General features: G+C 36.6%; 2 protein-coding genes and 1 long non-coding RNA gene across 6 annotated transcripts; 1 reads left to right on the forward strand and 2 right to left on the reverse strand.

Moving 5' to 3' along the window:
* Positions 1–20,583: 20,583 nt before the first annotated feature.
* Positions 20,584–45,036, reverse strand: LOC308698844. 2 transcript variants are annotated; one of them, XR_014031121.1, is made up of 6 exons: positions 44,580–45,036; positions 43,795–43,851; positions 33,018–33,104; positions 23,806–23,974; positions 21,548–21,594; positions 20,649–21,442 (listed from the first exon to the last, which is right to left on the reverse strand). It is a non-coding gene; the product is annotated as an uncharacterized lncRNA (long non-coding RNA). The 2 variants fall into 2 exon arrangements; XR_014031120.1 differs by lacking the exon at positions 21,548–21,594 and having other exon boundaries at positions 20,584–21,442.
* hsf2 (heat shock transcription factor 2) lies at positions 43,103–53,728 on the forward strand. Of its 3 annotated transcripts, none has more exons than XM_081379236.1 (13): positions 43,103–43,204; positions 45,327–45,424; positions 45,963–46,071; positions 46,175–46,302; positions 46,432–46,556; positions 47,027–47,102; positions 48,392–48,453; positions 49,110–49,188; positions 49,516–49,640; positions 49,732–49,983; positions 52,069–52,171; positions 52,336–52,399; positions 52,488–53,728. In XM_081379236.1, exons 1-13 carry the CDS (start codon positions 43,108–43,110, stop codon positions 52,778–52,780), a joined length of 1,611 nt encoding a protein of 536 aa, XP_081235362.1. In that variant the 5' UTR covers positions 43,103–43,107; the 3' UTR covers positions 52,781–53,728. The 3 variants fall into 3 exon arrangements, with proteins under 3 accessions (XP_081235362.1, XP_081235364.1, XP_081235363.1); XM_081379238.1 differs by lacking the exon at positions 43,103–43,204 and adding an exon at positions 44,798–44,870; XM_081379237.1 differs by lacking the exon at positions 43,103–43,204 and adding an exon at positions 44,818–45,152.
* Positions 53,556–60,553, reverse strand: serinc1 (serine incorporator 1). The gene is made up of 10 exons (XM_081379239.1): positions 60,372–60,553; positions 58,059–58,220; positions 57,754–57,947; positions 57,517–57,596; positions 57,112–57,249; positions 56,297–56,466; positions 55,953–56,043; positions 55,730–55,871; positions 55,416–55,640; positions 53,556–54,518 (listed from the first exon to the last, which is right to left on the reverse strand). The coding sequence occupies exons 1-10, from the start codon at positions 60,408–60,410 to the stop codon at positions 54,380–54,382; spliced, it is 1,380 nt and encodes a 459-aa protein (XP_081235365.1). The 5' UTR covers positions 60,411–60,553; the 3' UTR covers positions 53,556–54,379.
* Between the last annotated feature and the right edge of the window lie 1,874 nt (positions 60,554–62,427).

Below are 62,427 nucleotides of genomic sequence, written 5' to 3' on the forward strand. Positions count from 1 at the left end.
CCTTGCAACGCTAATCATCAAACTGGCAAGGATTTCCAGGAATTGAGCTAAAGGCTCTTTTTTTTTGTAAGACTACATCTTAGGCTAAATCTAACGTCTGTTGGCAGTTACTCCGATTGTGTACCCTGATAGTAACTTTTTGGGGGCGTTGCTAAGCATTTGAAACATATACAGTTACATCACACAACAACAAAAAACTTTTTTACAACCTTGAAGTTGCATAAAAAACGTAACCAATTACGAATGCATGTCAAATACGAAAGGATCAATACGAAACCTGTCAAAACTGCACTCGTCATCAATTTCATAGGGAACTTTAAAGCATCCAAGTTAAATACAAGCGACAGCGGGACAATTTTATGTTAGGGAATGTAGGAATATAAAAATTCTTAAAATTTCTCTAAAAGAAACACTGTGGTTGACCACATTAAACTGGATTATTAAAAAGCCATTTAAATGCTTGTTATGGAATCTTTTCCCATTTGCTTCATTATGCCAAATACTTTCACTAAACCAATCCTGGACTTGACCAATAGCAATTTACAGGGTAACTCTAGTCATGAAGTACATTTACAAAACAACAATGAATTTCAGCCTATCTGTGTCGAGGTCAACTGCAGCACATCAGATGTATAGTGGCCTTAAAAAGTACTTTGATAATGAAGTCACACCTCAAAAAGAGAAGTTAGTTCTGAGAATAGTTCTGGCATTGTTTGTTTGCAGTTACCACTTAGATATATAGTTACTTTATTGATCCCGGTGGGGAAATGAGCTCAATATTCGTCCTAAATTGGTCCGATATTTTATGCATTGACATTTATACAGTTTTATGTCATACTTCAGTGTTCAAATACCTTTTTTCGGCCACCATAAGCATTCCGTTGACAACTAAATCAAGCAAAACAGTAAAAACTCATTTATTTTAGACAACAAAGTGACAAAATGTTACTAATCAGTCATATTACACTAACAGAAATAACAGTCATGGCTGATTTAGCCTATTTGGTCCATGTAGCTCAGCTTAGATGAATTTCCAGTCAAGTCGAATTGCATGACAGTTTTCCGCCACATTAGTCTCCAAATGAGTTCCGTTTCATGTTGGGGAACACAATGTGATGCAAATCAAACAAACACAGTGCATTCCTGACCCCCAATAACCAGACTGGGTCGTCAGAGAGGCAAAGCGTGTTGTAGCTCGATCACAGAGCAGCCAGACAAACCTCTTCAACCCTGATACAGCAGGCAAAAACATGCAAGTTATGTTTGTTTTCACTCAACATGAGAGAAAGAGAGAGAGTTCAGTGCCGCAGTTCACTGCCACGCCATAAGCCAGCTGCCCAGATGTTAACACTTCCTGTTCCACACTCTATGGCTTTGTTGGGACCCACCACTAATAGACCTCTATTAGCCAAATTGTTTGGGGGAACTTGCTGCCCACATTACTAAAGTTGCATTTGCATGCGATATCAATGCAGCATGTGCGAACCTGATTACACTGAGGGGGCACAATCAATAACACTGAACCATTCAGGGTTTTAATGCACCGTTCACTCTCGTCTATCATTCGATCATCATTTTAAAGGTAGGGTGAGTTTTTCCTTTTTGTTATACTGGTTAAAACTCTTTTCACCCCCTGATAGCGATCAATGATAGATGTGGTCTAAATATGAAAAAGTGTACATATATCTTATATGGAAGTTTCAGGACCAAACATTTTTCGTCCAATCATTGCTGTCGGTCCTATGCCCTATCTGCCTGTCAACATATATATTTCCATCCTGCGTTCACGCCATGTCCTAACCGTAATTCTGAGATGGCAACCCATGACGTTTTACCCGGAGCCGATTTTTGTGTTTCTATGTCAACATTATCAATGCTGAAATGAATCTGCAGCAGTCAGGTGGTACAAGTAAGAGCTCTGTAAGTTGTTTATGGTCATTATTATTGTAATGTTTTGTGCTTTGGGACATGAGGTAACATGAGGTAATCAGACTCTGCTGTTGCGCGTTCATGTCTTTTCGAGGAGGTGTGGCTTTGGAGACGCTATGAAGGGAGGGTGGGATCTCATGCTCTCAAAGTTAGCTTGCTATTGCCTCTCCAAAATTGCCTACCCTACCTTTAATGAACTGTGATCAGTAAAAAAAATAGCCTATATTGAACCATGTTCAACATAAACATCTCCATTAAAAGAATTTTGTTTTTCACCCACTTTGTGCAGGCTGTAATAGAGTGTCAATTGTAGCAGCCAAATAGAGCATTTGCGAACATAGCAAAAAAATTGCCTGAAATAAATACATAGAAAACAGAGAAAATTACATAGACAAATGTACAGAAGTTTTCACTTTTTCACCAAATATCAACAAAGTGCATATGTAATGTAACAGTTAATTGTGGCAACCAAATTTACATAGAAAATTTGCCTGATTATGTTTTTGTTTGCACTTCTTTTTTTTTTCTTTTTTAAATGCAGTGTGTAATCTGTAGTGTAATTGTTACATTTCAACAACCTCCCTACCACACACCTCTTGCTGCTATTGTCTCCCCTAAGGACTGTTAATTTCAAAAATTGTTTAACATTTTTAGGTGCAATTCAGTTCTGTCTGATAATTCAGTCCTAATCCTATCCCTACCCCTAAACCTAACCCTACCCTAATTTATCCCTAAAATCAGAGGGAAATGATAGGTGAATAACACTGATGTAGAAGCACCTAACCCTGGTTGTAAGCCTAAACTTGACATAAACTGTAAACTTGTCCCTCAAATCTGATTGGTTGTTTTGAATGTTGTTCCAGGATCAACAAAGATGTTGACCCAGGAACATGTTGTACTTGATGAAATCATGTTCACTGTAGATGTATATGTAGGTTATATGTTAATATATTTCTTTATGTTTTACATGTTTATATATCTATGATTATATGTAGCACCAAGGTCCAGTGAGGCACTTTTTCATTCCCTTGTATGTCTCTACATGTAGTGGAATGACAATAAAGCTCACCTAGAACTTGAACTAAATTGTGGCAGCCAAGTACAGAAAGAAAGCAAAAATGAATTTACATAATTAATTAACATAAATAAACACTGTACAACAGAAGCGTCTGCACACTCTATTTTTTTTATACCAGATTTAAATACAGTGCATTTTTAGTGCAATTGTTAATTGTGGCAGCCAAATAACACTTTTATGTAAAAAAAGAAAAATCAAATTTACATCGAAAATGATCTGATTTACATACTGTAGAATTTTTTTTTTTTTTTTTACCAAATATAAACACAGCATCTGTATTGTAATCATTAAAGGGATAGTTCTGTTCTGTTGAACACAAAAGGAGATATTTTGAAGAATGTCAGTAACCAAACAAGGCTTCACTGACTTCCACAGTATTTTTTTCACCCATACTATGGAAGTCAATGGGGATGACAATAAAGCTCACTTGAACTTAATTGTGGCAGCCACAATTTTTGTGAACAAAGAAAAACTAATTTATATCACTAATTAGCATAAACACTGTATAACGGAAGCGTGTTTGCACCTGATTTTTTTCACCTGTTTGGTTACCCATATTCTCTTGTATAGATGTTCTTCTTTTGGTTTGGAACAATTTCAGGGCGAGTAAATGATGACAGAATAAAAAAATTTGGGTGAACTATCTCTTTAATTGTGGTGGCCAAATTGCGCTTTTGTGAACAAAGTGGAATCTAATTTCTATAGGAAATTTACATACTGTAGAACATAAGTTTTTTTTTTCTTTTATAGATTTTATTTAAGAATCATGTTTCTCTCCCCGCATCTGTTTGGATGTAACCGATTTCCCTCACACATGATCTGAATCGTGCTGCCGTGCGATGCGAACCCTGACCACCCCAAAAGCAGTTAAAAAACACATGTTTTGAACAGGACAGCGCAGCGGTCCAACAATCTGTCATTCCCACTCCAACTCACGTCACGCAGTTCCGACCTGTGCTCTTAACAAACAACACATCACTCGATCAATCTATCAGTGGAATAATTATCGCCTGAGAAGGACGGCCGGGCATTTGAGCTGAGTGTTTACATCCAGCCGTGCTAGATTCCGCTCCCCTCCTTCCTCGACCTCCAGGATCGAATAATTCGTCTCGCAGACATGCGTTTCAAAGGGACAGATGTTTAATCATACACACTAGCACAGGGCCAGAAGCAGAGTTTTCATTAAAAAGTCTGTAGCCGGGAGGAAAACGCCAGCGAGCGATCCGTAAACATTAACGCTGGGAGCACAGAGTTGTTTGAAAAAGACTGATGCACGACATCGCTATTCAAATAGCCTGTCGTCACGAGGCCAAAACCCATTATTTGCCCCATTGGTAATCCTGTGAGCGTTCAGGCATGCGGAATATGCAACACCTCTAGTCTGGAGCTCCGCAAAAAAAGGCCGTCTAGCTTGTCACCACATTCGGGATTGGGCCGCAGTCTCTGTTTGTGTGTGTTCCATGGTGATGCTTCCTCAGGGACGAAATCTATGGGCGTAACATAATGATTAAGAAAATGACAAATGGACCTGATCTATCGCTCTCAGGCGATGTCTCAGGAACATCTGTGCTTGAAACCAGGCAGAAAGAGCTCCGAGTTCATACAGTACCATCCAAATGGGAGGTGACCCACCCGAGGTCAGAGTTGGAGGGCTCGGCTCACTCGTCTCCCCAAGCCCTACAGTCTTCTGCACGTGTAAACATTTACATATCTGTCTGTGCAAAACACGGGCTAGGAAATAAACAAGACGATTGGCCTTTACAGAACATTGCACCTCGGCTCTGGTGTTGATTTGTCCCTGTTGGCTCTCTGGTGAACTGCATCTTGTACTGGCTGCGCCCAGTCGACCATAGCGAAGCGTTCTATTTTCAGTGCTCTCTGCGCAAGTCCATGTCCCGGCGGAAAGCATCTCATCCTCATTGTTTTGAACTTTTTCAAGGTTTATGGCTCGGAACCTACGCACATCATTGAAAGCACACAGAAAAGAAACGGAACAAAGCAAAGGTGCGTGTGAGAAATTGTAAACGGTGCTAACACAAACTAATTCGGCCCACATCATCAATGAAAGTCAATAATATGTTGTTGAAAGTGATTACAGATGGACATCAGTTCAGACTAAAAACTCTTACGGATATCTGTTATTATTCGAATGCTTGAAAAAAGGTAGATGGGATAAATACATGTCAGCTTCAATCCATTCTCTAGGCTCTGAGTTCTGTCTGCTTCACCCAACATCTGTACAACACATGACAATGCGAGGTATTTCAATACCTCCAAGACCACTTCTTTTAAAAGGCGAGAGAAAACACTCCGAAAATTTATTCTGAGCTGAGATTTGCCCAGTGTCCCAGAATATTTAGCAGCCTAGAGGGTTGCAAAGTGCATTCCCTCCCCTTTTCTTTAACTTTTACCAGGACTTTACTCACACTAAAAGCCAAACTTTGTAGGTGAGACCACAAAAAAGGTGGATTTTCATTCAGGCTTGATTTACATATACACTGGATCTAAACTTAGCCCAGCTATGCTTAGCGTGAGGGTGAGAGATGCTTGGCCCTTGATGTGATGTGCAGTTATGTGCCATGGAGAAGTGAACAGCAGAGGAATGCATTCATTCGTGCATCAAGGGCTGAGAGGTGTATAGAAACAAACAGATTACAGAAAGAGGCATTATTTACTTACCCTCATGATGTTCCAAACCTGTAAGATTTTCATTCTTTCATGGAACCCAAAATGAGAAGTATTGAAGAATACTTGTAGCTTATTTCCATGCAGTCACTGTGCAAAGAATGGGGACTGAGGCTGTCAAGCGAAATACACCTAGGCCAGGTTTCACAGACTAAGCCAGTATCAGGCCTTGGTTCAATTAGGGCATTTAAGTAGCTTTTATAAACGTGCCTTAAAAAAAACATTACTGATGTGCATCTTGAGACCAAACAACGGCACTGACATATTTTAAGATATATCAGTGTAAGTTGCTTTCAGTTAAAACAGCTCAAACATGCATTTTAGTCCTATCTTAAAGGAGAACTCCAGTCAATTTTAACATTGAGCTCATTTTTTTGTAAATTTGGAGTGCTGTCAATACAGAGAACAACAACAAAAATCGGTGTTGCCTACACGTGTTATCCTCTTTTTAAAATTTGCACCCTGTTGACTTCAAGGGGGCAAGTACTAAACCTTTTAGCCTCTTAACATCCTTGATGTGTCATTACAAGTGCACAGCCAATGTGAGTGATTCCTTCAGAGTGATCACGGGTGAATCTGACTGCAGTAGATGTGAAAGATATTAATAAAAGTGATGTTATTTCAGCCAGCGCACATACCTGTATTTCGACTACTATGGACTTCAACCGAAAACAGGAAGAAAATACAGGTATGTGCGCTGGCTGAAATAACATCACTTTTATTCATATTTTTCACATCTACTGCAGTCAGATTCACCCGTGATCACTCTGAAGGAATCACTCACATTGGCTGGGCACTTGTAATGACACATCAAGGATGTTAAGAGGCTAAAAGCAGGTTTAAAACTTGCCCCACTGAAGTCAACAGGGTGCAAATTTTAAAAAGAGGATAACACGGTGTAGGCAACACCGATTTTTGTCGTTGTTCTCTGTATTGACAGCACTCCAAATTTACAAAAAAATTAGCTCAATGTTAAAATTGACCGGAGTTCTCCTTTAAGGTTATTCATTTATTCTATATCATTTTCAGTAATATTATCAATTTCACTGCACTGACACTATGGGATGAGAGCAAAACTTGAACTGAATTGAGCTGGAATCTGGATGATGACACTATTGTCTTCTGTAGAGCTCCTCTAGCTGGATCGATTTTGTTTCATAATTGATGAATTTTGCAACATTGACACTGTTACTGAACTGAGTTCCCGTAATTCAACATGACACTGCTGCCTTCTGTAGTGCTGCTTATATCTTATATCACTAATCTCTTAATTCTAACTTTACACAGTTATTGAACTGAACTGAATCAACACTAAACTGACTTGAGCTGAATGATGCTATTGTCTTTTTACAGCTGTTTTACAGCAGAAAATGAATTTGTCTCATATTTGATGAAGTTTGCAAAGATTCTGTTATTTTTCTATTACTGTGAAGCAGCTTTCAAATGATCTGTATTGTATAAAGCACTACATAAATAAAGGTGACTTGAGTTGACTGCACGGAAAATAGCAAACATACCTCAGAATTTCTCTTATTATGTTTCATGGAAAAAAGAAAGAAATGTGGGTTTGGAACGACATGAAGGTTAGTAAATAAAGTCAGAATTTTCATTTTTGGGTGAACGATTCTTTTAACGAACTAATCCAGAGGAACTGATAAATAGTTTAAACAAAACACAAAATGTAAACTTGTTTTACCCAAAATTATTTCAAGTTTGGAATATAATCTGCCAATGCAATGGAATATGTTTGAATTTGCACCACTGAGAATATATACAATCAGAGCACTGGTGCATGTCTCAATTTTTGTGTTGAACAGTAGATTTTATTTTACTCCACTTAATTTGGGGGGACAAAAGGAATCTGTTTCCAATACAATACCTCCCCCTCCCCCTAAAAAAACTATGTTTTCTAAAAATGCTGAAAGCTTGGCATATGCACATTCGCAGAAGGCAGAGAGTTCTGAGGAAAGACAAGGCATTAAAGACCGGTTCATTATCTACTTATCCACTTACTAAACTTCATGTAATTGGCAAAGGAATGTGCTCTAAAATTAACGACTGGTGTCTTGGGTTGAATCCCCCTACTAAGAATAAACCATCGTGCAAGGCGGCGTGGTGAGTGAAACCATGATGCGAGATACAGCAAGGCCTGTGTTTCTGCACTCAGGCTGCATTTTAAAAAGGAAGAACACGCCACGCAGTCCAAATTATCTGATTAAAGGAGAGGTGGAACAAGGACAGATGGTCCACAGGCTCAGCTGTCTGGGAGGAATTACCATCAGAGTCCAGAACCACAGAGAACTTGAAAACAAGACTGTCCTCGGATACTTGTGTGGGGGACAAACATTAGCCTTGATATCAGAACATTGAGGAATTCACAAACTGTCCCTGAACTTGTCCGAAAAGAAGCACTACGGTCATTTGTATGCGCGGAGCCAACGTCTGAACCAGCTCTCCTGCTGTTGCTAAGGCTCTTTCGGCTGGATGGGACAGGGACATTTATTGAAATGGATGTGAGAAGGAAACAAAACATGCCTGGACTGACAATAATTACTTTCTTCTCCCTTTCTACAGTGCTGCTGAAGTCCATTTACAAAAAAACTTCTAGCAAACAAGCATTCTCTCTCTCCCTCTCGCTTCACTGTGCAAGTCTCAAAGTTAGGCTAACCCTGCCTCTCTGATACTTTGTCTATGAACTGCCACATTGGATCTAATCTGAATCATATTGGCTTACACAATATTTAAAAACCACAACTGTAATGTTTAGAAGCATATGCATGACTTCCAAAGGTCTGTCAGGGTCCATGCAGTACTTAAAAGTGAATTGCCTATTTTTTTTTTAAATGTTAAAATAATTATCCAGTTGCAGCTTAATATGGAGAGACAACTACAAATGAGCCATTCATAGGATGCCTGACTGCTCACAAAGTGTAAACACTTTCAACATCTCTGTTTGTTTGAGGAATCCAACATCCAGCAATCCAACCAATGGCATGAGTTTAGGGCAAGACTACCTGTTTGACCTGACGATAAAAGATGGGGCATGAAAGGGGCAGTATGATTGTTTGGGAAGCATGTTTGGAAGACTGCTATGGCATATTATTGCTCATATTGTATCTTTTTATATATGCTATGCTAAACCACAAAGCTTATTGAGATCTGTGGAATCATTCTGGCAGGCAATACAACCATCAAAAAATCCCATAACCATATACACTATATTGCCAAAGGTTTTGAGACGTCTGCCTTTACATGCACATGAACTTTAATGACATCCCATTCTTAATCTGTAGGGTTTAATATGGAGTTGGCCCACCCTTTGCAGCTATAACAGCTTCAACTCTTCTGGGAAGGATTTCCACAAGGTTTAGGAGTGTGTTTATGGGAAATTTTTACCATTCTTCTAGAAGCCCATTTGTGAGGTCAGGCACTGATGTTGGACGAGAAGGCCTGGCTCGCAGTCTTCTCTCTAATTCATCCCAAAGGTGTTCTATCGGGTTGAGGTCAGGACTCTGTGCAGGCCAGTCAAGTTCCTCCACACCAAACTCGCTCATCCATGTCTTTATGGGCCTTGCTTTGTGCACTGGTGTGCAGTCATGTTGAAACAGGAAGACGCCATCGCCAACTGTTCCCACAAAGTTGGGAGCATGAAATTGTCCAAAATGTCTTGGTATGCTGAAGCATTAAGAGTTCCTTTCACTGGAACTAAGGGGCCAAGCCCAACCCCTGAAAAACAACCCCACACCATAATCCCCCCTCCACCAAACTTTACACTAGGCAAAATGCAGTCAGGGAAGTAGCGTTCTCCTAGCAACCGCCAAACCCAGACTCGTCCATCAGACTGCCATACAGAGAAGCGTGATTCGTCAGTCCAGAGTAAGGATATCCACTGCTCTAGAGTCCCAGTTGTGGCATGCTTTACACCACTGCATCTGACACTTTGCATTGCACTTGGCAACCTATCAAGGTGCACGCTTGAATTCACTGAGCTCCTGAGAACGACCCATTCTATCATTAATGTTTGTAGAAGCAGTCTGCATGCCTAGGTGCTTTATTTTATACAACTGTGGCCATGGAAGTGATCGGATCACCTGAATTCAATGATTTGGAGGAGTGTCCCAATACTGGACAATTTGGCAATATAGTGGATCAAAACGTCTTAAAGATTTGAGGATTAGCTTTTTTGACTTGGGGTAGTAAGCAACAGCCTTATTCACACAGAACGGGTTTTTCCATTCCACGGCGCTACTTTTCCATTGCTTTTCAATGTAAACGTGCTAGACTGACGTCTTTAACCGCTGCACTCATTGCGTTAACTGCATCTCGCATTTTTAACAGCAAAAACGTATTCTGTGTGAACCTATAGAAACCACTTCAAAGTTCAAACACCTTCGCAACTGCATAAAAATTACATCGCAACCAATCAGATAAACACCTTATCAAATACTGGGAAAGCTGTCAGGCTTTCCAGTAATTCACACCAGTGGTTGAGTCAATGTTGCTTTGTCAGGCTGGTTGAGATGCTTGAACAAAGCAAAGTTTTGATACTGCCACAGAGTGGATTAAACTACGCTCGATGGTGTTTTAAGCCCCCAATGGCTCCTTAGAGGCAGCTAACCCTAACCTCAACCTTAAACCTACCCATCCCCTCGCTGCCTGGAAGGCGCCGTTGGGGGCTTAAAACACCAAACACCTTAAACTACAAAAGCCTTACTTAGTTCATTCAAAATTCTGTTATCATTACTTGTTGTTCAAAACCTGTATGAATGTTATAGTAGTGTACTGTACCTTCTCCGCCCCAAAAACATTACTAATACATAGCTTTCCACAACTGTATTACTTTTTTCCTGCTGAGCACAAAATAAGAATGTTGGTAACTAAACTGTTTCGGTTCTCATTGACTTCTATTAATTTTTTTTGTTTATATAGTGGATGTCAATGCTAACCAAAACTGTTTGGTTACTACGGAAGCCCTGAACCGCAACGTAAAAAAAAAAAAAAAAAAAAAAATTCAGTTTCCGCAAAAATATTATGCCATAAAACGGTTTTCAACATTGATAATAAATGTTTCTTAAGCACTAAATCAGTATTCTAGAATGATTTTTGAAGGATCATGTGACACTGAAGACTGGAGTAATGATGCTGAAAATTCAGCTTTGGCATTCCAGCAATTAATTATATTTTTAAATTAGAAAAACTTTTTTAAATAAATTATAATTGTACTGGTGAGTATAAGAGACTTCTTTTTCAACAACAAAAAAAAAACACTCAAAAAACATACTGACCCCTAACACTGCATTAAAAAAATGACACATGCTTTAAGCCCCAGAAGCTCTTGACGAAAAGAAATTAAGCAAGAATGCTGCCATGCCACCTAACTGGCAGTTAAGATCCAATACTAATTTATCCCAGTTCACACTTTCCAGAGACCTTCATGCCCTCCATTTATCTTCTGAACCATGTGAGACTGCTTAACATTTTTCAACCCGCAGACACATACCTCTGGAAATCCACCTCGTGGTTAGTCACAAGAGGTAATGCGCATTTTTTTTTATATTACGATGATTAAATATATCCTTTTTCTAAAAATAGCAATCTTGTTCCTTGTGATCCCAGTTATTGGTCCCAAACCAGATATATGTTAATAGTACATATGTGTGAGAAGAATTCATACCTGAATCACTCAGTCCTGTTATGGTCCAAAGCAGTGGTTCTCAACTGTATTGACCATGGGACCCACATTTTCCGATGGTCATTAGGCCGCAAGTCCATGACCCACTTTTTTATTTTATTTTTAACTTGACCTAATTCCTAAAAAATGATAAAAACCAAGCAAATTTATTTAGCAAAAATGGTTGACACACACACACACACACAAATTGCAATAATATGACTAATACTGATAAATAAACAGTAGGCTATAAGGTAAGGGTATTAAATAGCACTTATTATTTATTTTTGTAAATAAAACTATTAATGAAACATATTATGGACACTGATCCAGAAAAATAGAATGAGCATCATACCTGCATGCAAATCCTTGCTAACACACAAAGTTACATAATTTATTGGTACTTTTTGGTAATATCATTACTTTTACAATGTAACTACTAAGTTGCATGCTCGTAATTTATTTGCTTTATAGTGAAGTAATATAGGCTACAACGGGCACCTCCACATTTGTGCATGTAATTGAAGAGAGTGCACTACGAGCACAGTAAAATGTCTGATAGGACAGGAAAGAGATGAGAGACTTCTATTTTAGTAACTTGATACAAAATAACTGTTAGAATAATTGCACTGACATGGAATGGTGCAGGTATGATGTAAGAACCCAGAAGTCTAATTCACCGCTGGTTCCTATGAGATTTGTAATGGGATTTTACAATTTGTGTGTAAAAATAAAGCCTGTGGTAAACATAACTTGACTATACTTTGACGTTTTGTTCTACAGTACAACGTAAACTACACACCCATAGCTAAAACGCTCATTTTGAAGCAGTTATGTTCATTTTTGGAAACAAGCGTTTTTAATACATAACTAGACAAGACAGCTCGGGGTGTGAGTGTGTGCAGTGAACAAAACATCAAGTTATGTTTCGAGTTAAGTATCGTCAAGTTATGTTTACCACAGGCTTTATATCCCATACTACTGAATCAGGACCACACACTTTTCTCAGGCACTTAAAGCTGTCTGACAGAAGAGTCAACAGCTTTCACGCATGTCTTTTTTAAAATAGGCCCATCATGGTCTGCAACAATACCTAAAAATACATTTGAAAAAAGAACAAAAAAACAAAACAGCTTTTTCTTTTTAAAATCAGCATAACTGTGTGCATGTGTGGCAGAAAATGTTTTATCCTCTGTCATGGGAAAACTCAGGGCTTATTTTCTCCTTGTGTTTCAGGTTTTTGCTGTTATTTGAATGAAATTCATATGGCTGAAAAGGAGCATTTTTTATTGCATCTCTCAAAACTATTTCTAGTTAAGGGTCAGGTTCACAAATGGAACACAGCAACCCCACCGAGTCCTTATAAAATCTAAAAAGTTGTTTACATAATATATGTGTGTGAATACATATAAATTATATTTCTATATATATTTTATATATATATATATATATATATATATATATATATATATATATATATATATATATATATATATATATATATATATATATATATACATACTGTATGGGGTGTGAAGACTGGGAGAACAGGGTTGCATTGACAATCCAACACAATGGGCAGCACATTGAACACATTTTATAAGTGGTCAGAAACTTGTAAATAACTCATGAACGAATAAAGTTACGTTGAAACCAAGCACACCATTGTTTTTCTTGTGACATTACCAATAAGTTTGAAGTGTCACATGGCCCTCTTCCTATTGAAAAAACAAAAGTTGTATCCAAGATGGCCGACTTCTAAATGGCCACCATGGTCACCACCCATCTTGAGGAGTTTGCCCCCTCACATATACTAATGTGCCACAAACAGGACTTTAATATCACCAACCATTCCCATGTTATTACGGTGTATCCATATAAATGGCCCACCCTGTATATATCTGTGTGTGTGTGTGTGTGTGTGTGTGTGTGTGTGTGTGTGTGTGTATACATCTATATGTTTACACCATATATATATATATATAGCACTGATATATACTGTATATATAATTAAGCAAAATTAAGGTATAAGAAATTGTTTTAATAGAAAACAATCTTGCTATTCTTCTTATCCCATCAACAAAGTGCTTTTTTTTTCAAGCATAAGCAAACAAACACAACTTAAGCAAAATTTAAAAAATGAAATACATTAAAAATAAATAAATAAATGTTGGTGAGGTACGTAAAAAAAAAAAAAAAAAAATTAAAGCTGCAGTCCGTAGCTTTTTTGGGTTAAAAATTATCCAATTTTTTTTTTTTTTTTTTTGAGCAAGTACATAACCAGCCAATGTTCAAAACTATCTGCTTGCCTTAGCTCGATTCAAAACCGTAAGCTTGTAATAATGTTTTTAAGTCCAGTGGTACTGGTGGATTTCCGCGGTAAATTCGAGCATGTCTTTGCGTCATTACGTCACATCTGTACACATAAAGAAGGTGTCTCGGCTAGTAGGCCGAGTTATTCGCGCTGTGCCTCGGCATGGCACAGCGCGAATAACTGCAATTGCAGATTTCGAACAGAGATGGCGACAAAGAGGAAAAACTGCAGACTGTAGCTTTAATATAATTAGAAATTAGAAAAGAAATTTTGATTCACAAGTAAACTGACCATGTTTGAAATATATTTAGAAATTTTCACCGGAAACAAAATAGCAACAGACTAAAAATACTGGATGTTACCTGTTCAAACTAACTCTTTGATATATGAGCTTCCCTCTCCCAACAATGGGCCGAGAGCGAGAGACCACCCGCTAAATAGCCTGCAGCGTTTTTCTCACTGTGTGTTGAGGTCGGATATGAGTGGCACATGGAGTAGAGTTTTACAGAGGTCACCGGGGTTGACACGTAGCTTTTACATGGTGACTGTGCCACATTGAATCACTCAGTATTTTTTTTCTTTATGCCTGCCTCTTTGCAAAGAGCCAAACCCTCAGCTCTCTGCCGCACAACTTCACCGGTGACCACATCGATTTTATAGTATTTCTTGGCTGACTCCAGAACACCAGTCATTTGGTGATGCAGTGCACTAAAGCTTCTCTCGTGCTTTATCGTCGTAAAGCATCTCCACTACGCTGCACAAACAGCAGCAGGCGGCCAAACCACAGAGGGCCTCTCAAATTAAACGCTTATTTAAATCAAAGTGAAAAGTGAGTTCTGAGCTTTGTTGTTCTAAAAATGAAAGAAGGGAACTTCAGAAATATGTGATGCTAATGCATAAGATGATTAAGCACTGTGCAAGCTTCAACTCATGTAACATAGTCCACCAATACACAAGTGACTCTTAATTGAGTAAGCCTGCAAGGCGGACTACAATACCTAGATAAAGCAATCTGATGGCATTCACATTCATCTAAAGGCAGTTGCTTTAGGACAGGTTTTTGAACAAATCACCTGAGCTATGAGGGCTGTGTGACTAATCACTCTGGAGCTGCAAGAAAATAATGTTATGACAACACCACGAAAGCACACACAAGTATAGCAATTAGCCTTTACATTAATATTAACAAAATACTGTATATGAATATATTATATCCATAGGAGCTAACAGGCTATTCTAATGAGCCAAAACCTGACCCCTTATATTGGAAAGCAAAATTGTATCTGGATTGAAGACTTGTTATATGAAAAGGTACAGTACTGTTCTTTACCATACAGTAATCAATATGTTATTCAGCAAGGATGCAATAAAGTCATACAAAGTGAAAGTAAAGTAATTTATCCTTTCAAATAAATACTGGTCTTTTATACTTTCTATTCATCAAAGAATGTTGAAAAAATGTAACACAGTTTCCAGAAATATATTAAGCAGCACAACTGTTCAAATGTGATAATATAATAAGAAATGTGTAAGAGCAGAAAATCTGCATATTAGAATGATTTCTGAAGGATCATGCGACTGAAGACTGTAATGATGCTGAAAATTCAGCTTTGCCATCACAAGAATAAATTACATTTCATTAAAATAGAAAATAGTCATACAGCCTTGGCGAGCATAAGAAACTTTCAAAAATATTAAAGTAACCTAACGTAATCCAAACTTTCAGTAATTTTGATAGAAGTGTATTACATTGGCAAATAATATGTGCTTGTATAAAGCTAACTAATGCGATTTTGCTTAAATGTATTGATCAAAATATGATATTATTACTGGAAAAGACACTAGTTAAGAAAAATAAAAATTCTGACAGCAGCAGATCATTAAAAAAACATTTAAAAAAAAATTGTTAGCCTGAAAATATTGAACACATGGGCTTTAATTGTCTCACTATTGCTGTTAATATGTTGTTGTATAATGCCTACAAGGTACCAAGGCATTTCTTTGAAACAACCGGAACAGTATGTTGGCTCTGTAATAAAACTTTGATTCCAGTAACTGCAAATACATCCAGACTCTGAGCTGTAAAATGCAGTGGGCATAATAAAATTGATTCAATGATTAATTATTGAGCTATTCACAATTTTACAAGAGAACACCAGGTTCTTTTATTGGGCCCTTGCTTATTTTATGTAAGGCCAAAAAAAACACATTTGCACTCTGAACAATACATAATTTCATATGAAGTTTGTGCATATGATGGGAATTCGTAAAACTGTGCTATTCTTAGATTTCCATTAAACGTAGTTTTGACAACTACCAACAACAACATTCCCGGAAAAAAAATACCACACCATATTTCACAACAAATCAGATTCTATATTCAAATGCCCCAAATGTATGGAAATCAATATCTGACAAAATAGTAAATAAATACATAAATAAATAAATGAAGAAATGTAAAAAAAATAAACATTTCTTTTTATATTTATGTATTTATTTATTTCTTCTTTTTTTTTTTACTTTTTTTCTATGTATTTATTTATATTCTGTCAACTTTGGAATTCCATACAAATCCACTGTTGCCAGGGGTTTAAACTAGGTCTAAAAAAGAAATACATTGGTTGGCAGTTAATTTTTGCTCCAGTCCAGTTTTTGTTAACTCTACATTTAACACATGCATGCTCAGAAAATCTTTAAAGTACATTACAATAAGCACAATACTTCCCTCTAGTCAGAGTAACAATAGACCAACTTCTAAAATGCTAAGTTCACCCCAAAATGTGAAAAAGGATTAAAAAGGAAAATGATAAGATAGGAACACTTTCATTATATTTAAGCGCTGTCCCATAAAGAGCAAAATTCCATGTCAGCTATAAAACAGTGTTGGGATTTATCACCCATGAGCCCTTTCATTCCAACTCTCACCTGACGTACATGGTGTCATGAGGTTCAGTCAAGGATGGAATCATGTTGGAAACTTGTGTTCCCAGGATGAATTTTCCATTTCATACTGAATTTGTGTTGTTATTATTATTATTCAATTATATGCTGTATAAAATGTGAACCACCTGCCACGGAGCCTTCGGGGGGAGAAGGGAAACGTCTGTTTTCAGAGAGCTGATTGATGCCCGTTCCCTCCTCCAGCTCCCAACTAAACCCAGACTGCCTTCTTCAGTACTGCCCTGTTAATCATTTGGAATCCATATTAATAAATGCCTTATGTTTGCTAGGGCCTGTACAAAGGCATTAAGTGCTCTTTTTGTGTGGCCTGATACAATTCCAATGATAGCCTCAATAAAAAAAGATAAACTTTCCTTTTCCCAAGAGTCGACAGCATCACTCTGCGGGAGGCACTTTGCTGCCGTTTCTTGCTGCATTTAAGTGGAATTTCCTAATCTTAAACTCCCATTACTGAATAACATAGACCACCTAAGCATTCAGACGTATATTAGACAACAACTCTACCAGGCCTTAACCACATCTGTTGTTCTCTGTTCCAGTTTTTTCTGTGGGTCTATGCTGAATATTGCTCTGGAAGCAATTTGCTGAACTCACACGACTAATGCTATTACGCATCATCATTGTCCATCATCTCAGTAGGCTAAAAAAACTATTTTAAAAGCAGATGAAAGAAACAGTTATACACACTTACACATTCTGTTACAGATTATGAATCGAACCCGCAATAGCTGATCATTGAGGTTTAGCTCACTGAATGAAACAATTAAGATGTGTTTGATTATAAAGTTTCTTTCCACACACAAAAAACACCTTATCTATACCATTAAAGGGGACCTATTATGCAAAATTCACTTTTGTATGGTGTTTGGACATAAATGTGTGTTGGCAGTGTGTGTACACAACCACCCTACAGTGATAAAAATCCACTCACTCCTTTTTTTTTAATCCCCATAAATCATAAGCAGTCTCTCCAAACGACCTGTTTTCAGAATGTGGCTTTAGTGACATCACTAAAGCCACAGGCCCCGCCCACAAGTGTTGACTGACACTGCCGTTATAACTTAGACCCGCCCTGATCGAGTTCACTGCGAGTTGTTCACATCAGCCATTGCTGCAGCAATGCACTCAAGAGAAGCGTCAAAGCATCTCCCAAGCGTTGAAGGTGTTGTAGCTGGATGTATTCATTCACATAGCTTTCTCTATTTACTCTTGAAATCTGCCAGCCACTGAAGACGAGGTGGATTCATTTTGTTTTCAAAGAAAATGCTCCCTCAACTCTACAGAAATTTATGTAAGTTACTTATGCACTTCTTATACTGTTTACTCAGCTCTAACAGTGATTTTCTGAAGAAAAACTGATGCTTCATCTTTTGTGTGACATACAGTAAACTTTATTAAACTCATCAGTATAATTTGTGTCATCATTCAGACAATTCAGATCGTCATACGGAGTCCTACAGCAGGCTTGCATTAATAGTGTATACAAGCAATGCCAAATAGGTTATAATCGTAATTAAACTAAACTATACCTGTTCCAACTCCATACAGCATATATTCTCTGACTCTGTAGGCATTTTTATGGTCGAAATGAACACCATTACTGTGACTGTCTGTTTTATTATTATCACTGTTCTGGCTCTGATCGCGGCTGCTTAGGCTCCGCCCCCTGTGCCGTGAACCAGCAGCTCATTAGCATTAAAGGAGAAGCACTAAAACAGTGCGTTTTTCACAGACCCAAAAAATGATGATTTAAACTGTACTGTGCTGTAAATAAAGTTCTGTTGGGTATTTTGAGCTAAAATTTCACATACACACTCTGGGGACATCAGAGACTTATTTTACATCTTGTGAAAAGGGGCATAATAGGTCCCAAACCTTTACCATTTATTCTGGACTGGGAATCGTACTGGTACATCTCATATCTGATTTCTATGAAAGCAAAACCTTTAAAAGCAGCAATTGCAAGAAAAAGTCGCTTTTGTGAATTATGAAGTTGCAATTAGGAGAAATAAAGTCAGAATTGCAAGAAATAGTTGCAACTGTGAGAAACAAAGTTGCAATTGGGAGATTTAAAATCGCAATAAGATAAAAAGATGGAAATGAACTTCTGGGCCTCAACTGAACAAAACGTAATACTGTTCAAAAGTTTGGAGTTAGTCAGTAAGACTTTTTTTGAAAGAAAGGATGCATTAAATTAATCAAAAGTGACAGTAAATACAAAATATTTCAAATAAGTGCTGTTCTTTTGAGCTTTCTATTTATCCAAGAATCCTGGAAAAAAGTTTCCACAAAATTATTAAGCAATCAGAAATGTCTCTTCATGTGACACTGAAAACTGGAGTAATGATGCTGAAAATTCAGCTTTGCCATCAAAATACCTGACATTTTAATTTGAATAATAATTCACAATATTACCATTTTTACTGCAATTGTATCATATAAATTCAGCCTTGGAGAACATAAGAGACTTCCTACAAAAACATTTTTTTTAAGCTTACCAACCCCCAACTTTTGAATGTTAGTGTACATATACCTATTCATATCATGTAATCATCTTTATCCCTATGGCAAGACATTCCACCCGCCACTGCCAAAGTAAGCTAAGGTGTTATTGCCAACTATTGGGAAATTCAGAGACCCTTGGCCTGACTTCACAGGAATTGTTGTTGTCAGATTTTGACCAAAGTAACTGGATATCTTGCTTCACAAATGCTCAAGACAAGAACAAATAACTTCAAAAATCTCCTTAAAGACATCTTCTGTTGTCAGACCAAGGGTGTGAAGCTGTTCCTGTACCCTTCACTCCTTCGAGTTCACCATGTTCTGTTGTTAAAGATCTTTTCACATGACAAAACATAATAAACACAATGTAGCCCAGCTATCTGATCTTATCGTATCTGAACAGAGCAAAAAAACAGAATACCAAAGAGGTCACTGTCTTTAAACTGATGTAAAAGAGCCAAACAATAACTTAACATCTACATGATTCAGTCTTAATAGAGGAGCAGTAATCAGTTTAGCGACGTTTACTTTAAAGTTTGATATTGTTTTGGTTTAGACTTATGTTTATCATGCGCATTCTATCCTAATCAAGATTATTTTATGAAGTAACCAACTGTCTTCTTCAAGTAACATCATTACTTGATTTGTGTTCTGTGTGCTGCAGAGGTTTACACTTGATTACAGAATGAATACACACGTGTCTGATATTATCATCATTTAGTTATTTTAGACATTTGTATATGCCTCGAAGCACAATGAAGTCCTTAATTAGACATGCATCACCCACATTACTTTAACTATTGGTTGGATTTAATGCCCTGGGAGATGTTTAACACTACTCCTGTGGTTTTGCTTCAGTTCTCAATAATCTCAATTCATCAGGTAAGATATTTCTCACATGACTCATGATGATTCAGCAGTTTCAGCAGATGAAGCTTGAGAAAAGGCCAGTTACTTCTAGCTCTATTTACACCAGAAATTAACATTTGTCTCATGGGCCGTCTACCCAACAGTTTTCAACTAAAGTTTTTCAACTTTTGGCCATTTATTTACAAGACAGCGGCTATTTGGGGGCCTGAAAACGCGAACTTTTGAAAACGACTTTCAAAGTGCACTTTTTTGAAAATTAAAAAACTACAAACTACAAAAAATGCTAATTTGTCAAAACGGTGATGTCATGTGCATGCGTATTAGGTATAAGTGACATTGCCAACTACTGGCCTGACAGCAGAATACAGCGTTTTTTGTTGTATTCGCAGATCCATGTGAATAGGGATCATTTTGACAATGGTGTCATTAGTATGTGAAAAATGATAATGGAAAGGAAAAAAAGGTGAAATATTCACAAATGATCAAACGAGATCAGACGTTTTGCTTAATAGCCTACTTTTTTTTTTTTTTGAAACTGACATTTTTCATGAAAATGTTTTTTTTTTTTTTTTTACTGTCACTTTTGATCAGTTGAATGCATCCTTGCTGAATAAAAGTATTTTTTTTTTTTTTTTTTTAAATCTTACTGACCCCAAACTTTTGAACAGTATAGTTTATTTATTTTATTACAGTTTGGACTGATTCTTATGAGACAAATGCTATACTGTTCATATGATTTTGGACATCCGCCGCATTTTTGATTGCTTGCTTGTCTATTTTATCATTCTTATGCCACCAAAGAGAATTATGGGAAGTGTAGTTGTTTTATGCAAGCCTGTTAGCATAAGCCAGCTAAATGAATAATATTTAATGTATTTATCAATTAAACTGTGCCATCAGAATTCACAAATACAACTAAATGTGATCAATGCCCCTCAGGTTTTGTAATGAATCTCAAATCAACACACCCCCAAATCAGAAAGTCAGGACATGGTGTAGGCTAGCTAACCTTGCTAGCATCATATGCTTGAGCATGCTAACAATAAACACCATATGGCACTGTGCAAAACACCTGTGCTTGCCTGAGATAGGAAGGAGAATCCTGAGAATGCTCCTTTTGTTTAAATGACACTTTGATCCATTTGTGCCAACTCGGACAACCTTGATCGAAGAGAGGGGTCAAAACATGCCTGCTCCTCACAGAGTTTGGATCCAGCTCCCATTTTCTGCTTCTTTATCCATGGTCCACAGAGGCTTTAGTCCTCACAACACATAATGACGGTTTTCTAGCAACAGGCCAAAACAGTGTTATAAAGCTGGGCAGACCAGAGGTATGCTCTTGCATGTTGAGAGAGTCTCCAGTGGAGGGCCGGAGAACAGTTAGCACATTTCTGTGTGGGTGAAGGCCTGAGCTTAGCAACAGCTTTGTCCTCTGCAAAAAAAAATCTACCAGTAAGAAACTTTTTCATGAATTAAACATGTGGAACACAAGGTTCTAGAAATGTCCAAACATTATTTACTGATGCTGTTATATAACCTGAGACAAAAAGGCACTCTAATGAAGTTGAAATCATGCCAGGGGCTCTGGAAAACAATGACAGAAAGTAAAGACCCCGTCAGATCTGTTTACAAATGTAATATCACATTGGATGGATAAACAGCACATCTAGACACTAATATAATACATACTGGTCAAAAGTTTGGAATAAAATATATATTTGTATTAATCAACATATATTAATAATAATAATAATAATAATTAATTCATTACATTTATATAGAGCTTTTCTCGCACTCAAAGCGCTTTTACATGGAAGGGGGAATCTCCTTAACCACCACCAATGTGCAGCATCCACCTGGATGATGCGACGGCGGCCATATTGCGCCAGAACGCCCACCACACACCAGCTTATTGGTGGAGAGGAGACAGAGTGATAAAGCCAATTATATATATATATATATATATATATATATATATATATATATATATATATATATATATATATATATATATATATATATATGGGGATGATTAGGAGGCCATGATGGACAGAGGCCAATGGGCAATTATTTTATTTATTTTTTCAAAAAATTAGGATGCTGGGGTTACACCCCTACTCGTTTCGAAAGACATCCTAGGATTTTTTGTGACCACAGAGAGTCAGGACCTTGGTTTAACGTCTCATCCGAAGGACGGTGCTCTTTGAAAGTACAGTGTCCCCATCCCTATACTGGGGCGTTAAGTCCCACACAGACCACAGGGTGAGCGCCCCCTACTGGCCTCACTAACACCTCTTCCAGCAGCAACCTAGTTGTCCCAGGAGGTCTCCCACCCAGGTACTAACCAGGCTCAGCCCTGCTTAGCTTCAGTGGGCAACAAACATATGATTTCTGAAGGATCATATGACTCTAAAGACGGTAGTAATGGCTGCTGAAAATTCAGCTTTGTTATTACAGGAATACATTACATTTTAAAATATATTAAATGTTGTAATATGTCACATTATTATTATTTTTACTGATTTTTTGATCAAATAATTGCAGCATTGGTTGGACCATTTTGCCTTCAGAACTGCCTTAATTCTTCGTGACAGATTCAACAAGGTGCTGGTGCTCCATATTGACATGATGGCATCACGCAGTTGCTGCAGATTTTACGGCTGCACATGCATGATGTGAAAATCCCGCTCCAGCACATCCCAAAGGTGCTCTACTGGATTGAGGTCTGGTGACTGTGGAGGCCATTTGAGTATAGTGAACTGTTCAAGTTGAGGCACAGTTTGAGGTGATTTGAGCTTTGTGACATGGCGTGTTATCTTGCTGGAAGTAGCCATCTGAAGATGTGAACACTGTGGCCATAAAGGGATGGACATGGTCTGCAACAATACTCAGAGAGGCTGTGGCGTTTAAAAGATGCTCAATTGGTACTAAGGGGCCCAAAGTGTGCTAAGAAAATATCCCTCAAACCATTACACAACCAGCAGCCTGAACTGTTGATACAAGGCAGCATGGATCCATGCTTTCATGTTGTTTACACCAAATTCTGACCCTCCCATCTGAATGTCGCAGCAGAAATCAAGACTCGTCTGACCAGGCAAAGTTTATTCTAGTCTTCTATTGTCCAATTTTGGTGAGACCATGTGAATTATAGCCTCAGTTTCCTGTTCTCATCTGACAGGAGTGTCACCGGTGTGTCTTCTGCTGCCATAGCTCCTCTGCTTCAAGATTTGACGTGTTGTGTGTGCGTTCAGAGATGCTCTTCTGCAGACCTTGGTTGTAACGAGTGGTTATTTGAGTTACTGTTGCCTTTCTAACAGCTTGAACCAGTCAGACCATTCTCCTCTGACCTCAGGCATCAACAAGGCATTTTCACCCACAGAACAGCCACTCACTGGATATTTTCTCTTTTTATGACCAATCTCTGTAAACCATAGAGATTGTTGTTCATGAAAATCCTGGTATATCAGCAGTTATTCAGGTCAGCCAGTCTGTCACCAACAACCATTCAAAGTCACTTAAATCACTTTTCTTCCCCAATCTGATGCTCAGTTTGAACTTGACCATGTCTACATGCATTGAGTTGCTGCCATGTGATTGTCTGATTAGATATTTGCATTAACGAGGGGTTGTACATGTGTATCTAATAAAGTGGCAGCTGGGAGTATATATAGATATGAGAGAAAAACATCAATTGCAATTGCAGTTGTCATCAGTGCAACATTACTCAGTAGTGGAAGTCAATAATACATACTAAAAAAATGCTCTTCTCGTTGTTGTTGAAGCATGCAAACCTACCCTCTTTTTTCATCATATGGTCCTTCCTTTTTGAATGTGGCAGCTTTGATGTTTATCACACAGGGTTATTTTGCTTTTATTGAATTTGTGAGGAATCCCAGCATGGTCCTCGACAGGAAATTAAAAAACAGGTACCCATCGGCTCAAAATTTTTGTAGAACCTGGAAACCTGGAATACATAGAAAGAACATTAGAATAGATCATACATTGATGAGTTTTCCTGTCATGGTTAAAGAGAATAATACTGTTGTTTTGTCATGCAACATAATTGACTTGAGTGTTCAGGAAATCATTTATGACTAAAAGAGGATTCAGTGGGCCCCCTAGCAAAAATGCCTTTTTTATTACAAATATAATACAATAGACTTGTCATATTGCAAGTTACTCGGTATAATAACATCTTGTATGTAAAAACCTCTTGTATAAAAGCAATGTTCCCACAATTGTGCCCTTGTACTGAATAAAATATGGATTCATTCCAGACAACATAAAACTTGCAATTCTTTCACATACTACTTAAAAATAACTGGAACAGAGCTTGAGGTCAGACATTAGAAAGCCAGGGCAGATCGATCTTCAGTGAGAAGACTTATCTGACGTCATTTCCAACCGGCAGAGAGAAAAAAAAGTGTTAGGAAAAGTATTTGTTAAATGATAAAATATAAAAGGTTACACTTTATTTTAAGGTGACGTAGTAACATTGTATTTCCTCAAATAAGTACTGAGTAAAATTAATTAACTACATTTGTGACCCTGGATCACAAAACCAGTCTTATGTTGCACGGGAATATTTGTGGCAATAGCCAACAAAACATTGTATGGGTCAAAATTATAGATTTTTCTTTTATGCCAAAAATCATTAGGATATTAAGTAAAGATCATGTTCCATGAAGATATTTTGTAAATTTCCCACCTTAAATATATAAAACATTTATTTTTGTGAATGGATGCAGCATTATCGCCAATAGAAATGGACAACTTTAAAGGAGATTTTCTCAATGTTTCGATTTTTCTGTACCCTCAGATTCCAGATTTCCAAATAGTTTTATCTCGGCCAAATATTGTCCTATCCTAACAAACCATACATCAATGGAAAGATTATGTATTCAGCTTTAGATGATGTATAAATCTCAATTTTAAAAAAATTACACATAAGACTGGTTTTGTAGTCCAGGGTCACATTTGTACTATTGAGTTATGGTTAGGGTTTGGTTTAGGGTTAGTTACTTAATTATGCCTAATTACCTGTTATTACTATAGTAAGTACATGTAATAGCATGTAACTACATCACATTAAAATAACGTGTTAAAATGATCAAATAAAAAAGATGTCAAAAATATCTACAGAAGAAAGAAAAATATGTAATCTGAAAAGCAACACAAAGAAACAAAAGAGAAGAGTTTAAAATAATTACAATGGTGAATCATTAAGTGTTACCTTATTTTTCACTTTTCAGTGGCTGGTTCTACTCATTTTGTGTTCCTGGTTTCTAAATAATTTCAATTTCTTCCGTATTTGGTATTGTTTTGCTGTCTTTTTCTTTTTCACAAAGATCTTATGAAGGGCAGATGGGTAGAACATGTGTTTGTGCCCTCTTATGTGATATAAAAGCGATGTGCCGAAGTCCACAATAAAGCACTGGGGCAGTTTGCCCCAACACATGGTAACCTGTCACAATAAAACTGATAAAAGAAGGACCTCTGCTGGAAGCTCCTCATTTTTGTCCGCATCTGGGAGTTGCTTCAGGACATTCTTGACTTGGACATCACAAACTAACTAAAGGACACCAAATAACGTGTGACAAATGGAAAACACGTGACAATGTCCACTGTGATGTTTGTGAGATCTCACATTTTGCTTTGAACCAGATCTCACTTAACTGTTCTCATATGAGATCAAAAAGTTAGCCTTACACGACAAGTTAGGAAATCTGTGACTTCCCAGTAACAGCTAATTTTAATTTAAGAGCAGATGATATTTCCCATATTGATGTTTATCATACGAATATTAACACAAACTGTTTTCAACCCAAAATGCTGTTTTAAGTCACATTTGTCCCTCTGGCTATCACAGGGTGATGTTTTAAGAGACCTCCAAACACTACAGAGGAGCCAGATGTCTGTGTCTCTGAGTGAAAATCTTCTAACAGCACTGTTTTATTTTTCATTCATTTGAGACATGTTTTGTCATGGTTCTGCGCACAAGAAATATCGCTTTTGTCAGCAGTTCGGTTAATTCAAGCGATGTGAGAGAGTGGTAAAAACATGGACCTTTAGAGACGAATATGGTCAAAGCTGTATTTAAGCAACCTTGATTATAATCTCAAAGGATCTAAATTGCATAAGGAGACAATTCACTCTCTAAAATTACACCTTTGTCAAAAGGCACAACAGTGAGGAAGGCCAGCGTCTTATGCCATTGTCCAAAACATCACTTTACAGAGTAGACATGTCATTGAATGCAATGAAAACGTGGAATTTAGTGTGGTCCCACACAACCATGTGTGGGGTTTCTCCGCCGTTCAAAATTGCAAGTTAAATATGTTTTGTCCTCTAAGGATGCAGCCAGTGCATAATTAACATTCCCTGGCTGTTTACAGTTGATTATTTAACTCAGTGGTTTTCCCTGGGAGCTGGTGATTATGCTGCTGCTCGACTACTAATAAAGAAATCCCTTTGAAAGTCAAGGCTCATATCAGGGAGATTTGGCGAAGAGGAACCCGTTATTAAGACGGAGACCAAAAGATCAGCACCATCCTCACATTCAGCTTATGAAGCAAAGCTAAACTAATAATTGTTGAAGACAACATAAAAAATACATTACAGACAGACAGATGGAACGACAGACAGACAGACAGACAGACAGACAGACAGACAGACAGACAGATAGACAGATAGACAGATAGATAGATAGACAGACAGACAGATGGAACGAAGGAGACAGATAGATAGACGGAATGAAAGACAGACAGACAGACAGACAGACAGACAGACAGACAGACAGATGGAACGACAGACAGATAGATAGATAGATAGATAGATAGACAGATGGACGGAACGAAAGAGATAGATAGATAGATAGATAGATAGATAGATAGATAGATAGATAGATAGATAGATAGATAGATAGATAGATAGATAGATAGATAGATAGATAGATAGATAGATAGATAGATAGATAGATAGATAGATAGATAGATAGACAGATGGACGGAACGAAAGAGATAGATAGATAGATAGATAGATAGATAGATAGATAGATAGATAGATAGATAGATAGATAGATAGATAGATAGATAGATAGATAGATAGATAGATAGATAGATAGATAGATCCAACAGTGGACCTTTTTTCACCAAGCTGCTTGGCAATTTCCCCGTAGCCCTTTCCAGCCTTGTGGAGGTGTACAATTTTGTCTCTAGTGTCTTTGGACAGCTCTTTGGTCTTGGCCATGTTAGTAGTTGGATTCTTACTGATTGTATGGGGTGGACAGGTGTCTTTATGCAGCTAACGACCTCAAACAGGTGCATATAATTTAGGATAATAAATGGAGTGGAGGTGGACATTTTAAAGGCAGACTAACAGGTCTTTGAGGGTCAGAATTCTAGCTGATAGACAGGTGTTCAAATACTTATTTGCAGCTGTATCATACAAATAAATAGTTAAAAAATCATATATTGTGATTTCTGGATATTTTTTTTTAGATTATGTCTCTCACAGTGGACATGCACCTACGATGGCAATTTCAGACCCCTCCATGATTTCCAAGTGGGAGAACTTGCAAAATAGCAGGGTGTTCAAATGCTTATTTTCCTCACTGTAGATAAATGGAACGAGATAGATAGATAGATAGATAGATAGATAGATAGATAGATAGATAGATAGATAGATAGATAGATAGATAGATAGATAGATAGATAGATAGATAGATAGATAGATAGATAGATAGATAGATAGATAGATAGATAGATAGATAGATAGATAGATAGATAGATAGATAGATAGATAGATAGACAGACAGACAGACAGACAGACAGACAGACAGACAGACAGACAGACAGACAGACAGACAGACAGAACGAAAGAGACAGATAGATAGACGGAACGAATGACAGATAGATAGACAGACAGACAGACAGACAGACAGAACGAAAGAGACAGATAGATAGACGGAACGAATGACAGATAGACAGACAGACAGACAGACAGACAGACAGACAGATATACACACGATTGATAGAACGTTAGAAAGAACGACAGACAGATAAGTGCTCACAAATAGAGGTTGGCTAGTACTGTGTGGACCACTGATTTTGAGGACAATTTCTCACATTGGAGAACAAATGGAATGCTCTACCAATAGATAGACAGACAGACAGACAGACAGACAGACAGACAGACAGACAGACAAAGCCTCCAAACACTATCTGTCCTCACATAAACACGGTTTACAGTTTGGTTCAAGTGTCTAAATGTCAAAACATTATCACATCCAGCTACAGAAATCTGGAGCTTGTAGTTTCATGTTTGCTCTCCCCAGTTTTGCCACATGAATATACAGGCTTGCTTGCCAGTGTTTACAATTCGATAAGTGCACACAAGTTAAAGGCTTGTGTGCATATCGGCTGGTTGGTATAAAACAAGCAAACCACACACAAAACTAAACAGGCACATAGTGCTACTTTTTGCCAGGAACATGCAATTACTTGTAGTTTTAAGATCCAAGCACTTCCTTTTTTTACACGTTTTCTTTTCCTCTTTGAGAATCCCATTTGGAGGAATAACCACATGTTGCACTGGAACTGTCTCAAATGTGGTGACGGGAACACAGTGGATGAGCTATTAAAATTCCTCTGGGATCATATGGTTGATATACACGAAAGCCATAAGGATCAGTGTCAATTTTCTTTAAGAGATACATGTTGTGTGGACTTCTGAACCCTGAGTGTTGAACACTTTAGGCAACTTATATTACAGCAACCAGTGTAACAAAAAGCAATCCATGGCCATTTCAACATTTTTTTATTGTATTCAAATACATTATGTTCTTTTAATTAGTCAACATTCCTATTATTACTATACATGTTGCTCATAACTACACTATCCTTCAAAAGTTTGGGGTCAGTAAGTTTTTTTTTTTTTTTGAAAGAAATTAATACTTTTATTCAGCATGGATGCAAAAAATTGATCAAAAGTGACAGTAAAGAATCTTACATGTTACAAAAAGTATCTATATTTAAATCAAATGCTGTTATTTTCAACTTTCTATTTATCAAAGTATCCTGAAAAAAATCACAGGTTTCCACAAAATTATTAAGCAGCATAAACTGACATGTTTTGATAATAATTGATAATAATAAGAATTTTTTCTTGAGCAGCAAATCAGCATATTAGAATGAAATTCAGCCATCACAGGAATAAATTATATATTTAAATATATATTTAAAAAATAATAATATTAATATTTGTAATATTTCACAATATTGCATTTTTACTGTATTTTAGCTGACTGAGACTTCTTTCAAAAACATTTTTAAAATCTTACCGACCCAAAACTTTTGAACAGTATAATTTTGATAAATTATAACCCAAAACACTCTAGCAACCCCATAGCAACGGTTCCAGAATCAAATCTTCTGAAATTAGTAAGGGTGCTCTAGTAAAGTGCAGATTTGATGTGAAAGCAACAGCTCTTGAGCACCACCAACAAGAATAGTGATGAAAGATTTACAAGATTACAAGTCATTACTTTTACAAATAATAATTACAAAATTATTTAATATGAAAATTAGATTTATTTTTTAAATCTCTTATTTACAGTCTATACTTTGTTATAATGATTATTTGTTATAAGGATTCTTTAGCGTACATACATACATTTTATTTATTGGATTCTGACTAATTTAAAGTTTCTAACTTAAAATGTTATCCCTTAAAACTCATCTTTGATCACCACAATTACACATTTAAACGTTTTTCCCTGTGAAAAAAATTATTAATGCCTTAAAATGGCTTGAATGTATCTACACCCTTGCTTCAATTAGTATACGCGGGCGGTGGAACCATTAATATGCAAATGAACCCCGCCTCCACGCACTCATAAAGGCTTGTGTGCAAGTCGAAGAGTTAGAACGGTAATGTGTTTAATGAATCGCTCCCTACAACGTCGGACACATAACGGTAATTAATATGATTAGCTTTTTGCTAGACTATGTTATCAAACAGCTAATAGTGTGTTGCTAATGTTACACAAACCATGTTTCCGTTCGCATCTCAGAGTCAGACAGCTGCCTTCTAACAATAGAACAACTTATAGTTATAGAAAGGCGTATTGTTAACCATAACATCGTAATATGCATCATATACATAATTCACCCGCTATATTGCTACATGCACCCGATTTTTCATATATCAAAATGAAAATATATCGGGATATAAGGAGAAAATACTGAGCAATGGTGTTGACTTGAGAATTTGCACGTGGTTTGTCTTAAAGCATATTAGAAACACCACATAGACATATAAACAACATTAAAAACTTGATTTTCACCACAGGGGGACTTTAAACACCTCTGAGGCCACTGTGTTCAAGAGATCAACATGATGCTGCAACATGTTGTAAATAGAAACCTTTAACAATGTCTAGAGCACAAACACAAATATGCACTGGAGCGTTTGCCAAATCTATTTCACCAAAATACTATTATTAGTTTCAATCGAGGATGCTCTTGCTTTTATTTTACACCCTTTAGCACCCGGCCTGCAGAAACTTCAGAGCAATGTGCCTCAAGCGAAAAGCAATTTCGCCAAATGAAATTGAAACGAATAATAAAGACCATTAAGGGTGGTCTTCTCATTACTAATCAAAAGCCATAAACAAAAGAAAGGCAATAAGTGTTGGTTTTATTTGTAGCCGTGATGGGAAAAAGTGTCCCAATGTTGTAAAGTAACATAGTCATATACAACTGCTGAATTGAGCTCAAAGTAAACTACATCATATCTACACACCAACGGCTCAAAAGATTTTGATTAGCCTTGACCCCTTTTAAGAATGTTTATAGAACAAATCACAATTATTTAAAGTGCATCCATGACATTTCCAAGCGTCAAAAGGTTCACAAAGGTGGTTGTTATTAACACAAGCTTGAATTCAGATGGCACGGAATTAAAGCCATTTATGTGAAATCACACTTGACATGGTTTATTTTTGCCATCTGGCAAACACTGCACTTTTGATACAACCAACAAAGTAAAAATGCAGTGCAGGAGACTGATGGAAGCCAGTGTTCACACTGAGCTCATCATGAATTATTTAATTTCCCCACAAATGGTAGATAAAAGCCTTTGAGAGGGAATTTAAAAAGCCTTTGTGCATGTGACAATGTATAGCGCTTACTTCCTGTTTCTTAGATGCATTAATTTAATCCAGGAAAACCTCTCCAGCCATGTAATTAACTTCCAGTGTTCTTTAGTCTATTGCCTGATGTACAGTATGAATGAATACTATCTTAAAGCTAGTAAAAAACTAAATTTGAATTACCTATCTTTTTTTTTTTACATAAACAAATATTTGTCAGTCATACATAAGATTTCTGTTATAGTATTAATAAACTAAATGTATTTTAAATACACAACAACCAGATTTATATATTTATCATCAATAAATCTAATTTGTCTCAATATCATACAATAAATAGAATATTGCTTGTTCCACAACTGCTTGTCCATATTTTTGCTACACTATGTTCGTACATTTAAACTGATAAATATAATTGTTTTTATAATGAACACATTTATGCTGATACTAAGCTACTTGAATGAATGCATTTTAAAAATATGATCATTTAAATAAAAACAAATACAGCAGATGCAAATAGTTAATAATAAACTATGCCATGTTTTTTTTTTGTTTTTTTGAGTGAAAAAACCTTAACCGTTTCATTTATGCATGACTAAGAAATATGCATTACATTAAGCTCATGTTAAAACTGTGTAATCCAAATGGATGGAAAATTTATATGCAGTTCTTAAATTTAGGCCTAAATATATTTCAGTATACTAAAATATCTGACCGGATGCCGAGATTGACAATCAGAGTCAAGTATTCCACAGAGCCGAATCAAATTCATACTACTGTTTACCCCCAAACACCATGTAAAAACTATTGATGGCACTCCTGTCTAAGTGTTATTGTCCAGAATAAGCTGCAAATGACCAAACATCTGCTGAGTGGGACTAGATCTTAGATTAGTACAGTAAGTCATTGATTCAACATCTTTATAACCGATCGAACATATCATACTGTTTCTAATTTAGCACTGATAAAGATAATAATGTGAGACAGTAAAGAAGGAGAATGAATGAGACTAGTACAGTTTCAGTGCGCAACTGTGGCAGTAAACACTCACTACCACATGCTTTGAAATACTTGACACTCTGTGATTTGTACAAGTGGTTGGTTCCAAAGCACATATCTTTGAATTTCAGCCCAATTTCCTTTTCGGTTAAAAGAGCATTGTTTGACAACAACTTGCTTTTCTGACAAATACCAGATAATTGTCAAGATTTTTTTTTTTTTTTTTTTACATTTTTCCAAAAACAAGTCATCAAGTCAGGGTGATTCATGACTATTGACTCATAACCTCCACTTCAGCGTGATGTGAGCTGGAGGTTAAGCGTGTTGAATGCTTAAATATCTCCACAAGAGAGGAACTTGGGAAAGAACGTTGAGAGATTAGAGCAAACACTGCGTTCACTGCTTAAACCCAAGTGCACTGGGGATCGAGGTCACGCTTCCAAGAGACACTCAGGATAAGCTGATAACACGGGGAGTAGCTACAGTATATGGATAAGAACACCTGTGAGTTTACAGAGGACATGCTGATGTGACGCTACAAACATTATAAGATGTATTGAGACAGATGTGGTAACTACTAGCATTACTAAGTTACTTTTATTACACAGCTCTCCGTAATACTTGATTCTGATTGGTTAAATGCAAATTCCATTGCATTCCTCGGTCAGACATTTTTGTATAATGATGTTAAACTATATAATTGTTATAGTTTGTACTACATGCTAGCCTCTTTGTACATAGATAAATAAAAAAAAATCATGCCCATTCCTCTTTTTTGATTGTAAAGAAATAAGCAACTTATAGTAGTTTCTGTTTTCATTTACTTCACCCTCGTGCTGTTCCAAATATGACTTACTTTAAATAGAAAAGGAGACGTTTAGCAGAATGTTGACACCACTCTTTTCCATGCCATGAAGGTGATGGGTCATCATGGGGTTTCAAGCTGCAAAAAAAGACAAAAAGTTGTCCACACACTATATTTCCTATACAAGTTTTTTGAAGGCATATAACAGTTGGAAAGAGGAAAATAACTTAAATTATAAGTAATAGTTTACTAATAATCTCATGTGAAAAGAGACACATTAATATTCTAAACCTTTTTTATTCCATTAAGGGTGAGAAATGTTTAATTTAGGCAATAAGAGGATGGTGTCTTTAGGCCTCTAAACTTTAGTCCACTATTTCAAACAAACAAAGGGTTACAGCAGTTATTTATCGCATTAGAAGGAAAACTAATGAGCTCAAGGCTAGATTATGAAAAGGCCTCAGTCAGTGTATCTGTAATCACACAAAGAAGCCATACACAACGTCTTCAGCTGTATCCGTCTGTCACACTTTTTCAGAGATGATACCAGGTGGCTACAAAGCAGATAATGAATGGACAAAGAACATTATTATTGACATACCCAAAGCCAATATTTTTGCATGCTCACCTGCTCAGAACCAACACAACTGAACAATTGCGAGAAAATAAAGATAAACTGAAATCATCTGAAACATCATCAGCATCTTTAAAAAAATTAATCCATTTGTTAATGGCTTTTGTCTAATTTGTGTCCGACTGTACAACATTGAAACACTTCTGATGACGTTCATTCAAACGTTCTATTGTACTCTGCAGGCTGCAAGAAATCTGTACAGAACAAAAGCGTGACTCAGATGCATCTCTATCTGATTTGTAATCACACCAAGCTTTTGAGTAGGATACAGTATACATTTGTGTAAGAAATGTAACTCTATAATAGAATACTATGATAAAACGTCACTAAACATGCCTGTAATATAAGGAAATCAGTTAAAGATGATTCTAAAAACTATCCTATTCTTCTCAACGGTACCTGATATGCGACTTGAAATCTTATGGGCACTCAGTTCTGTGGTTGTTTCGAAGCAGTCACCTGATCTATAAATGCCATGAGAAGACCAGCTGAAAATGATATCATGAAAACACTGACTGTGTAATTGCACCATAAAAAACATGCACATCCCCAATCCCTTCACTAGTAGTGACAACCTGAGCCTATAAAAAAAGTATCTACTATAATATAATGAAACAACTTGTGATATTGCTTGCAACAAAAAAAAATTGTCAGAATGCACAGTAACTTTTGAATAGCCGGTCATGTAGAAATATGCATTTTGCTGCCAAATGATACAGCATCTACAACAATACACAGCTACAGTATCTACCAGCATGGGCCATACGAACTAGCCTAACAATTGTCTAGGCAAGATATACACTACCATTCAAAAGTGTGAGGTTAGTAAGGTTTTTTTTTTTTTTTTTTTTTTTTATAAAGAAATGTGTACTATATTCAACAATGACCGATGAAATTGATATAAAAAAAAAAGTAAAGACAATGTTAAAAGATTTCTATTTAAAGCAAATACTGATCTTTTGAACTTTCCGTTCCTCAAAGTATCCTGAAAAAAAATGATCACGGTTTTCACAAAAATATTAAGTATCACAACTTGGGGAGCATCCTTGTGGAGCATAAAATACTTTTAAAAGTAAATAGGATTTTTTTTTTTTTTTTTTTTACAACAGAACATTATATTCAGCAGCATCCGATTAATAATGATATGGGTGGCACCAAATGACAAAAACATAAAATGCCCACCAAAGAAAAGTATGTTCAATTGAATAGATACTGTGTCTGAATGGGTTAACAAGCCCAAAGGTCTGGTGGTAAAAACTGGCAGGTTTTATACCTTCATGTTCAGCAGTGGCTGTATTTCTTCTAAACCTAGAGGACACCCAAGTCGATGCCTCTAAAATGGTCACACTCCGTATCATATGCCAAAACAAGTCGTGGACCACGGGGGATAGAGTTGGATGTCAAATAGCCTGTATTAAAAACAGCTTTGCTTAGAAAGTAAATCCAGACAGTGGGTGGAGGACCAGACTTGCCCAGATCAAGTGGCTGGAGCTTAACAACTCATTCCTGAACAAAAAGCATAAAACCTTCAAAAGCTTGAAAAACGTGTGTAGTTCTTTATGCTGGAAATGATAAGGGATGGGTAAGATGTTCGCGACGTGACTGTACACATGTGCACAACAATTTACCAGAGAGTGGAGAGATGAAATTATATCTAGTATCCAAAAATGCAATGTGCAGATCAAACAGGCAGCTGTTTAGTTTATTTCCATTTTAGGCCACAGATTGTTGAATTCCATTCTCAGTGGAAATGTTGTTAGTTCATTTTAGAAACAATATCATGCAATGTAACTGTAAGATTAACAACAGCCAAGCAATTCGTTTTTGGCGTCGAAGTCAATTAAAAATAACGCAACATGGATGTGAGCATTAGAGCAATATTATTGCACTACTTACAGACACTTGCAATATAGTCGATAATATATAATACAATAATATTTTAACTGAGTCAAACTATAAGACTATCCTTACTTCTATTTTGCAGTAAGATGGCTGGTACGGCCCATTTAGCCCCGTCTGGAAAAAACAAGGAAAAACCATCTTTCTCCAATGATCATTTAATTGTAATTGCACATTTTAAAAAATATTTCGTATTATTTCATATTGTATTTTTAATTGTTTACTTTTATCATGCCTCACACTAAAAAAAAATAAAAAAAATTCTTGTTTTTCACACCAAATCCAAACCAGGGGTGTCCAATTCTTCTCCTGGAGGGCCATTGTCTAGAGGCCAAGTTTAGCTCCAATCCCTATTAAACCTGAACCAGCTAATCAAGGGCAGCGTTTAAGTCCAATTTTTTATTTCCTTCCCTCGCTAAAAAAATACACAAACGCAAATGATAATACACTAAACTATAACTCTGTAAAAAAAAAAGGTTTGCATAAGGTAGCTACAATTATTAAATGCGGTTAAATATCAAAATAACTCCAATATCATACACTGGAGTTGTCTGGGCTGAGGATACATTAGGCGCGACCTGATGTGACGTCACAATCATGTTGCATTGTGGTCTATGGATCTGCCTGAAGTGTACCTATTGAGTAGACTCGCTCCCTCTGTCAAAAGTGAGGGGTTGAGGCTCTGTCCATATAAACTTTCCATACCCACTTGATGAAGCTTCAGAATGGTGGTAGGGATTCCCCCGAGGGAAGGTGCTTTGGGGAGAGTGTATGTCTAGGTGTGTTGAGGCGAGCTGGAGCTAAACTCTGCAGGACAGTGGCCCTCTAGGACCAAGTTTGGACAACCCCAACTAAAACATTCTTAAAACAAGACATTTACTTGAGAAGCAATATGACTTAAGATATATGTTTATTTGTAAGAAAATTTTACAAAACTTATGTGAGTTTTTGCTATAAACAAGAAAAAAACTGCCAATGGGATACAAAAAAAGAAGTTTGGCCGATATTTTTTGTTGCTTTAAACAAACCCCCCTTTTTTTTAGAAACAAGACTTAATATTTTAAGTAATTTTGCTTCTCAATTAAATGTACTTGATTTAAGAAGATTTAGATATTTGTACTGGAAAACAAGACAAGAATACTACGTATATAAATATAACTTTTTGCAGTGCAGGGATCAATGAACTATCCTATTACATACAATACGTATTATTAAAGGGATAGTTCACTTTGAAATTAAATTTTGGTATGTTTTAGCTTACCTCAAGGGCATCCAAGATGTAGGTGTCTTTTTTTCCGCAGTAGTTTCAATTGTGATATTTTTAGGTCAAACCGTTCTTGTCTGATAGTCATATCATGCAGGTCTATGGTCACCCCCTCAAAGAGCATGCACAGAGTCCAAATTAAACAATTCCCCATTGTCCAAATTAAACAATTCCCCATTGCCCGCCCCGCACCACTGTATCTATTTTTACAACCCGCCCCGCCCCGCACCCGCGACCATTAAATAGACATATTAGGCATTGTAATGTAAATGAAAACAGCCTTTATTTCAGCCTGAAAGTGCTTGGAAACATCGCCAACTGGCAATAACAGGCGATTCTGAATATGAACCATAAATCAGGTCATATTAATAAGATAATGATTTAAACATTTTCAATATTTACAAAGCAGCGTTTGTATTCATCTAATTCATCATTCACCTTTTTTTCTTTTAATTATGTAAAATCCCGACCTCAATTTCTCCCGCACCTCATCTTCTCATCTTTCGAGCTGCTTTGGCGCGAGCTGCTTTGCGCGAGCTGTGTCACGTGACGCCAAAGGTTTGGGGAAATCACGCAAGTTGCATTGCTACGGCCTTATCAAAGAACCTACTAAAATATGATTAAATTGATATTCCCAAATATTTAATATAGGCTGGACATTGCATGCAACATATATGGATTTTTATTTTATTTTGTTTTTAATGACCCGCCCCAACCCGCCCCGCAAATAAAGTGACAATTTCTTTACCCGCCCCAACCCGACCCGCGGGGCCCGCTGGTTATGAGACGACCCGCGCATCAATAGTGCACACGTCACACACCAGGATGCGCTCGCGCCGTCAGATCACTTGGACGTGGCTGTGTTACAAGAGGTAAAAACGATATAAATACTGTTCGTTTTCTCACACAAACTGCTCGTTTCGTGTCTTAGGCCATCAATGTGTACTTACGATGGGGAATTGTTTTAATTTGGACTCTGTGCATGCTCTTTGAGGGGGTGACCATAGACCTGCATTATACGACTGACAGACAAGAACGGTTTGACCTAAAAATATCAAAATTGAAACTACTGCGGAAAAAGACACCTACATCTTGGATGCCCTTGAGGTAAGCTAAAACATACCAAAATTTAATTTCAAAGTGAACTATCCCTTTAAATGAATTTTCTGACAGATATGAGAACTTTGAAACCTCAGAAATCCCACACTCTCAGGCAGATCATTTTAAATTGTAATTCCCATGTAAAGTCATTCTCAGCACACACAGCTCGTCGAACCTCCTGGTTTGCGGTTTGCCAGGGATATTTTAGTGGTTACAACTTGTACACAGTTGGCTGTTCCTCTGTATTTACTGCCTCTGTGTTTATGGGGAAGTGCTGAATATGCATATGAGACTCAACAGGAGTCTTAAACCTGGCATCATCAAATACCTCCCTCTGAATCCACTTTTTGTACCAGGTCTTTCAATGAAGAGGGATTCACGTTTCTTCACTATAACCCAAATGAGAAACACCTGGCAAGGTAAAGCCTCATAACTTGCTCTCTTGAGGGTATTTCGCACCCTCAAGTGTATTGAGCATCTGTCCAACATTTAAGCCTATAGAGAGCTAACTTGCTGCCTATGTAGACTGCTGCCTTCTAAGGCAGCATCCTAAACACTGTGGAACCTCTAAAATCTTTTGGAAAGTCATAGAAATTTTTTTATATTTGTTGTAATTTCTTTTTATCACTATAAAAGTTTACCCAACTGTGGCGATTTACGTGTCCGAACCCCAGAAATGAGAAAAGGATCCATTTGATAGGTAGCTTGTCGCAGTGCATTATGGGATTGCCTTCTCCACAAGGACGCATGTAATGCGTCTTTTTTTTTGAACTGTTTCATGTCAGGAGTAAACGCATGATATATCAAAATGCTTTGCCTTTAGGCAGCTAACTAGGTTACGGAACAAAAGATTTGTTTATCTGAACGACTAGCACTTAAATTGTAATACCTGTACTGTAGCAATATCTTCATGCTCACAATGGAATTCCACCTGGGTCATGTGAAACTGCAGAATACAGCCAATCACATCCCCATGGCCTAATGACACAGAGCTAATTGTTTTTTTAGCAATAAAGCACAAAAAAATGTTAATACTGAAGCATATAAATGTACATGCCAGGTGGTTCAGAGAGCTTGGCTGGATTATTTATCTCTTTACTTTTATGACACTTGGCATGCTATGATGCAAACCCCCGATGGAGTGAAAACAGAATACATGCTGACTAAATTGCTTCATTGCTTCATTATCATGGAGGTGAATCGGGAAAGACATTTTGAGAAAAGTGAAGTTATTTAAATGGAAACCAGGATTGTCAGGCGTACAAATTGGAAAAGCTTAGGGATTTCAAACAAAGGCCTGAAATGCTTCAGGTTATGTAATAGGCCTACAAAAGTGAAGAAACAAAGGCCAGATGTGAACGTCTCCCCCTCTTTGATAGTGACTAATGCGTTAATGAGGTGGCAGAAGAGCTGGGTGCATTGGAAAAAGGCTAACATCTAAACCAATATTTGCAGACAGAATACCATGAATAAAGAAAAAGACATGATGATTTGAATAGACATTACAAAACGTACCATTCAAAGTCAATATATTTGACCATAGTTTTGCCATTAGTCTTAATTATTGAGTTATTCGTTTTTCTTTTGTATTATTTCATTTTTAATTCATTCAGCATTTACACATAGCAGAGTGGTGTGCGATAATGAAAATACTTTAAACATTAAAACCTCCCTTATAAGAAAAACAGAGAAAAACAATTTCTTCACCTAATTTAACCTTCGATTCTGAGTTCCGTGAGGTCATACGTGGCGACTCCTTGATGCTGAGGCTAAATGTGAAAACATACCTTTTATTGCCCCTGGCTAGCATATCGTCTATAACCATTTCCAAGTCTCACCGGGCTGAAAGAAACAAAATGGTTTTTATGTTCTCTTTAAAAAGAACTTCCTCAAAGTAAAGAAAAAGGTTTTTCTCCCTGACATCCAACTGGTAAGGTGTGTTTTATTGTTGCAGTTTAAAACATTGGCTCTAAAACAGGAAATAGTTGTATGATGAGATCATTCGATTTAAATTTGTGTGGTGGAATATGGAAATACTGCACCAATTAATAAAGAGGCAAAACCATTCAGCTTCGCTTAATCAAAGATGTTTCGAACAGCAATAAAAATGGTCTCCTTGGCAGCTCTGCGTGGCACAATCCAAACTTATCTATTCATTAGGTAAAAAATAAATCTGCTGAGCTCAGCACTTATATATTTTTCTCTGTTTCATTTCGGTTCTCTTAGACTTCAGGATTAATCAAATAATGAGAGGGAACAACAACTATAAAACAGAGGTCCAAGTTCTACATCCAATGGAAAATATCAATTCCTTCCAGGCTTTTTGGTCCAACTCTGTTGGAAAAAAGAAAAGAGAAAAAAAAAAGACAAAAAGAGAGGGCAAGGGCAAGGGAAAGTGAGTGTACTGCTTCACATCCAGTACCTACCTGAAAACATCAAGCCTGTCCAAGCAAACGGGTTCAATGATACAGTGTGTCAGTCCACCTCGGATGACTCCGACATCTGTTTTTTGTTTATGATTGTTTGTTTGTTTACATTATGAGCATGCCATGAACCTTACGTCGAGCAATTCGGCATCATTTTGCAATTGTGCATGGCATGTGTTTGCACACAACAAAAATATCTAACATCATATCCCCTTTCCACTTTTTAAAGTGACCCTATTATGTTTTTTTATATATAACATGCTTGTAAAAGGTCTGCAAAGTTTTAAAGATCAAAGTGCATGACAAATAAAGTTATTGTCTCCTAAAAGAAATAATCAATTCTGAATTGCTGAAACTAGTGGTCTGCAATTCTAGTCTCACTTCCTGTTACATAACTACAAAACAACGTAACACGCTTGCATAATGCCAGCCTATGGTCATGGTCATTAGCTATGTTTCCATCCAAAGTTGCGAATTTACCGTATGCTCAAAATTGGAATATCGCATAAAACATTTGCGAATAAAGCACCGTTTCTATACAGTCAGTCGAAAGTCACAAAATCGCCACTTCCTGATAAAATGGTGATATATATATATATATAACAAAACAAAAAATGGAAGTTGGTGCTGTAGGAGAATATTTGAAGAGTTCAGATGCAAAAGCCTCTAAGTGCCATCTGAAATTTTCTTCTAGAATGATCATTTTTATAAAGCTTGTATATTTAGGTTAAGTGATTTCACTTAAATGACAATTAATAGGTCATTTGCATTGCCATTTAAGTGAAATTATTGAACTTAAATATACGAGCCTGATAAAAATTATCATTCTAGAAGAAAATTTCAGATGGCACTTAGAGGCTTTTGCATCTGAACTCTTAATATATTGTGTATAATGTTTGAATAAATAATATAGGCTATTACTCAGTTGTTTTAAACAGTTTTGGGAGGAAATTACACCGAACCACTTTGACGACAGACTTTGCTTAGGCATTTCAGAATGAACAAAAACAGCATTTCAGATGCAGTGCAATGAGATCGGGCCACTGGTTGGTCCAGTTATGCCGTCCCATCGCAAAATCACGTGTCACGTGTTATTGAGGAATTTATTCGGTAAATGTGTTTCCATCGTAGTTCATGCGCATGTTTTCTTATCGGATACATTTTTCCGACTCAGTTGAGCACTTACGTTTTTTGTGTGCATTTTTAAAATGTATGCGCATCTTGGCTTTTCCATCCAGCCCACGAACAACGTCTACTTTGACCCGCCCTCAAACCGTTGTAGATGTGGCCTGGAAGAGTTTGGTTTATGTCGTCGCTGTTTTCAGCGCTGTGAACCCACTTTGCATGCACTTCAAAAGGATGACATGTAGCCTGGGTGCCAGCCCGAACCCCGCCCACAACATTTTTTGGTCGGGAAGTTCGGTCTGGACTCGATCCGTTGAGGAGTAATTATGCCCGGCTCCCAAAAGGCCGAGCCAATCAAATTGCCAGGGCGGGCTTTAATCGATGATGGACAGATGATCTGCGGTTACGTAATCACCCACGTCACCAAAGAACGCTTGATTTGAATTAGTTTACAACAAAGACGACTGCAGCTTGAGAATTGAGATTTCACGAGTTCACACTTACAAATAAGTCAGATAGAATAAATGCGTATATGAGATTTCACGAGTTCACACAAATAAGTCAGATAGACTTATTGACATGAGGACTCGCGCTGGAATTGATGCAATAAAACCGACGCCATCATATCACAGTGCACAAACCAGAGAAGAGTAGGTTCATGGAAAGGAGGGGTTTAGAGAGACTGAATCTTCGAACTAACCATTTCAGACTCTTTGAGACATGAGGTGACGTGCAGTGAGAAAATGAAAGTGTTTTTTGACCTTGGATGCATGTAAACCTGTTGCAGGAGACCTCCAAAATAATAGCATAATAGGGGCACTTTAAAGGTTTAATTTTGCTATAATATTTGCACCTATCACAGCTATATATTCAAATATAATTATAAGTAAAATGTTGTGGCACTTTCAAAACTTAGCTCTGTTTGAGTATCCTGACATAACAACAATGGCTCAACCAAAATGGAGCTTGCAGATGGAATTACATTAGTCCAAAAAAAAAAAAACTATAATAATTAGCATTTAAAATGTTACGTAATTATTTTTGGTGACATTAATATATAGTTTCAGCATTAACGTAAATCTCACCAATCTACAGTAGAGCTGCTAAACAGTTATTATCTAGAATTGGTCATACTTCATATCAGATTAATTCCAAAATCCATTTATCCAAATATTTACCTTTGCTTTGTTATGATAATAACAATGTACTACCTAAAGTCCTTTCAAACACTTCAGATAAGGCCATTATCTGTTTATAAAGAAATAAAGAAAGAGTTCAGGTGTTATATTGCAATTTTCTATACTATGCAGTAGTGACTTTCCTATCACCTGTCTAACTATAATTTGCACTGATTCTTGTCGTCTCCATAATCTCTCTTACCAAGAATCAAAGAATGTTGTAATTATTGCTATTAGGAAAGACTCTTTGATGTAATCGTTTGATGTGATATTACTGTCTGCTCTCATTAGTCAGGCTTGTCAAGTTCATTCTCTGTTACGCTCACCTTAACGTTCGTCCCATAGTGTTGTAAATCCACTTACAGTTACTCTCTGTCCAACATCAGGTCTGGTTAATTAAATACAGCCTTTTATTTCTCTCAGAAGGCAATTTGTTTTGCAGCTGGCTTAACAAATTAAATCAAGTGCTAAGCATTTAAAAAGCACAATATTCAGTTATTTATAACATCAGCTAATGCTGAAATTACTATCACATGTGTGTACGTGTGGGAGAGAGAGAGAGCTGGGCTTTGGAGGGCAGCATTTGAAGGCTCTTTTTTGCAGCTGCACAGGTAAAATCCTCTTCAGAACCGACTAAAGTTGCTCTGAGAAGGACAACAGTTTAACCTTGACATGTTTTTGCCCACAGGAGCTTATGTTTGTTGAAGAACGCTGCCCTTTTTACTCGTTAATTACAACGTCTTGCAGTATCCTCTATATCACTTCATATTTAGCATGCATTTGTAATTTAATGTACTATACTTGAACAATCTGAATGTCCTCGACACGTGTAATGACACCAGATAATCAATCTGTTTCTGCACTTTTCAGACCAGTTTGATATCCGCACACACAATGCTGTGTAATGCTGACCTCTAGTGTTAGAATATGGCACTGGACTCTAATTAGGCATGAATATGTGCCAACAGACTCTTTTATACAATGCATCATACAGGTTATTTTATCCTCAATTCCCTAATAGTCATTCGAAATACTTTTCCATCTACTCCACTGTCCGCTGTTGCTGGCAATTATTCCCTTACATTGTTAACATAACAGTGGCTTTATAATGGCAAAATGTAAACCAATCCCAATGGTTTACTGTAATAACCTAAAAGTGACATCTTAAAAATTATAAGTTTATAAGTTTAATAATACTCACATGCTGCCCTTGTGCAAACTGTATGTTCTGAAACTGCAATATGTCGAACTGGATATGCTGTTAAAATAAGAGACCGGGGTTAGTTGTCACACTTTTGCTCCAATAGACATTTCTCTGGGTGCATGTAGTTTTTTTTTTTGTTTTTTTTTTTTGCCGGTCAATATGACACTTGGGCTTAACTAGCTCCAGGGATTCATTATCTTGCAAAATAATTTCGTTTAATAGAAGCCACTGATGAAATGCCTTAAAATAATTTACTGCACAAGCAAGAATCCAATACCAAAGCTGGTCATGTGATCTCAACATGTCTGCCCTAATGAGGAAACCCACTCCATCTAAAATAAACTTTCATGCTACAGTACAAATATGACTGGTCTTGTCATGTCATATGAGTGAACGTGACTTTAAATATTTACTTGTTCATATAAAACTTCTCAATAAAGCAAAATTAATGAATGCACATTTGAAGTCTTGGCTAGTGGCTTACATTTTACATAAGATACATTTTATTGATACACTACATTGATCTTTTGTGGGGCACTGTTTGACACCTGGCATTAAGTTAAAGAATTGACAATTATAAATAATTAAAAACATGATTTCTGCGATAAAAATGTAAAAGTAACATTAAGCAATATCACACAAGCAAAAGTGAATATCTGCATGCATGTATGCACATGTGTGATTCAGCTGTTGCCATGAGGCATGTAAATGTGTTCATGGAGGAACTGTATCTTTTTTAATACAAGAGTGCAAAAAAAAAGTAAATAGTAAAAATAACTTACATTTTAAACAAATAATGGACAATTAGTTCGTAAGTTTCTTTCTCCGTCAACGAAATTAGTTCCAAACAAGCCAAGGCATCAAGCTTTGAGCATCCATCATCATCAGGCAAGCAAACCACATGCTAAAATGCGTTATGGAATCACGTAAACGAGTGGAACGGAGCTAAACTGATTTCCCTCACTGCGTTCCGTAATCACTCTGCACTAGATTCACTCCGGATTTTCCATTTCACGTTCCACGTAGACTCCGACAAGTGTGGGGGGAAAAAAGGCCAGTTGGATCTACCAAATGTATGCTAATGTGGTTTAATTGTGTTTACAAATCTTCATCACAAATATTCTAATTTAAGTTTTATAACAATTGTGCTTTTGTTTAATGTTTTCTGAGAATTAATATAGTGATTTGCAACACAGAGACATAAAAAACACAAGGAACACTAGAAGACCTACGCAGTTCATTTTGAGCGCTGGCGTCGTTTTATTTATCTTGGGTAAAAACGTAACCAATCAGTACTCTCTCCTCCCAGCGGAGCGTTTTCATTGGCTAACACCAACACACAGATGCCCATACACGTGAGTAAACTTACGTAAGCCCGCAACGGACCAATCAGCGCTCTGAAATCCAACAGGAAGTTGTGTAGTTGCGTCGCTATTTTTCACTGTTACTCGTGTTTTGTATAACCCAAGGAAAAAAAATCTAACTGATTCTTATTATTTATGCTTTGCAACGTTTCGTTTTCATTCCAGCAAATATGAAACATAACTCCAACGTCCCAGCATTTCTCACCAAGCTTTGGACCCTCGTCGAGGATTCGGATACAAATGAATTTATTTGCTGGAGCCAGGTAAATAAAAGCGATAGAGACCTAACGTTACATGTTAGCATTTTAGCTTAGCTTTCAGTGACACAGTTGTTTGTTATCCGGGTCGTGTGTGATCAGTTGTTTATTATGGTGAATGTGTCAGATCATACATATGATAGAGTGCTGTCTGTGATATAAATGTTTGCATTTGTACGAATAACTTAATTGTTTTCATTTTTTCACTTATTGATCAATAAGCTGAATCACAGTTCTTTAGTTCTGAACTGAAAACTGATAAGAATGTAAAATATAATTGAAATGCAATGTAAGTCGTTTTGGAAAAAAGCGTCTGCCAAATGCATAAATGTAAATGTAGTTCTTTAGACGATTTCCAATGTTTCTTGCAATTAAATGAATCCTATATAGGGCATTGATATATATATATATATATATATATATATATATATATATTATATTATGTTATGTTATGTTATGTTATGCTATGCTTATCTAATTATTTTTTATTTCTTTGTGAAGTCTGTTTTCTTTATTTAACAAGGTTCTTTATTTCTCTTTATAGGAAGGGAACAGTTTCCTTGTACTGGATGAACAAAGGTTTGCAAAAGAGATTCTCCCAAAGTTTTTTAAGCACAACAACATGGCCAGCTTTGTCCGACAGCTCAACATGTGTAAGTGGTTTCTCCACAAATTCTCCTCCTTCCTCATTGTTTGTCTGTAATCTGAAGTCAATGTTCCTTTCTTCGTCTCTTTGTCCATTTCCCTTACAAACAGATGGTTTCCGGAAAGTGATGCACATTGATGCAGGCATAGTGAAGCAAGAGCGGGATGGACCAGTTGAATTCCAGCATCCATACTTCAAACATGGTCAAGATGACCTGCTAGAGAACATCAAAAGAAAGGCAAGACATCTTGTTGAAAATTAAGAAATCCAAAAATGAGTTTTTATGCATAGAAGACCTGAAGCAAATTTGGTTTTGCTGTTTAAAGATTATTTAAGATTAAGTTGATTGTTGTAATTCTTGACATAGGTGTCCAATGCACGGCCTGAAGAGAGCAAAATAAGACAAGATGATCTTTCTAAAATCCTGACAAGTGTTCAGAATGTCCATGAGCAGCAAGAAACCATGGATGCTAGACTTGCCACCCTGAAAAGGTTAAGAAATACGCTTTTAGAATCATAATCTATGCTTGTGCTTTAAATGATCCTGTATTAGCTCAATTTATCTGTGTGCATTTATCCAGAAGTTAAGGGAACGGACTGATTATTCACTAGTTGTGCTCAATAATGCCCTGCGACGACTAATTTCATTACCGTTTAAATGGAAATTTTGCAACCGACTAGTCTATGATTTTGTTTTCCTCTGCAGATATACATGTCTTTTCAAAATATATTCATTTCAAGATGTGACATTAACATGACGTTTGCTTTGTAAAAAAATATATAAAGAAAAACATTAAACGTGCAAAAGGAAAATTGTAAATTACTATTATTTCCAAAACGACTAGCAGCAGTATCTTTTTAATCTAGTCGTATTTAAACTGTTCGGCTAGTCTCACACATCCCTAAAAAACCCTCAGGATATCTTAGCAACTACAAAAACTTTTCTGTTCTCTTTCCCTCAGAGAGAATGAGGCTCTTTGGACGGAGCTGTCAGACCTCAGACAGAAACATGCTCAGCAACAGCAGGTTATAAAGGAGGTACGTTCTTCCTGTGCGCTACAGTTTTGCAACCAGTGCAATAGGCCCTTTTCACATGACGTCACGCAACTTCCGTTTTGACCCGAAGCGGCGTATTCTTACTTCCGTCAGCATAGTGGAATACTAGCGCCACTCGAATGGAGTACACCCAGTATTTGTACATCTTCCACAAATACAGTTCGAGGATGACGTCAGCTGCATACTTTTGTCTACATTCACGACGAGGCGTTTGGCAGATCTCAAAAGAACTTGCCGACCGGCGAGATTTGCCGCTTGAAGTCGAGGGAGGAGTTGAAAATGCAGCACTGAAGTCGTGCTCTTTTCTCACCGTGTTTGTTGTCTTTAACAGTTGATTAGATGTATTTGTCAAATAAACACGTTCTAGACGTTTACATGTAGCAACATAAAGGCTTTTCATTCTATATTTTATGTACTGCTTAATTCAGCACTTGTATGTACAAGAATAAAGGTCGACATAAGTTTTTCATTTCAGTTTTATTTTGATAAGCATGACATAACATAGATAAATATTGCTATTTTTAATATTGCAATAAATATATTTTTACGTGAGGACTTTTTAATGTTTTAAAAACATGAATATTTAACATGAAATGTGGTCAGTCATGAAATAACCAACAATAATTCACAATTAAATAAGAGGACATGCATGTATATTTAAATTAAAATGAGGGATTTAAGTAATTGTAGATGTCCAATTAAATGTACTTGCAATGTATCAAAGCAAAGCTTAACTTTAGTCATCAAGTGGATAATATTGGGTTTCCTTTCAGACAATCTGCATTAATGGATGTTAAATTTGCCATGTAACATGAAAATACTTAATATGAATAAAATATGACTCTGTCCATGTCATTTTTCCCATAGTAAAAAAACATCGTCGTTTGACTTTTTATTGCAGAACAAGACATCGCATACACAGATGATTTTCACCGTATACTCACTGTTACAGCCATTGCAGCATTAAATGAAATACGCCAAATAAATGATCTAGGGAATAACATAAAATGAAAGCATAGAATGTTTAGAAATAGAAATTATGTCTTACATAATTTAGAATCTTAATATATTACATCAGTTTAAAAGGATATGTAAAATGATCTAAAATCTTTTTTCTGCTAAACACAAAAGAAGGTATTTTGAAGAATATGGGTAACCCATATGGGCCCCATTGACTTCCATAGCATTGACTTTCAGTATCAGCATGTAACAGTGTGAAACCAATGTACAGGCTTGAATTCTAATGCCACTTTTTGCATTGCTCCTTCCAGCTGGTGCAGTTCATCTTCACGTTGGCTCAGAACAATCGTTTGTTAAATTTGAAACGCAAAAGGTAAGACCAAGAAGTATGTGCCTACATCTAACAAATGAACACAACCACTGTTCAAAAGTCTGGGGTCCTGTTTTTTTATTATTATTTTTTTTGTGAGAGAGAGAAATTGATACTTTTATTCAGCAAGGATGCAAGTATCCTGGAAAATCCTGTTTGGTTTTTACCAACAAACAAAAAAAAAACAGCAGTGACACTGAAGACTGGAGTAATGATACTGAAAAATCAGCTTTTCCATCACAAGAATAAATGACATTTTAAAATGCATTCAAATAGAAAGCATTTATTTTAAATTATAATGGTATTTTTTAATTGTGCTGTTTTGTACTTTTGTTTAAATAAATGCAGCCATGATGAACGTAAGGTACTTCTTTCAAATACATTTAAAAATCCTACAAACCCCAAACGTTTGAACAGCAGTGTAATTAAAAGTCATAATGTTGACCAAGTATCTTTGCTATTAAAGATTAGAATTGTAAGAAGTTGAATTTTCCTGGTTCCAATTCCTTAAGGATTCTTTTAGTAATTTTGAGAGAGAAAGAATGGATTTTTTTAATGTAATTTTAGTTTTGGATTTTATTTTTAATAAATTAAAAACATATGTTAATAGACTCCTTACCTTATTATTAATATGCACCTTACTATCTGTCTGATTACAGGCCGCTTGCACTGAACAGTAATGGAAAGAAGTCAAAATTCATCCACCAATTCTTTGAGGAATCCATGGACCACAGCAAAGTATGTGTAGAAGCATCCGGGAGTGATTTGGTTCCATTCACATTATGTCTCTTCTTGTTCGAAAGAAACGTGCTGTTGTCAGTTATTTCGTTACCGTAATGTTGCTATTCATTATTTTGCGTTTCTCTCTCTTGATGAGATTTAAGGCAGGGCTCACTTTGTGTGAAAGTGTCCTGCCCCTGGATATGAACCTTAAATTGTGAGAGTCACCGTCAGTTAAATTCACGTTGGTGGGGGACCGATTTATTTATATAAACACGATATTCCTCATTAATATTGAAACTTGGAAGATCTGTTTGTTAGAGACTCATCCCTTGCCTTTGTTAGTCCGCAGTGAATGGACTCAATGGACTACAGAACAATTCCGACATTTCTGATGACGTCGTCATCTGTGACGTCACAGACGAAGATCCAGAAGTTACAGATGGCCTATCTGTACCGGTTGACCAAGGGTAAGTATTTAGGAGTTGATTTAAACCGTTGAACCTCTAGTCTTTTGCAGGAGGGAAATTAGAAATGAGTGTTCTTCTCAATTTCCTGCAGGGATGCTGAAATTGTGGAAGTCACGCATGAAAGCAGCCCGACTGTAAAAGACGACAGCACAAACGGCACTGTAACAAATTCAACCACTCAGCAAGAAGCAGTACCCAAAAGCAGCCCTGACCTTTCACAGACTAATATCGCTCTGCAACTGAACAAACCTTCAGGTCTAAGTTTAGAGGATCCAGTAAAGCTGATGGACTCCATTCTCAGTGAAAACGGCGCCATTTCACAAAACATCAACCTTCTTGGCAAGTAAGTTGCGCATGTTAAATATAAGGGAAGCTAAGATTTAAAGTTTTTTTTAAATGTTACCTTCAATAAAGTGTGAAATATAGCTGCTTGTGAATGTAAAAGATAATGTCTCCTAAAAGAAAGAATCTATTCTGAACTATTATCTATTAATCTCTGATCTATTAGTTTCCTGTTACATACCTTTGTAACAATGTAAGAAGTGTGAGATTTTAGCATGCAGATCCGTCATTGATTATCTCTCCATGTGCCATAAGTTTGCTGACCGCTGCGTTAGACCAATCACAACAGACTGGGCTACCTGACCAATCAGAGTAGAGTAGGCTTGCTGAAAGGAGAGGTTTAGTGAAACTTCATCTTTGAACAAACCGTTTTTTTGGGGGGTTTTTTTTAGACTCTTTGAGAAATGAGGTGATGTGCAATATATATTATGAGAAATCAATATTTTGACCTTGGATGCATGTAAACCTAATTAGCTATTTTTAACAAAAATGGTTTCTTGAAACCAAAAATGGTTTCTTTTCAAATATTATTCTAACTCTTAAAGGAGAACTCCGGTCAATTTTAACATTGAGCTCATTTTTTTGTAAATTTGGAGTGCTGTCAATACAGAGAACAACGACAAAAATTGGTGTTGCCTACACCGTGTTATCCTCTTTTAAAAATTTGCGCCCTGTTGGCTTCAATGGGGCAAGTTTTAAACCTGCTTTTAGCCTCTTAACATCCTTGATGTGTCATTACAAGTGCACAGAAAATGTGAGTGATTCCTTTAGAGTTAACACGGGTGAATCTGACTGCAGTAGATGTGAAAAATATGAATAAAAATGAAGTTAATTGTCAAATAGTCGATTGTCGAGTTCACGTGCGTGATCATAGGTAACTAAACATATGCGTGTGAACTCGACAATCGACTACTTTGGACTTCAACCGAAAACAGGATGTAAATACAGGTATGAGCGCTGGCCGAATTAATTTCATTTTTATTCATATCTTTCACATCTACTGCAGTCAGATTCACCCGTGATCACTCTGAAGGAATCACTCACATTGGCTGGGCACTTGTAATGACACATCAAGGATGTTAAGAGGCTAAAAGCTGGTTTAAAACTTGCCCCATTGAAGTCAACAGAGTGCAAATTTTAAAAAGAGGATAACACGGTGTAGGCAACACCGATTTTTGTCGTTGTTTTCTGTATTGACAGCACTCCAAATTTACAAAAAAATTAGCTCAGTGTTAAAATTGACCGGAGTTCTCCTTTAAGAGCCTATTTCTGCCACATTAGAAAAATAATGCTTTGGGGGTCATAATTAACATTTTTGGCGTAATCTCATAATTTAAATTTAGTATCTGTAATTTTGACTTTTTACCTCAATTTTACCGTTTCCTCATATTGACTTAGCCTGACTACGTCAGACTTCGTACTTCCGCTCAATTTCATTTCGCTTCTGTAGTCAGTCTGAGACAGCGTCATAGCTTTCCGTTTTCCTCCGGCCTGAAAACAGCCGGGCCAATCAACGAACAGAGGGCGGGCTGAGAGCCGTGACGTAGATGCTGATTGTACCGTGGATGCGTAGATTTACTTCACATAATCTGCAAAAGTCGTTCACAGCCATGTTCACTCCGGTATTTCGCTCGATGGTTTTGTTTTCGCATCATACATGTGTTTACAGTGGAAGTTAGATGCGGCTGAGCATGCGCATAACACACGCCATAACCAAACGTTATGTGATTGGCTTACGGGTAACCAATGATTTTAAACTTCAGACAAGCCCCCCCCCCCCCCCCCCCCCGCGAGAGAGAAAACGCTTCTCTATTATGCCATTCCAGACTCTGTCTACGAAGCAAAGCAAAGTAGCAGAGTTTGGTATTACCAGGCTAATATTGACTTAGTATCGTATAATTTTGACTTTTGTCATATTTATAATTTTATTATAAACTATATATTTTCCCTCTTATGTGTTAGAAATGGGATTCCTTTAAAATTAAACTACCAAATAATTGGTGTTATTTTTTTGATAGGTACTTCTGCTTTAAGTATTTAATATATTAAAATATTTAATATTTCATTGTCAATTAAATCACTACAGAGTAGAGTTGATGGACTATCTGGACAGTATTGACTGTAGTCTGGAAGACTTCCAGGCCATGCTGTGTGGAAAACAGTTCAGCATTGACACAGATATCTTAGAGGTATGTTTTGAGATTCCGTAACCTCTTTGTGCCTTGTGTACCTTTGTGAGGGGTTGAAAATGTTTAATAGTTTTCAGTGACACATCATTCAGCTGCGTCATATCATGATGACCTGTTGAATTTTATCCTGTGTTGTCATATTTATTTTTTTTTACCTTTAACAGGAAACTGGAACAAAAGAGAACATCATCAAAGCCAACAAAGGGAAGTCTGAGCCTGAAGACATAGGTAATTGTTGCATAATTCTCTGTAAATCAATATCCTCTTGTCATTTGTGTGCCATCGCATTTACAAGCATGACGGTTTCTTAATTCAGATAAGCAGCTGATCCAGTACACGACCTGCCCTCTGCTGGCCTTCCTGGATGGATGCACCCCTCAGGCCCCATCAGATTCCGCAGTTGAAAACCTAAGCCTGCCTCTACTGCCCCAAAGCCCCGAAGAACCCACAGATCTGTTGGACGAGGCCCTGGAGACGGAGAAGCCTCGCAGCTCTCTGATCCGTCTGGAGCCCCTCACAGAGGCGGAGGCGAACGAGGCCACGCTGTTTTACCTGTGCGAACTGAACTCTGACCTGTCATGTGTCGACACGCCACAGCTTGATATCTGAAAGCGAATTAGCATAGAAAACAGGGACCGGACCTTTTTGTAAATATTCATCAAAATGATGATATTTATTTGCCAGAATATTTGTTTTTGGTACCATCCATGCGTTTGTCATTCCTTAATTTCACAGATTTTATTTATTTTTTTTACTGTTCACTACTAGATAGTACAGATACTGTTCACTTGCTAGCGTCCTTTCCACACTACATCAGGAGTTTGGGCTGCAGCTATGTTGCTGGTTTACATTGCAGCTGTTTTGTCAAGCGTGTTGTTATTGAGCAGTTCAAAAAAATGTCATAGCTATCCTTTATGTATATGGTATAGAAGTGCCTGCCTGATATCCTAATGTCACTATAAATAGACGTGAAGACTTATGGTTAGTCCCATAATGTTGGGCAATATACAGTGATTTCTTGTTACCGTGAGCTTTTTCATTATTAGCTTTGCAGTAGCATTAAAGGAACTCAAAGGTCAATCCTGGTGTTTTTGTTTTTCAGAATGAGTTGAAAAATAAGAATATATATTTTATACTGGGTACAATATATATTAGTTCCAGCGAAGCAGCATCACAGAGCGCTCTTGAAATGATCATTTTTAAATTCCCTGCTAGCTATAGCAAAAAATAAACATGAATGAACATCAGAGGACTTTGTTGAAAGATAATGTACAACTTACTGAAATGCATTATCATATAATCGTGGAAAGCCGTAAACACTAAATTACCTCAGGAAATACATTCATAGCTCCTCAGCAATTTTTAAACTCCACTCAGGACATAATTGGGGTTTAAACCTTTAATAAGACGAAATTGAGTTATTACAATGCACGTCAAAAGGAAAACAATAACACTGACATCCAAAAAAAGCGGGGGAATGCATGTACTGGCATCATTGAAATTACCATTATGCCTAATACAATGGAGGATAAAGTCATCTATTAAAGTTTTATCAGCAAAGATAAATTCAGTGCAAAACATTGTTCAACACACACATTGGCTACAAGCATAAAATGAGTATTGCGCCAAACAACTAACATGTGCAAGCTGCAAAGGGTTAGCACTGTTACAGTCAATATTACAGTCATATGTTCATGGTGCAAATAATGGAGAAGCGAAAAGTATGATAAAATCTACAATTACCTGTAAATGTTTTCAAATGCTAATTCAACACTGTATAGCCTACGTTGTGCGTTCTATAGGAAACTATGAATGTCATGACTTATGGGAAAACAATACCTGCATTTTCACAACTCTCCACAAATAACTTAAGATACATTTGATTTATTTTTTAAACCATACAGATTATTTAACAAGGTTACATTATCCTTAGTATTGAAGAACACACATTCTTAAAGCAAATATTAACATCACATCACAGGCAACCCAAGCCGTGTTCTTCTTTTTTGTGTGTGTGTGTGTCTCTTACATGAAACAAATAAACACCTACATAAAAGCATGCTAGATTAAAAAAAAAAACTCATGTAGGGTTAGCTGAATGAACCAAGCACTCACAGTATTTACATTTACACCCTCCTATCCCTATACATGTGGATATTCACAAAAAGTAATGGCGGATTCTAATTGCAAGCTTTTATTTCCATGCTCTCAGTCGAAGTCACGGTTGGTGAGGACCAGCGGAGCCACCAGGGTCCACACGTACAGAGAGATGCAGATCCAGCTAGAGGTGATCTTCACCCACACAGAGGGCCACTTGCTGGTCATGGTCTCATAGGTGGAGTCAGGGCTAGAAAATTGACCGGGGGGGAAAATCAGAGTTTATTAAAATCAGAGATAATTCTGTAAACTTTGCCAACCATAACCATTTCAATATAGATAGTGACACACCAAAACGGCAGATAGCAATAACTGACCATTATTGTTATGGCATTTCCAAATGGTTTTATTAATAGAACAGCTTTTATTCAAGTTATTCATTTTAGTTTAAAAAAATAAAATAAAAATGCAGTTAAAAATATACAAACATCTGGGACCAGAAACATTTCTTATTATTTTTATTCATTTTATCCCAGATTTTTTTAATGGATAGAAACTTTAAAAGAACCACATTTATTTATTTTTGACATTTTAAATGTCTTAACTGTGACATTCGATCAACTCAAAGAGTTCTTGCTGAATAAAAGTAGCAGTTTCTTTCAAAAGAATCGTAGTCACTCTAAACTTTTGAACGGTAGTGTATATTTGAGTATAATATAAATAAATTATACAGTCATTATGAAAATGGTTATAGACAATAAATGTTAATTTATATAAAATAAATAATAGTTAAAATATTAAAAAATACAGTTTAATGATGGCAAAAATTTTTAAATACATTATGGTAAATTTCAGTTCGTAACCCATTATTTACTATTCAAGGTTGTCAGTAGATATTGGGGGTAAAAATGTTAATTACTGTAATGTCAGTCTTTTAACTTTCAATATTATAATTCACTACACCTATATTTTTATTTACAGAATTGTACATGTGAAATTAGACAAAAATATACAATAGGAATCCTGTTTTTTTTTTTTCTTGATCTACTTCTAATATTGGCCTAATCAAACCCAGACAGATACCAAATTGTCACCAATATATTGTGAAATGACAGTGATGAAAAACCATCATCATATAGGCACGTACCTGTACCAGTTGGTCAGTGTCATCATGATGTACAGGGAAGCCAAGAACAGCATGAAATGGAAGAAAGAATAGCTGTAGGTGACTCCATCCTTCTCATTGTCAACGGCACGGTTGGAGCCATCGCTCACTTCAAAGTTCTCTGGAGCGGGACCATCCTCGATCAGAGCAGACTCGTCGCTGGTGAGGGTCAGTTTGTTCACCTGAGCATTGCTGGAGTTGCGGATACTGAGGAAATAAAAGGAAATTTGACCGAAGTGTTGAAAAATAGCGTAAAAAATATGATATATCTTTTAACAAATGTCAAGCTTTCTTACCTGGAGTACAGCACACACATCAGGAACAAGACCAGCCCCACAATGCCCTGGGCATCCCACCATTGAACAACACGGTCCTGACCAGCAGGGCTGGTGCTGTTGAGGCCAATAATGCCAAGCAAGCTGGGGTTGCATCTGCGTTCTTTGGGAAAAGAAAATCATTATTTTAGACCGATTTAATGAACAATAAAAATATTTTAGACAAATCTTTGACAATGCTTACCAGGTTCATTGGTCATGGCAGACCAGGTCAGATACATGGTGTACAGGGTAACAATGGAGGACTGCAAGAGACCAGACCTGGGCTGGGACTCCTGGAGGAGAGGAAATAGAAGAATGAAGAAATTTCATTAAGAAATTAAATTAAATTTGATGCTCACCTGAAGCATGTTTACATTTCATGAATCGCTAAGGATTTTTTCAGCTAAAAATCTTATTTACATTTCTACTAAAGAATAAAAAGTCATCTAAATCTTGGATGGTACATTAACAGCAAATTTTCATAGGAGATTATCACAGTTCCAACACTAGTCATACAAACTCCCATTGATGTGTTGTATTCATTACCTGGATTTTAGGCAAGATGGACAAGACAGATGAACCAACGCACAGCAGCATGTTGATGCTGATGAAGACTTTGTTCTCAGTGCAGCCATCAGAGTGAGTGTAATACACATAGAACAAGACCAGAGACATCAGGGACAGAGCGTAGTTGATGGCTGTGGCAGACAGAAGAGCTATGGACAGTAGAACAAATGTGTTAGAATGCAATCAATCTTCTTTATGATTGCATATGCACCAGCATCACAAGAAATATCTAAACATAAAAGGGGCGATATCTTATATTTATGTAAAAGATACAATACCATTTAAAAGTTTGGGGACCGTAACTTAAAAAAAAAAAAGGAAATTACGTGTATTCAGCAAAGATTCATTAAATTGATCTGAAGTGACAGCTAAGATGCTCTTTTGTGCTTTCTATTCATCAAAAAAAAATCACGATAAAAATGTATCACAAACATTAAGCAGCACAACTGTTTTCAGCATTGATAATCATAAGAAATGTTTCTTGAGCAGCAAATTAGCATATTAGAATGATTTCTGAAGGATCATGTGACAAGACTGGAGTTATTCAGATTTGCCATCACAGGAATAAATTACTTTTTAAAATAGATTTAAATAGATTTTAAATTGTATGATATTTCAAAATATAACTGTTTTACTGTATTTTAAACAAATAAATGCAGCCTTAGGTGAGCATTCTTTCAAAAACAACCTCAACAACCCCAAACATTTGATTTGATACTTTTTTTGTCAAGCTACACCGCTGCTTAATGGAAAAAAGGGGGTGGCAAAACAAATCAAGTTCTCATAATACATACCTGCATACCAGCAGCGAGAGTTTCCCTCCTCCATTTTCTCCACCCAGGACTCGTTCCAAGAGTGAGCGAAGTCGATCAAGAGCACCAGCTGGATGAGGATAAAACAGAATGCTCCAGCCATGCCTAGGTAAAACCAGACTGGAAGAAGCCCAGCAAAAGATCATCATTAGAACCACACAAATACATTCAGGGAACAACTTGAGTCTGCCTAGTCGTGAGCTTTACAATAAAGCCCACTGCAGATTGTATAATGTATATTTAATGTACAACTATATCACACGTTTAGCATTTAGTGTTTAATTAGGTCACTGCTGACAATGTTGAGTGGACTTATAAAGTCACATACATTGTATTTATGTAATTGCAAGTATATTTCATATTTAAGATGATAAAGTAAGACTTTACCAGTAGTAAAAGGGCCCTCAGGAATAAAGAAAGCTCCGACTGTGATAGCAGTGGCGGCAGCAAACTTGAAGAACCAAAACCTGCAGAAGATCAGAATATTTAGAAGGATTAATGAAGCTCAGTTAAACATTTATGAAATCAGTTTGCATGTTTTGAATGCCCGTCATCTTCAAGAACACAGTGATAGTTCTTGGTTTCAGTTAGAGGTCAAGACTTTAACCACTAGGTCACACTAACCCGTTATGCACGGCGGCTCTTGGGTCCTGGCTGCTCTTGACCTTCACCATGATGAGAGAGAAGAGCAGGAAGAACATGGCCATTCCAAAGCACACGCGATACACGGCCTTATACCCAACCAGCACATCGCAGTTCACGTGACCTTCGACCCCTGGGATGGACGTCCCCATTCCTCCTTCACAAAAGCCTGGAATCTACCGTGACATTTAAAAAAAGAAAAACATACAAATGGCCAGAATGCTTCAGTCGCAACCCTGAACATCAAACTTAAACGTGTTTAGAATAAAAGCAGCACTCAGTATCACCTTCTTCAGATGCCCTTCCATGCCTGGCATGAGCATGATGCAAGCAATGCCCACACCCATCAGCATGAAGAAGGCATAGATCAAGCGAGTGACAGTGGAGTTGTTTCCACCCGGGCAGCATCCGCACAGCAGGCAAGGAGCACTGCCACAAAGGCAAGGAATCTACACAGGAGACAAACACACATTAAAGGTGATGTAAGCCATTTTAGATGTTTTGCCAACTTCAAACACACACTCCCAATCCAGATCTAGCAGCAAATTAATGTAGGCATTGCAATAATATAATATATAAAGATGGGTAGATATTTATTTTGACACATACAATTAAAAATATAATAAAGACAAAAGTCACAATATCGGATAAGCAATATGGCAATGTCGATAAATCATCCCTAGCTATAAACAGCTTCATTCTGCAAAATGAGCAGGGATGGGTGACGCATAAACGTGGTGACTTCAAAGTGACTCATATCAGTGCTTAAAAAATAGACTAATGAAAGAGGCCTCATCCCTCACTTGTACACAGGGTACAAACCAGACAAAGCTTGTGCCTAAATTTGTCAGTCTTTACATAACAAACACAGAGGGTTTAGATGTGATTAGTTCAAACTTTAAATCCTTCCTAAAATAAACATCTGGATAAAAAATTACTAAAGTTTGGAGTAGTTTAGATTAAGAACATTAAGACTTTTTAATGTTTTTGCAAGAAGTCTCTTATGCTCACCAAGGCTGCGTTTATTAAGTCAAAAATACAATAATACAATGCAATGCTGTAAAATATTATTATAATTTAAAATAAGTGCATTTTTATATATATATATTATTCCTTTGATGGTAAAGCTGAATTTTCAGCATCATTACATCATTACAGTCTTCAGTGTCACATGATCCTTCAGAAATCTTTCTAATACGCTGATTTGCTGCTCAAGAAACATTTATTAGGCTATTATTTTCAATGTTAAAAGCAGTTGTGCTGCTTAATATTTTTGTAGAAACGTAATACATATATATATTTTTTTTTTTCAGGATGGTTTGATGAATAGAAAGTTCAAGAGTAGCATTTATTTAAAATAGGCTAGCCTAGTTTTTTTTTTTGTAACACTGTAAAAATCTTTACTGCCACCTTTTACTGCATTGCTGAATAAAAGTATTAATTATTTTTTGTTATATTATTATTATATATTTTTTTATATTATCTTAAAACTAATTTCTGACCCCAAACTTTTGAATTATAATTCATATATAACATAGATACATACATATGTGTCTCATCAAGCTATTATGAAGTGTTACTGAATAGTAAATAGTGCAACATAGCTTCAGAATCTAATGTTTTCCACTCTCTCTCTCGTGTGTGTATATAATGACATGGCATGGGTAATACAACGTTAACAATGATTCTGTGTTCTCGTATTCTTAAACCAAATAGCTTTTTTTTAAAAAACATACTAAACAGTGTTTTGTTTTTAATTTAAAAAAATGGTATAATTTTCTGTGATGGGGAAGGTTTGGGGTAAGGGGGTACAAAATTTGGCTCAGTATAAAAACAATTACGCTTATGGAGAATCCCCGTAAACCACATTTACAGGTGTAAGAGACACCAATATAGAGAACATCATTTATATAGATCATTGTAAGAGCTGTGTGTGTCTCAAGCTGCCATTTGATCGGTGTTTTGATGTCGCAACACCTGAAATCCTAACAAACATGTGACCTTCTTAGAAAACCTCATGTTATGGTGGCAGATCATCTGTAAGTGTGTTGTAGTCCCATTTAAACCTCCAAATCACACGTGCGGGGGACATGTGTCAAAATCAAAAAAATCATATCAAACGAGCAGCTGTCATGATCACAAGAGCATAGTACAAAACATTTTCATCTACAATTATTTGCCTACAAATACGAGAATAATAGAAATATATACGTTCGGTGATCCAAAATCACGCAAAAAGCAAAACATAACAACACACACAAAAAAATCTGCTTCATCACAACAAGGGAACCACCCAATATTACATTGTAACGTTACATTTCGTAAAGCAGAAACAACTGATTTAAATCGCGCTTAAAACATATTACAATTAATTAATGTGAAGTTATGTGTCATTATTGGTAATTATTCTACAGATGCAGTGGGTTTTATGAATTTAGGGAATCGCGAAAGGCCCAGACACCATTTTCTCTTATGTCTCTTTGCTGATGCGGATGTCATCAGCTCGCAACTCGTTGAAAACCCGATAACGTCTGTTATTTTTCTTCGCACACCATACGATTATATTTAGATTTCAGCAGTATATTAATATGAATACTCACCCAACTGGCCATGGAACAAAGCCCGAGTACGGCCCCCATGTTCAGCGGTGATGTGCGACGTTTCTCCGGACTGGTTTGAAAATGGACGCGGTGTGTTTACAATGTTGCTCCGCTCGGATGAAGCCGGAAACTACAGGTCAGTTTCACATTGAACGTTTCAAAATAAAACGTCATTCTTTCACGCTGACAAAATAATGGGGGGGAAATTAATAGGAGGTTGCTGGAATTTTATTTGTTTGTTTGTTTTAAATATATACATTTAATAAGTCTCAAAAAAGGATAGATAGATAGATAGATAGATAGATAGATAGATAGATAGATAGATAGATAGATAGATAGATAGATAGATAGATAGATAGATAGATAGATAGATAGATAGATAGATAGATAGATAGATAGATAGATAGATAGATAGATAGATAGATAGATAGATAGATAGATAGATAGATAGATAGATAGATAGATAGATAGATAGATAGGCCTACATGTAAACAAAAAATTATGTTAACTAATGTTAACCGCAGACCTAATTTTATTCAAGCTATAGCCTACTCTCTATTCAAAACCCCTTATGAAATAGAGAACTCTTTTCTGGGTTTATGGACTACAAAATGAACAGCTCCCTTCACACAGAGATCAAACCTTGTTTATGTCCCTACTCCCTTTAAGAATGGAAACTTCCAGCCTGTTTTTCACAGCATTCATTATTGTTTCTTGCTTAATATTCATGGTTTATGTTCTTCTGTGTTTTGTAGGATGCTCATTAGGGGATTGATATCTATCTTTATCGTTTTTAATGGTGTAATGTTTTTTTAAAAATATATATTTTAAAAAATCATTACACATTCATACAAAAAGAGCACACTTTTGTTGTCTTCATTGAAACAGGATTACATAAGAATAAAATGGGATATAATTAGTTGAAGCTATGAAAGTTAATTAAAGAACAATCACCTTCCAAAACCGTGCTAATTCAAAAAAATAAATCTACATTCTTAAACAGTAAAAAAATATATATTTTGTAACATCTGTTCATTACACTCTGGAGCTGTGGGTAATTTTTGACCAAAGTTTTTTTTTTTTTGAATTTTTTACTTTATATGAATGATACTAAACGTGGTAAAGGTTTTGGCACTTGCCGTGTGAACACACACACACACACACCATGGACATGATTCGAAAAGGTTAAATGGTCCTGAAAAAAATAGTCACTCTTGGATGCCTGCATTGGAAACGAATGGGGGACGAATTTCATCTATTGGAAACGTTTGGTATTGCGCACAAACAAATTCTCACTGAAAGCTTATTTTTTGAGATATCAACCTCAAATTTGGAACACGGCTTGTTTAGATTTATAGCTTTGATTTTCTCGCAGTTTTGTTGTAAAAACGTGTTTTGGAAAATATATATTTCATGTAAAAATTTAAATTTGAAATTTTGTGCATTTTTCATAACAAGATGTAGCATTTTATAACTTTTTTCAAGTTATTTTTTTAACTTTTTTCACATCAGCAATAATCTGCCAAGTGTCGTGTTTAAAAAGAGACCAAATTTAAGTCTGTGCTCCAAAGCTTTCAGTATTTATGACAGTTTAAGTTAGAAATTTAACTTTCAGGTCCATGCTCAAAAAGTGAATAAATGGATTATAACTATTGCATAAATATAATTTAGTACCACAAAATCCCCTAAAAAAAAACAAAAAAAATTTGACTGACACGCGAACAGCACCAAAGGGTTAATAACTTAATAATGTAAAAGCAAGGTGATCAGAAATTGTGCACTACAGCCATGTACGCTTGGTCACATTTCCTCATTAATGTTCTTATGGTGAAATCAAACATCTAGGCCTACATCATTAGTTCATGAAAAGAAATTCAGTAATGAAATAGAAACCAAGTAAGCCTGGAGTCAGTTCATGGAAACAGCTGTACAGTCATGGAAGTCAGTCTGTTGCTGAGTCCATAATTGGCACTGAGGCAAATTATTAAATAAAATGGAGGTCTAGAATATCTGTGTTCTGAGAAATGTGATCAGGGAAATGTTATTGGTCATGATG

The sequence above is a fragment of the Scardinius erythrophthalmus genome, assembly GCF_964197995.2.
Source record: "Scardinius erythrophthalmus genome assembly, chromosome: 11".
NCBI classification, from domain to species: Eukaryota; Metazoa; Chordata; class Actinopteri; order Cypriniformes; family Leuciscidae; genus Scardinius; species Scardinius erythrophthalmus.

Coding starts and splice junctions, on each gene's coding strand:
- hsf2 (XM_081379236.1), top strand. CDS start 43,108: ATGCTGAAATTACTATCACATGTGTGTACGTGTGGGAGAGAGAGAGAG. Junction 46,072..46,174: donor TGTCCGACAGCTCAACATGT/GTAAGTGGTTTC, acceptor CCTTACAAACAG/ATGGTTTCCGGAAAGTGATG. Junction 49,641..49,731: donor TCTGTACCGGTTGACCAAGG/GTAAGTATTTAG, acceptor AATTTCCTGCAG/GGATGCTGAAATTGTGGAAG.
- serinc1 (XM_081379239.1), bottom strand. CDS start 60,410: ATGGGGGCCGTACTCGGGCTTTGTTCCATGGCCAGTTGG. Junction 57,250..57,516: donor TGAGGGCCCTTTTACTACTG/GTAAAGTCTTAC, acceptor GGCTTCTTCCAG/TCTGGTTTTACCTAGGCATG. Junction 55,872..55,952: donor TGCCATGACCAATGAACCTG/GTAAGCATTGTC, acceptor CTTTTCCCAAAG/AACGCAGATGCAACCCCAGC.